The sequence below is a fragment of the Aquarana catesbeiana genome, linkage group LG03 (genome assembly GCF_042186555.1).
Source record: "Aquarana catesbeiana isolate 2022-GZ linkage group LG03, ASM4218655v1, whole genome shotgun sequence".
Classification (NCBI taxonomy): Eukaryota; Metazoa; Chordata; class Amphibia; order Anura; family Ranidae; genus Aquarana; species Aquarana catesbeiana.
The window spans coordinates 132,979,605-133,051,693 of record NC_133326.1 but is presented as its reverse complement, the minus strand read 5'-3'; the positions used below and the strand labels follow the sequence as shown (position 1 = coordinate 133,051,693).

At 41.6% G+C, this 72,089-nt stretch overlaps 1 protein-coding gene and 4 non-coding genes across 5 annotated transcripts; 4 read left to right on the top strand and 1 right to left on the bottom strand.

Moving 5' to 3' along the window:
- Positions 1-34,515: 34,515 nt before the first annotated feature.
- TRNAP-UGG (transfer RNA proline (anticodon UGG)) lies at positions 34,516-34,587 on the top strand. The gene has a single exon. It is a non-coding gene; the product is annotated as a tRNA-Pro (tRNA).
- A 506-nt stretch (positions 34,588-35,093) lies between these two features.
- Positions 35,094-35,165, bottom strand: TRNAP-UGG (transfer RNA proline (anticodon UGG)). The gene has a single exon. It is a non-coding gene; the product is annotated as a tRNA-Pro (tRNA).
- A 2,459-nt stretch (positions 35,166-37,624) lies between these two features.
- On the top strand, positions 37,625-64,100 carry OPN1SW (opsin 1, short wave sensitive). Its single transcript, XM_073619288.1, has 5 exons — positions 37,625-38,006; positions 42,433-42,601; positions 49,798-49,963; positions 55,857-56,096; positions 63,869-64,100. Exons 1-5 carry the CDS (start codon positions 37,661-37,663, stop codon positions 63,995-63,997), a joined length of 1,050 nt encoding a protein of 349 aa, XP_073475389.1. The 5' UTR covers positions 37,625-37,660; the 3' UTR covers positions 63,998-64,100.
- On the top strand, positions 42,826-42,899 carry TRNAT-AGU (transfer RNA threonine (anticodon AGU)). The gene has a single exon. It is a non-coding gene; the product is annotated as a tRNA-Thr (tRNA).
- On the top strand, positions 52,204-52,275 carry TRNAP-AGG (transfer RNA proline (anticodon AGG)). Its single transcript has one exon. It is a non-coding gene; the product is annotated as a tRNA-Pro (tRNA).
- Positions 64,101-72,089: the final 7,989 nt, after the last annotated feature.

Below are 72,089 nucleotides of genomic sequence, written 5' to 3'. Positions count from 1 at the left end.
TCAAAGCTGGTAAGACTCTGCTTTGAATATGGCCACAAGCCTTGCAATGTGTGCATCTGACCAGGCTAAGAATACTGTCTTAGAGTTGAACCTGAGGTGTAGCATTACAATTAAGGATGAGATCAGGCGTGTTCGCAAGTCCAGGAAGCTGACACTCCGCAGCACTAATCACAGGCAGTGAGACATTTCCTGATCTGTGCAGTCACGGATCGGGAAATGTCTCACTGCCTGTGATTAGTGCTGCGGAGTTTCAGCTTTCTGGTGGGCACGGGCATGTGGACTTGCCAACACGCCTGAGTTCATTCATTACAATATAGCTGTTAGCTACCCTGAATCCTGTATTGAGGAAATATGGAGACTGCCATTGCTGGCCTCTCCTGAGATTGCTAGTTCCCAGTAGGTTTAGTAAGTATATATAGTAAAAACAATGCAGCGCTAAGGATAACCAATAAGTGAAAGTGTAAACAAATACCAAAAACTTTTTAAAAAATTGCGAATGACATATTATCATAAACCTAATAGCATAAAAAACATACCATAAGATTAATATGATCACTAAAAAATTGTGCATAAAAATAATAATCGAGTGATGGTGTCATATAAGCAGAAAAAATAATCATACAAAGAGTCCCATCACATATAGTGCAATCTCAAAAAAAAGTTCATAAGCATAAAAAAAAGCTGATCCAGAATCCGTGATAAGAAAATCCAATCTCCCAAGAGGTGAATGCACCCAAATGAATATGAGGCTCCTTACTGACTCAGAAGACCACAACGGTCTGACCAGGCATATGGGAGATTAGAGGTATCCCAACAACCTATACCGGCATCTGGATCTGCGGTTAAAACTGTATGGCTCCGGGAATAAGAACAAGAAAGGCTCCCATACTCCCCAGACAACGTCCTATCGTGACGAAACGCGTAGGTAGTGGCGTACGACGCTGACGTCACTACGCTGTTCCCCTCTGCCGAACATGATGGGAAGTGTGTGTACAGCGGGAAGCCTGCGGAGACGGCGTAACATCGTGATTGCCTTTACACTTGCTTATTGGATCTGTTTGTAAGTGCATTTTTTATTCATTAAACTTTTATTGGTTGGAACGATTACACTATGGGAGCCTTTCTTGTTCTTATTCCCGGAGCCATACAGTTTTAACCGCAGATCCAGATGCCGGTATAGGTTGTTGGGATACCTCTAATCTCCCATATGCCTGGTCAGACTGTTGTGGTCTTCTGAGTCGGTAAGGAGCCTCATATTCATTTGGGTGCATTCACCTCTTGGGAGATTGGATTTTCTTATCACGGATTCTGGATCAGCTTTTTTTTATGCTTATGAACTTTTTTTTGTGATTGCACTATATGTGATGGGACTCTTTGTATGATTTTTTTTTTTTTTTCTGCTTATATGACACTATCACTCTATTGTTTTTATGCACAATTTTTTAGTGATCATATTAATCTTATGGTATGTTGTTTATGATAATATGTCATTCGCAATTTTTTAAAAAGTTTTTGGTATTTGTTTACACGTTCACTTATTGGTTATCCTTAGCGCTGCATTGTTTTTACTATTAATATCTGAAGTTTGTGTCTGACTTTTTGATGCTGCCTGCTTTGGTAATTTAGGGTTAAACTTCCGATTTTTGTTTATCTTTATATCAACTCGTTTCAGGCTGTAAGGTTTAATCCTTTATAGATACCAATTATTTACTAGGTTTGTAGCGCAGCGTTAACCCTTGGGTTTTTTTATACAGGTTTAAGTAAGTAGAATGGAACCACTGTCTTGGAGCAACTATGAAGATTAGCAGTTCTGATTTTCAGTGGTTTTTGAGACACTGTGCCTGACTTTTCAGCTTGTTCCAAATCGGACACAAAAAGCATTTTCAGAACATCAGCAATAGCGGCCTCCATATTTCACCAGATGTGGGTGACTTTTGGGCTCGTTCGGGCAGCTATCTGATTTTACTTGTAGTGAGCTGTGGATAGGGAGCAGTGTTTCATTGCATTGCAGTGTTTTTATTTATTTTTTGTAATGTTATTTGAGGTGTTTGAGTGACGCTTCATTCAGGTGATATGTGGTGCCTTCCTGTGCACTGCTGTAAAATGCTGCATTTTACCTCAGCTTCCGGCTGTGTTGCAGTGTGAACTGGGCACATAGAAAGCACTTAGCGGTGACTGGCATTTATGCAGTGCTGGAAAAAGCTAGTCACTGCATTCTGCAAACAAGACTTTGGGATGGCTGGTGGTGTGTACTTTGGCTGTTTTAACAACTAGATAAACAGAGCTTTGAAGGAACTGTGTTTTTACATGTTATTATCTGTGCAGCACGTTAAATGCAATTTATTTGACCATTCAGGAAAAGCAGAAAGCAATGGGACATGTGTTCCTGCACCAGGATTCTGCTGAGCATTCATTTGAAAAGTATATTACTGATCTTTTTGTTCTGTAGAATGTAGAAGCTGAGACTCTTCCTGGGATGTAGGTTCAGTAACATAACGTACATATAATTATAATTATCTCCCACATTCTGCCATTTGCTTCTTAGACTCCACACTAGGCTTAAAAAAAATGCCAATTCCCTTTGGCAGAAAAAAAATGCTCACATAGAGCTGTTTTTGTACAAAATTGAGTGTTTTTTTTTTTTTTTTTGCTGGAAAGCTCCAAATGCGAACCAGAAGGGTTTTTTGTTTTTTTTTTTTTGTTTTTTTTTTTTTGTTTTTTTTTTTTTCTGCCTCTCTAGGATGATTAAAGGCATATTTTGAGCTCAGGGTGTAATGTGCATGGACACATAGGAGATAACATTGAGCTATTCCTACAGGCAAAACTCCTCCTGTGGAAGCAGCAATTTTATCTATTTTTTTTTCTTCCAGCCAGTGTGCATGGAGCCTTAGTGTAAAAAAAAAAAAAAAAAAAAAAAAAAAAAGCTCCCTGCATTGATGATGGATCCTCTTCACAACTCTGAACAACGTGGTGAAGGTTAACTTTTTCTTGGCTGCAGGAAGTATTTCTACACTAAGGAGCAATGAGCAGGATGTAAGAATTTTTACAGAACCTACATCCCATAAAAATTCTAACTATAAATTTTATATGCTTTACACATAATATTTTGGCCCTGAAGGTACCGTTTTTTTTCAGTTACATTTGTAAGAACACTTGAAACCCATTTGTAAGGGTAGCCCCTTTAAATGAAATAAATGTTTTCTAGAATATTGCAAAATGGGATTTTGGATATTACAATTTTAAAATCATGTGAATTTGTTTGGAGCTATGTTTTTTAATATGAAGTTCTGATGTGAAAACCATGTGTTTAATATGCTGCATTGCACACCAGGTGGCACTGTGATCTGTATAATGATGGCTACGTCTTTGGTCAGCCATGACAATCAGCCTGTGGATCACCAGAAGTAAAATAAGGAAATGCTGCCCTTTTACTTGCTGGGATTACATGTTTTGCCATTCTAGCTGGAGTTCCACAGGTTGGCTTCTTCTATTTCCTCATATGTCTGCCATTTTTTTTTTTTTCTTTTTAACTGACATTTGTTTTGCATCTTTGGAACATACACAAAACTGAATATGTATTTTGCAAGTCTTTCAAATGCCATCTGTTTTATGTTTTGGATAAATTTACTGCAGGCAGTGTATTATGAAAATAAGAATAATCCAGAATTTCACTGTATTAGATTTTCACTCCTCTTACTAATTAGTATATCTGCTTGAGGTTGACCAATTTCTTTTTTTTTTTTTTTTTTTTTTTTTTTTGAACAGTTATACTCTGTCATGTCCATAACAAAAACTTGTAAAGAATGTGTAAGATTTGTGTACAGTAAAGTGTAAAATATGAGACTTTATTAATGTATTTTGTGGTTGTGTAGAAAAAAACATGCATAAACCACAGCTGTTCAATATATAATATGACATAGATTGGATGGTTTCTATTACACTCCATTTCTAATGTTCTTCTGTTAACCTCTCTGCTAGTAATGAAGTCTTAAGAGAGATATAGATCAATGACTGAAGCAAGTCATGCAATTATGCTCCATCTATGGAAAATGGTACATGTATTACCCCCAAGCTTTTATACATTTCAGAGTGCATTGTGTTCTTCCCAGCTCCTGTTTCAACTGGTCAGTCTGGGTCCTTAATCTGCTCTATGCTCCACCATCTTTTCATGTAAGTGCATTGGCCCTCCAATTTAATGGAAATACATAGCTAGCAATATATTCTCAGGTTGTCCAGCTAGTATGCAGACATTAGTTCTGCAGTAAAATACAGGGTACTCTCAATCTCTATATTTTATAAGCCTTGCCTTTTTGGCTCTATGCTTCCTACATTCCACAACTTCTCTTGTGTTAACCCATGTTGTGGTGTGTGCTTTATTTTTTATATAATATATATTTCCAAAACTGGTTTGGAGGCACTTGCAAGACCAAATTTTGAGACAAATGTACTGAGCTTCATCGAAACGTTGGCTATAAAAAAAAAAAACACTGCTCTTTGATGATCTGTGCAAGACCCATGCGTGCCTCCTAAATCCGTTTTGAATTCATGTTTTTCTTTGTGGATGAACATCCGGGCATTTACTTCCAACACAGTGTTGTGGCTGCCATTGAAACTAATTTAAATAAATATGTATATTATAAAATTATTATATATTTCAGTGTTCTTACTTAATCCGTTTCCTAGCTCATTAAGTTTAAACTTGCCAGGATAGTAATGTGGATGCTGCCGTTACGTATTTTAAGCTGTCCTTTAAATCCTTCCCCCACCCCAACACATGTTAAAGCGGATAACCAGTACAACCATTATTGTATATTGGTATTAGGAAACTTGTCTCCAGCCTATAAATCCTTAGCCATGACTCCTTGCAAAAGTTACAGTATACATTAAAACAGGATGTTGTCTAGAAACCTTTGCACTCTGGGACTTATTTATTAGTGCTTCATTACTTGCATGGTCTGATTCATTTTTAGCACCAGACGTTCCCAAAGGTCAATCAGAAATAATTATAAGGCAGTGTTAGACACTATCAGGGATCTTTTACCTTATCCTTTTTCCAATTTGACGTTTACTTTTGTGTATCATGTTTGCAAAGTATGTCAGCATCATATACATATATCTCTAAGCTTTAATTGTACACACTTGGGTCCAATTCTTTGTGCAAATGTGAATAAAAAAAGTAAAGACAATAAAGTGGATTTATTTTGTTGCCTTTCTATGCTTGCATTTTATTTTTTATATTTACTACAGAAGTGCAAATATACTTGAAGGGGCAGTTTCTTAATGATTAGGTTTTGTGGTCAGATTAGTAAACATACAGTGCCTTGAAAAAGTATTCAGACCCCTTGAACTTTTCCACATTTTGTCATGTTACAACCAAAAACGTAAAAGTATTTTATGTGATAGCAAATAAAGTATCGTGTTGCGCTAATATTAACCTTTCAGTCAATCTAAAACCAGTGCACAGTGTAAAAAACAATCAGCTGCTTGGGGCGCGGTGAGTCCTCACAACGAGCTGCTGACCAGCCTCAATGCTTGATGTCACTGACTCCTACACATTGCGTCACCCGATACGTGAAAGTCACGTGTTGGGTGACGCAATGGCTATCAACATACAGCACCAAGTGATAATCTAAACATAAGAGGGAATAGTAAGAATATTGGACAATATATATAGCAATTACATTTACTCATAAGTACAGGGGATAACCTGTGGTTGAGTCACTTTGTGGACCATATTATTATAATTTAGTGGCTATAGTTTTTCTGACCTGATCACGCTTATATGTATTTGTTTAAATTTTTTTATATTTTGTCACATAAAGGGATTGATTTATTTATTACACTGTGCACTGGTTTTAGATTTACTGGATGGTTAATATTCGCGCAACACGATACTTTATTTGTTACTTTTATATAGGTGTCTGAACACTTAAGTTTTGCAGCTTTTATTATTTGGGCTTCTCCCAGTCACAAATTGGATATTTTTTATAGTTTTGTAATTTCTCAGCAACGATTTAGTTTCACATTAATCCATATCAGCGCTTTAGTACATTTTGAATTCTATGTGATAGACCAACGCAAAGTGGCACATAATTGTGAAGTGGAAGGCAAACGATAAATGGTTTTCATTTTTTTTTTTTTTTTTTTTTTTTTTTTTTTTTTTTTACAAATAGCTGAAAAGTGGTGTGCATTTATATTCAACCCCCTTTACCCTAATACCCCTAACTAAAATCTAGTGGAACCCACTGCCTTCAGAACTCGCCTAATTAGTAAATAGTCCACCTGTGTTTAATTTAATCTCAGTATAAATACAGCTGTTCTGTGAAGCCCTCAGACGTTTGGTAGGGAACACACCAGCCACGTCAGGGATAAGGTTGTGGAGAAGTTTTAAAGCAGGGTTAGCTTATTAAAAATTAAAAAAAAAAAAAAAAAAAGAAATCCCAAGCTTTGAACATCTCACGGAGCACTGTTCAATCCATCATCTGAAAATAGAAAGCGTATGGCACACCTGCAAACCTACCAAGACATGGCCGTTCACTTAAACTGACAGCCTGGGCAATGAGAGCGTTGATCTGAGAACAAGCCCATGGTAATGCTGGAGGAGCTACATATAGCCACAGCTCAGGTGGGAGAATCTGTCCACAGGACAACTATTAGTCATGCACTCCACAAATCTGGCCTTTATGGAAGAGTGACAAGAAGAAAGCCATGTGGGGGACACCGCAAATGTGAAAGAAGGTGCTCTGGTCAGATGAGATCCAAATTGAAAGTTTTGGCCTAAAAGCAAAACCCTGTTTGGTGCGACGCTAACACTGCACATCACCCTGAACCCACCATGAAATGTGGTGGCAGCAGCATCATGTTGTGGGTATGTTTTTCTTCAGCAGGAACAGGCAAGCTGGTCAGAGTTGATGGGGAGATGGATGGAGCCAAATACAGGGCAATCTTAGAAGAAAATCTATTAGTCTGCAAAAGATTTGAGACTGGGGAGGAGGTTCATATTCCAGCAGGACAACGACCCTAACCTACAGCCAGAGCTACAATGGAATGGTTTAGATCAAAGCATAATCTTGTGTTTAGAATTGCCCAAAGTCCAGACCTAAAGCCAATTGATAATCTGTGGCAAGACTTAAATTGCTTTTAAGATGCTCTCCATCCAAACTGACAGAGCTTGAGCTATTTTGCAAAGAAGAATGAGCAAAAAAGTCACTCTCGAGATGTGCAAAGCTGGTAGAGACATCCCCAAAAAGACTTGCTGCTGTAATTGCAGCAAAAGGTGGTTCTACAAAGTATTAGCTTGGGGGGGCTGAATACAAATTCACGCCATACTTTTCATATCTATTTGTAAAAAAATTTGAAAACCATTTATCATTTTCCTTTCACTTCATAATTATGTGCTACTCTATGTTGGTCTATCACATAAAATACATTTACGTTTTTGGTTGTAAAATGTGGAGAATTTTAAGGGGTTATAATACTTTTTTCAAGACCCTATATACAAGTCCTGATGTGAACGTTTTAACTATGCAATGTAATAAGGATAAAAAAATGCTTTAGCATAGGAAAACTGGATTCAAATTGTAAAACAAAAAAAAAAAAACACTGAATAAACAGGTATAATTTACCTTGATATACTAAATAGTTTGCAATGATCTATACAGTTTTACTAACCCATGGAAAAGTTGCAAAGATTAAGGGGTTAAGTTTGCCTGTAAGGACTTAAAGCTTACATTTGAAAATTGATATTTGTTTTCATAAATGCCTTATTCTAATTGTACAGGACACAGACTTTGATATTCATAGACTGTGGGTTATAGATTGCTCAATTCAGGTCCTTGGGCCTTGGCAAGGCTTTTGGACATGGGCAGACTTCTATAACCTTATCCCCCCTCCCCCTCTATAAAACCTCAGTTGTTTGCTATTGTCCTGTAGACGATGGTCTCCACTGTGGAAGTTTCCTTGCTTAAAGAGGAAGTAAAGCCTTTGAAAAAAAAAAAAAAATACACCCTGCAAGACAAAGGCATAATGAGCTAGTCTGCATAGCAGACTAGCTCATTATGAATTACTTGCCTGAGATCGAAGCCCCTGCATCGGCCCTCGTACGCCACCATCTATCTCGGAGTGACTTCCGGATATCGCAGCTCCGGCGCTGTGAGTGGCCGGAGCCGCGATGATGTCACTCCCGCGCATGCGCGCTGGTGCCGCCACTAACTACATGATGTCTACGGCGCATCGTCCTGCTATTTCTGTAAAAAAAAAATCTCCTTAACCTTTTACGTTTGGGAGATATTTCTTGCACCTACAGGTAAGTCTTAAGCTAGGCTTACCTGTAGGTTAAAGTGGTTGTAATGAGTTTACAACCACTTTAACTAGTTCTTATTTACTTTAATATCTTGAATCAGTCCTTGTGTTGCTTCTGTTTATAGTAGAAGACAGTAATCTGAATCTGTGCAACCTCGGTATCTTAAGAACCATACCTGGACTGCCTGTAATGTAGCTTCGGGCACTGGATGCTCAACTTGGCACTCTGTACAATTTGTGTAGTTTGTTGCAGGATGCAGTACAGGTCCAGGGCTGTGGTCTTTTCATATGGAGACCCCTTTGCACACCTTGTGGGTTATTTACTAAAGGCAAATCCACTTTGCACTAACAGTGGACTTGGAAGTGCAGTCACTGTAGATCTAAGGGGGCCATGCAAGGAAAATATAAAACGCCATTTTAGCTTGCACATGATTGGATGAAAAAAAAAAAAAAAAATCAGCAGAGCTTCCCCTCAGATCTACAGCGAATGCACTTCCAAGTGCACTTTTAGTGCAGAGTGGAATTTGCCTTTAGTAAATCAACCCCTATGATGCACAAAGCCTTCACCCTATATAGGGACCAGTGTCGTAGATAGGTAAGGCAAGGGTCCTCCTGTACCTTTTGAATGTTACAAACATAGCCCAATTTTCCATTTTACAGTCATTAATGTACAATTATTTGCAGATTCAGCTTCTCTCATTGTGTCAGTATACAGAACTGCTAATAAACTGAGCTTGTACCCCTGAACGAGAAAAAAAAAATGCAAATTAGAGAAATTGAGGTGAACTGGATTTATTTCTCTATTTTAACTATGGACAATTTCAGAATAAAACAAAACAATTTCTGACCTCCTGAACACCATTGGAATCGGAAGAAAAGGAGGAAAAAAAAATAAATTAAAGTGGTCATCATACCATATGAAGGACTCAATCATGATTAATGTTATTAAGTATAGGTATTGTAACACTGAAAAAAAAATCTTATGATTTTGTGATATGAATGATTCAGAAGTGAGAGATAATTATGATGTGACACTTGCCCAGATGTCCTTTTTGAGGGTTAAAAAATTCATATCTTGATGAGTCAAGCATCAATTTGCAAATATCCTATGAATAAAATAAAGGAACATAAAGATAGACCATGTATTATACACTCTGGAGACCTCATCCACACTATTCTGAGGGTGCTATATCTAGAATAAACCATGGATGAAAATACAATATCCTAGATTGGGTTTATTTATTTAGAAAATTCTTAATTGTATGCAATAAAACCATACAACACAATACAAATAGAAGGCACCAAGGGTACCAGAAACAATAGAGGGGGGGGGGGGGGGAACCTGCAAGCAGGGAGTAAACAGAACCACTGGTCTCGCAGGACCAACCTGTCAATTTATTTTTTTTAATTTAGTAACTAATGATGCAAGTTTTCTGAATGGCTCCAATCTCCATTCACATGCACAAAATCTTGTGGCTCAAGGCCTGGTCAGCTAAAGCTGCCTGTAAAAGACGATTCATGTGTATGTCCTTTTTGAAGGAGGATGTCCATTTCAAGTTCAAAATTTAAAGTGGAAGTACACCCTCCTTACGTTTTTAGCCAAGGAAGCTGCCATCTTGGCCTCTCTTCAACTGCCATGATGCTGCACATGTGGTAAGTTATGACACCAGCTATTGGATGGTTTGACAGTTTGGTTGAGAGCACAGTTACATTCCCGGCATGTTTTTTTTGAAACTGTTAAATGTGTGGGTTTGCGTCCACTTTAAAGTGGTATTAAACTTAAAAACTTGTGTTGCAGTTTACCCAGCATTGAATGTAGTGGCTGCATTAGCACAGCAGCATTGTCCGTATGGGGGGAGGGGAGTGTGAGATGTACTATCAGATACACTAACAAATTGAAGCCACATTCCAGCTAATACAGCAGTTACACCAACCATTTTTTTTTCCCTTTTGGGATAAGTGTTTTACATGAATAAATAAAAGCTAATCAACACTGATACATTTTGCAGGGGAGCTTCTCCTGATGAAAAACAAACTTGCTGGGAAACTTTCATTTGATGAGCACTGCACCCAATTTGATAAAATTGATTGTGTGGATGGGGAAATTAAGAATGTTTTCCCTGGTTCTTGTCCAAGATCTGGAATAAACAGACGTGTCTATATTCCTTTTTGTTTTTTTAAGTTTAAAGCCTGACAAAAGGACAAAACTGTAAGGATTATTTTCATGCATCTTTCTTTTTTCTTTTAAATACTGTAAATAAATAACTACAGTATTTTGGTAGTAACCATGCTCTTCAGGTTGCAGTGGCATCTGCAATTTGCATCATTTTTTCACAACACATCAGCATCTACACACGTAGAACACCCTACATTAGAGGTGATTTATTTTTATTCCTCCAAAGCAAATACACCTTTGCATACTGGTACTGACTAGTGTTCCAGCATTTCTCTTCCCCCTGAGTTTCTCTTCATCCCCTAACATGACCCCAGTGCCGAGGAGAGGGGCAAAAAAGGACATCTTCGAGCTCCCGATGTCCTCCTTATCAACCTATGATGTCATCAGTGGTTAGCTGGCCCACGCAGAGCCCAAGGATTTTTAAAGTAGAGGGCCACCCTAAAAAAAAAAAAAAATTACACCAACATGTTCCTAAAAATCTGGAGAAAAAAAACATGAAAAAAAAATGTTTTAACTTACCAGAAATGGCTGTTTCTAGGCAGATCGTCCTAATCTGCCACTTTCTACACCGTAGTGATCTTCTGTCTTCTCCTCCTCGCATTGTCTTCTGGGGAATGGGGCGCGCTGTGTTCTGAGAACTGTGTGTGTCCCACAACACAGCGCGCCCCATTCACAAAGCGCGGCGCGACTCACGCATGCGCAGTAGGAAGCGGGCAGTGAAGCCGCAAGGCTCCACTGCCTGTTTCCCTTAGTTTGAATGGCAGCAGCGAGATCCGACGGACAGGTGGGCCTCAAGCGGCTGACATCGCGGGCCCCAAGGACAGGTAAGTGTGCTTATTAGAAAGTCAGCAGCTACAGTGTTTGCAGCTGCTGACTTTTAACAAAAACATTTTTTCAGCTGGCCCACCGCTTTAAGGCTGCACAATAAAAATCTTCCACTTTGTGTAACAAAAAGGCAGGCTTGATCCATCCTCTGGCTTATTGACAATTTATGAGCAATTTGGGGCAATTTTTAGGCGTTTTACCAAGGCACCCCTTAAGAATCCAGAAGGCACCCAGGGTTAAAAAGGCTAACCTAGAAAACATTTTGATATTGAGTCAACAGAAAGATATGTGGCTGGTTCAAGGGTAAGTTCACCTTTTCAGGCAGAATTTCATTTTAAATAATAAATAGAAGTCTTTTCTAAAGTCTTTTCTGCCCAAGTCATCCTAATGTCCTTACCTTCTACATACCTAGTCCATAGCAGCTTTCAATCTGCACCCCCTATGTTTAAAATATCACAAAATGCATTTTGAGCCCTCACTTCCTATAACATCATGTGACCATCCAGGAAACGTCATATTCCATCATACAGTGCCTTACTGCATCATAGATTAGGGTGTGTTTTACCTCTCTGGACCACTCCTCCCTCATTTATGGACCACCTATTTTTTTTTTTATATTCACCTACTTCCTTTAAGGTGATCATACACTGTACAATCTCCTTTAGATCTACCATAAACTAAGTAGTACAAGGGCCTGTTTAATTAGATTTTTGATTGGAAATTAAAATGGATTGTTCAGGTGGGTCCTCCTATTACATAGTTTTGATAAATCTCAAGGAAAGTTTTACAGAGATCGCATAGTGTATAGCTTTATACAAGCACATGGGAGGGAGTGGGCAGAGACACTTAATCTATTATTGTACCTGTAATCCAGCTTCAGCTCAGGGCAGAGGAAGGGTGTAAACACACCAATTTCACTTGCATATCTTATTCACACCTTGTGTAGTGGCAACGGTAACTTTTTTGGTGTATTTTTGCTGCGATAAGCAAAGGACAGCCTATTGATTTCAATGGGCTGCCCTATTTGCTACAAACATGGCAAAGTAGCTCATAGGGCATTTTGTCGCATTGCGGTTCGCACATTTTTTACAGTGTACTTTGCTGCATTTGTCACACATTTTTGCACGCAGAAAATGCACGCTTGCTTCTGTGTTGTATGGTAAAGAAATAAAAAATGTATCTGCTAAAAAAAATAATACTGAAAGGGAGGAAGGAACATCAGACAAATTAGGATTAACAAGGGTTTGAATATGAACATTTTTGTCACAAGAATATTCGTATGATAATTTTATGAATGAATGTTGATTACAAGCATTACATGCACCCATCTTTTACACAGGAGTCATTAAAATGGCTCTGAGACACAGCATAACAGGAGATCTGGGAATCAAAATGGACCTAGTTCGTTATAAAGACAGAATGGCTGAAGTGGGAAAGTTTGATCAGTGTACCTTGTAAATTCATGGTTATAACAAGCTGAGCCCTATGGCATGGTTCACACCTATGCACTTTGCCTTTGATCTGTTTCTGCAGTGCTTTTTATGGTGTGTTTTGCTTTTTTGCACATGCTTTTTTGAAGCATTTTGGTTGCATTTTGCGTATTTATGCTTTTTTTTTTTTTGCCAATTTGTTGTTGGGCAGATTAAAAAAAAACGCAAAATGCATCAAAAATGCACTACATGCTTTTCTGCAGTGTTTCTATTGAAGTTTATTGAAGCAAAAACACACCATTTTGTGTTTAAACAAGTCTTTGACCTTTTCCAAAAACGCAGCGGCTGAAAAAAAGCATAGATGTGAACATGTCCCATAGGAAACCATGTTACATAGACTGTAGTGTGTTTCTGCAAAAAGCACCAAAAAACTCATAGGTGTGAACCAGGCCTCAGAAAGCATGGGAAGCTTGGGCTTCCTGGAAGGCAAACAAAACCAACTGGCCTTTTTATGGTAGGGATAATTTCCTGTGAACTAAAGAAAGCACACCACACAAAGTGGCCTGTAGGTGCTGTCATAAAGAAACCTGGTTTATTGTAACTAAAAATGTAAAATTGTCATCAGATCTGATGCTAGCCTCATAGTGCCTTAGGAGAAGCGTAGGAGAGTGCCTTTTTTTCCCCATTTCTTCTTTCTTTTCTTCCTACTTATTAAACCCTTTGGGTAGTTTGGAGAGCTGCGTGGGGCCGCTATTGGTCACACTCCCAGTTTGAGGGCTGTGTATGTAAACACAAAGACCAGCTACCGTGATTGATTCATGGCTGAGATGACGCCTCGTCTTGGATGGGAGCGTTCTCCAGCCATGCTGCTCCTCTTTGGAGGATGTCTCCTCGGCTTTTATAAATTATGGTCACAGCCCAAATTAGCCTTATACCAGTTCTTTAGTGAACACTGGTGTATGTCACTGATGTTATTATGTATCGGTACTTTTCTTCATGCCTACTTGCTATTGAAAGGGCGCATAGAATCCCATCTAAACCCCCCGTCTGGATCACATCCACGACCGATTATCACAAGCAACACAGAGGCAAAAGGACAGTTTTGTCCATGTAAACAAAAGGCTCTGGGAATTACAATTGGCATACAGTATGCTTTACCCTGCAAAATTTAGAGTGATAGACAGGGGCAAAGTCTACTTTTTCAACACCCCCCTGATGCATCGCTCTGGCTGGATGCTAGGGGGCGCTCTAGCCCTGCTGCACACTGTTAAGTGTCCTAGGCCCCTTTTGATATGCATACGTGACACAAGGCCTGCACACACTCTCCTGTTAATTAGTGATGGGGCCATTAGGATTTTCCCTGACACTACGTTCCTCCTACGTGAAGTCCCGCGCATATCTACAAGTTGACTAAGAAATGTTCCTGCAACCCCAATAAAGGGAAAACAGTTTTTGTATCCAGACCTTTTTTGGTCCCTAGTTGGACGAACTGTACCTAATCTAATTTTTTGCTATGATTTCTGGTTTCTCTTTGTTTCCCCGTTTTTTGTTTATGTTTTTGAGCTGCACTTTTCATATACCCGCATACTCCTGCGTATATAAAAAGAAAAAGAGTATACTTAGCTCCTTCAAGGGACTCTGCATACTGATATGCAGCTACTATTCTACTTCTAAAGACCTTTGACCCCCCAAGGTCGTCTAAAATTACACTTATGGGATATAGGCGTACAACATGTTGGGGTTGTGTGCAGGGAGGGAAGGGAGGGGTTTTCATGCTTTCTTGGTTTGTGTTGTGTGCTGTTATTTTTTTCTGTTCTGATCTCTGCAGGATGGAGGAACCGACCAGTGATTATTCATGTACCATATTTACCCAGTTCTCCTTTATTCATTTTTTCCCTGTATAAATGACAGATAAGATAAGCCTGCTATCCTGAAATGTAAGAGGTATGAACTCAAAGGTAAAGAGATCACTTATATTTGACTATATTAAACGGTATAAGCCCCATATTATATTGCTGCAGGAAACACATTTACAAGGGTCCAAAGTGATAGCCTTTAAAAAAGCCAATATTATGAGGGTTATCCACGCTGAGTACTCCACATATTCAAGAGAGGTTGCCATTCTAGTTACAAAAAAGGCTGCAGCTCATATTTTACAGGTCAAGCTGGACCCCAATGGTAGATATGCAATAGTAGTGTGTCAGATGTTTAATATATGCATAACATTAGTATGTGTATATCCCCCCGATCTCTTTCCAGGTGTTATAAGGTATTATAACGGAGGCTGTGTTGATAGCATAAGGACCACTACTGTTATTGGAGACTTCAATGCAGTGTCGGATGTGACTCTTGACAGACATGGTTGTACCACTGACTCACACCACATTCTTTCCTCCTGGTTGGAGAGCTACGCTCTCACTGATGTATGGCGTCAAAAAAACCCTGGAGTCAGAGAATACTCCTGTCACTCGGAGAATTATAAGACACTGTCCAGAATAGACCTGCTGCTCTCCTCAATTGATGGTCTCCCGATCATAACCATGGTCAGATACCTCCCAGGAGCCCTTTCGGATCATTCACCAATGGAGGTCCTATTGGACTTGAATGCTCCTCAGGGGAGGAAACACTGGCGTATGAATGTACATTGGTTACAGGAGGAATTTATCACCCTGAAATACAAAACCGCTATTGTGCAGAATCTCCGGTGCACAACCAATGGGAGGCTCTTAAGGCAACTATGAGGGGGGTGTTCACTAAAGAAACTAGAGATTTCTCTAGAGCTTTAAACTCTGACATAAGAAACACAGAACTCAATGTTACCGATGCTGAACAGATTTATATCCATGACCCATCACCTACTACATACCAGACATGGCAAGACCAAACGAGGCAGTACAGGCTACTTCTGACTGAACAAACTACAAAAAACAATTACACCAGACCAGATCCATTTTTGAATTTGGTGATAAAAGCGGACGCTTGTTAGCCTTTTTAGCGAAACCCCTATATGCCCCGACGAATATGATACAACTTAAACACCCAAGAGGGGATGTGGTAGGGGACTCTCAGGGAATTCTGAGCACCTTTCTAGAGTTCTATGAGAACCTATACTAACCCGACATACAGATCAGGAAATATCTTCCTATTTGAAGGATCTGTCTTTACCTTAATTAAGCTCGGAGGATTGTGATACCCTGGAACATCTCATAACACAGGAAGAGATATGTGGAGCCATTTCCTCCTTTAAACCAGGTAAGTCGCCTGGACATGACGGCTTTCCGGCTGACTGGTATCAGTTGCATAGGGAGGAATTGGGCCCACATCTACAAAAGGTCTTTATAGCAACAAAAAAAGAGGGTATAGCACCAGAATCCATGCGTGAGGGCCTGATTGTGGTGATACCCAAACTTGGGAAGGATCCGCAAGAATGAGAGTCATATAGACCAATATCTCTGATCAACTCCGATGTCAAAATATTGGCCAAAATTTTGGCTGGTACGTTGCAATCGGTAATTCTCAAATTAATTAACTCTGATCAGACGGGAATCATACTGGGTCGCAGTGCCCAAATGAACCTTAGAAGACTATATGTTAATTTACAGATTCAGCATACTAATACTGTTAAAAGAGTGATAGCATCACTAGATACTAAAAAAGCGTTCGACTCGGTGGAATGGAATTACCTTTTCTCCCTTCTCGTCAGGTTGGGCTTTGGGCCCAAATTTGTCTCCTGGGTTAAACTACTGTACAAGGATCCCAGGGCGAGTATTATGCCCTGTACACACGGTCGGATTTTCCGACGGAAAATGTGTGATAGGACCTTGTTGTCGGAAATTCCGACCGTGTGTAGGCTCCATCACACATTTTCCATCAGATTTTCCGACACACAAAGTTTGAGAGCAGGCTATAAAATTTTCCGACAACAAAATCCGTTGTCGGAAATTCCGACGGACAAAGTGCCACGCATGCTCAGAATAAATAAAGAGATGAAAGCTATTGGCCACTGCCCTGTTTATAGTCCCGACGTACGTGTTTTACGTCACCGCATTTAGAACGATCGGATTTTCCGACAACTTTGTGTGACCGTGTGTATGCAAGACAAGTTTGAGCCAACATCCGTCGGAAAAAATCCTAGGATTCTGTTGTCGGAATGTCCGAACAAAGTCCGACCGTGTGTACAGGGCATTAGAGTGAATGGGCTTATATCTGACACTTTCCGGATACATAGAGGGTTGAGACAGGGATGCCCTCTCCTCTTCTGTTCGTGCTGGCTATTGTTCCACTAGCGGCTAAAATTAGAACTCGTGTCTCCATAGATGGGCTGATGGCCGGGGGTCTGGAGGAACGTGTATCATTATATGCAGATGATATTCTCCTGTATTTGGTAGACCCAGATACATCCCTATCTGCTACATTCTCGGTAATACAGGAATTTGGAGACCTTTCTGGCTTTAGAATCAACTGGTCCTAATCAACACTATTTCCTCTAGACCCTCAGCCAAATTTGATTCTTCCCACTCAGTGTCCCCTGGCTGTTACCTCCCAATTCAAGTACTTGGGGACTCGTTCGCAGATGCAAATCTAAATCCCCCCAAAAAATTAGATATATTAACTCCTTGCTGACCTCCTTTCTGTAGGGCACCAAGGCGGCTAGGGTCTCCATGGAGCCTTTACAGTTAATGATAGGAAGAGGGGGTTTGGCGTTACCCGACCTTCGCCTCTACTACCTGGCTTCGCAGCTGGTACATATACACTGGCAAATGTTTCCACAATTGAATAATGCTGCAACTGCGGTTGAAGCGACAGTGATAACCTCCTGCGAAGTGCCTACGGCGGGAGGCAAGACGATACTCAGAACTGCTAAGTGGATCCTGGGAATCTGTCTGAAACATATAGCAGATGGCCCCCTCTACTTATCACCCAATGCCCCGCTCTGATTCAATCCCTGTCTGAAGGAATTTTTCCATCTGGAAGATGGCTATAGATGGGCTAAATTTCGACTCGCCTACCTCCACCAATTATACGATAAACTTAAATAGTTCACACAACTGAAGAGTGAACTTTACATTCCGAACTTCTGGGCATTCCAGTTTACCAAACTGAAACATGCAACTCATAGTTAGTTTGGGACTAAACCAGTACTCCTTGAAAACTCTACTATAGAAAAACTCCTTGCCGCCCCGATCACACTAAATTGATATCCACCTATTAAAGTGTACTCATAGGCAAAGAACACCCAAAAGAAAAGAAAACTAGAGATAGATGGACCGTTGTTATACCAGAACTAACGGAGGAACAATGGGGGGAAGGACATCTTGTCCATCTTATACGCCCACAGTTATTTCTGCTAAGGAGAAGATGATATAACTTCGATATCTACACCAAATGTATTACACTCCACTCAGACTGTATAAAATGGGAAGGAGAGACAACCCCACTTGTCATAAATGTTTAGCAGCAGAAGGATCCTTTATCCATATGGTATAGGACTGTAATAGGATACGGCCCTTATGGTCGCAGGTGACTCAGTTATTGCTAATACATTTGATCTTCCGAATATTTCTAGCCCACTACTGGGACTTCTAGGTATTATTGAGGATGAAGTTATGATTAACAGTATGAGAACATTATTGCGATTACTATTCTATGTTAGAAAGCTGATAGTCCCTCTTAATCCAGTTAAGGACAATCTTACATTAGACGCCTGGAAAGGCCTGGTCAATGCCAATGTAACATTATATAAAATGACTTATGAAGCAAGGGGATCTGCAAAAAAAGTGAATAAAGTCTGGGGGAAATGGATAAAATCTAGTGAAACCATACAAAGTGACATCTAAGATGGTTCCTTTACAATAATTGTGATATGAGATCTGTACCCACTGTGAGATATGAATGTGGCAGTTTGGCTCTGGATGAATAACAGCACACAGCACGAGAGGTTATGGAGGAGTTTGCCTCCGATTTTATTTAATGTTTTGTTGTTTTTGATTTAGTGATGTTTTGGGCTATCCTGTTTTTTTTTCTCTTTATGAGAATAAGACATGATATATAGTGGGGACGGAAAGTATTCAGACCCCCTTACATTTTTCACTTTTTGTTATATTGCAGCCATTTGCTAAAATCATTTAAATTCATTTTCTTTTCCTCATTAATGTACACACAGCACCCCATATTGACAGAAAAACACAGAATTGTTGACATTTTTGCAGATGTATTTAAAAAGAAAAACTGAAATATCACATGGTCCTAAGTATTCAGACCCTTTGCTGTGACACTCATATATATAACTCAGGTGCTGTCCATTTCTTCTGATCATCCTTGAGATGGTTCTACACCTTCATTTGAGTACAGCTGTGTTTGATTATACTGATTGGACTTGATTAGGAAAGCCACACACCTGTCTTTATAAGACCTTACAGCTCATAGTGCATGTCAGAGCAAATGAGAATCATGAGGTCAAAGGAACTGCCTGAAGAGCTCAGATACAGAATTGTGGCAAGGCACAGATCTGGCCAAGGTTACAAAAACATTTCTGCTGCACTTAAGGTTCCTAAGAGCACAGCGGCCTCCATAATCCTTAAATGGAAGACGTTTGGGACGACCAGAACCCTTCCTAGAGCTGGCCTTCCAGCCAAACTGAGCTATCGGGGGAGAAGAGCCTTGGTGAGAGAGGTAAAGAAGAACCCAAAGATCACTGTGGCTGAGCTCGAGAGATGCAGTCGGGAGATGGGAGAAAGTTGTAGAAAGTCAACCATCACTGCAGCCCTCCACCAGTCGAGGCTTAATGGCAGAGTGGCCCGACGGAAGCCTCTCCTCAGTGCAAGACACATAAAAGCCCACATGGAGTTTGCTAAAAAAAAACACCTGAAGGACTCCAAGATGGTGAGAAATAAGATTCTTTGGTCTGATGAGGCCAAGATAGAACTTTTTGGCCTTAATTCTAAGCGGTATGTGTGGAGAAAACCAGGCACAGCTCATCACCTGTCCAATACAGTCCCAACAGTGAAGCATGGTGGTGGCAGCATCATGCTGTGGGGGTGTTTTTCAGCTGCAGGGACAGAACGACTGGTTGCAATTGAGGAAAAGATGAATGCGGCCATGTACAGGGATATCCTGGACGAAAAATCCCCAAATCCAGGTGTGAAAAACTTGTTGCATCTTTCCCAAAAAGACTCATGGCTGTATTAGATCAAAAGGGTGCTTCTACTAAATACTGAGCAAAGGGTCTGAATACTTAGGACCATGTGATATTTCAGTTTTTCTTTTTTAATAAATCTGCAAAAATGTCAACAATTCTGTGTTTTTCTGTCAATATGGGGTGCTGTGTGTACATTAATCTGGAGAAAAAAATGAACTTAAATGATTTTAGCAAATGGCTGCAATATAACAAAGAGTGAAAAATGTAAGGGGGTCTGAATACTTTCCGTCCCCACTGTATATATATCACAATTACCAATAGAAAATAGAAAAAGAGCTTTGTGTACTGAAAAATATAGTGTATGCAGTTATAGAGATCATCAAAACTTGATCAAGCAAATGATATGCTGTCTTACACACTTATGACTGTACCGTTTTCATTTTTTTTCCTTACGTGTATGTACACTTGGCAAATAAAAAACGTAAAAAAAAAAGAAAGGTAAGGGTCCCAACACTGAACCTTGGGATACACCACTGATAAAATTAGACCATTCAGAGTGAATCATTTACCACTACTCTCTGAGTTCTGTTTTTTAGACAGTTTTCTATCCATTTACAAATCGATATTTCCAAGCCTGTAGACTTTACTTTACACATTAGCCGTGTGTGGGGAACTGTGTCAAGCACTTTTGCAAAATTCAAGTATACCACGTCCACAGCCACCCCTCTGTCCAAGGTTTTATTTACCTCCTCATAAAAAGAAATCAGATTTGTTTGACAACTTCTGTCTTTCATGAATCCGTGCTGTCTGTTGCTTAAAATATTTTTTCCCAGCGAGAACTTGTCTATGTTTTCTTTTATTAAACTCTCCAGTATCTTCCCGACTATAAAAATGAAACTAACAGGTCTATAGTTACTTGGTAAAGACTTTGATCCTTTTTTAAATATGGGCATCACATTGGCCCTACGCCAATCCTGTGGTACCATTCCCGTCATTAACGTGTCCCTAAAAATTAGAAACAACGGCTTTGAAATGACAGAGCTCAATTCTGTGCCACGCCATTTGGTCCATGTGCTTTATCCACCTTTATTCTGTCTAAATATTTCTGGACCATATCACTTTTGAGCCATTGTGGATTATTTGGGGCTGTGTCAATACAACCCATTATGGACATGAGCTCCCCCGTGCTCCTTTGTATACACAGAGCTGAAGAATGTATTTGATAAATTTGCCTTCTCTTTGTCCCCAGTAGGGATGAGCCGAACACCCCCCTGTTCGGTTCGCACCAGAACATGCGAACAGGAAAAAAGTTCGTTCGAACACGCGAACACCGTTAAAGTCTATGGGACACGAACATGAATAATCAAAAGTGCTAATTTTAAAGGCTAATATGCAAGTTATTGTCATAAAAAGTGTTTGGGGACCTGGGTCCTGCCCCAGGGGACATGGATGCAATGCAAAAAAAAGTTTTAAAAACTGCCGTTTTTTCAGGAGCAGTGATTTTAATAATGCTTAAAGTCAAACAATAAAAGTGTAATATCCCTTTAAATTTCGTACCTGGGGGTTGTCTATAGTATGCCTGTAAAGGGGCGCATGTTTCCTGTGTTTAGAACAGTCTGACAGCAAAATGACATTTTGAAAGAAAAAACTCATTTAAAACTACCCGCGGCTATTGCATTGCCGACAATACACATAGAAGTTCATTGATAAATGGCATGGGAATTCCCCAAAGGGGAACCCCGAACCAATATTAAAAAAAAAAATGACGTGGGAGTCCCCCTAAATTCCATACCAAGCCCTTCAGGTCTGGTATGGATATTAAGGGGAACCCCGGCCAAAATTTAAAAAAAAAATGACGTGGGGCTCCCCCTAAATTCCATACCAGACCCTTCAGGTCTGGTATGGATTTTAAGGGGAACCCCGCGCCAAAAAAAAAAAAAAAAAACGGCGTGGGGTCCCCCCAAAAATCCATACCAGACCCTTATCCGAGCACGCAACCTGGCAGGCCGCAGGAAAAGAGGGGGGGACGAGAGTGCGGCCCCCCCCTCCTGAACCGTACCAGGCCACATGCCCTCAACATTGGGAGGGTGCTTTGGGGTAGCCCCCCAAAACACCTTGTCCCCATGTTGATGAGGACAAGGGCCTCATCCCCACAACCCTGGCCGGTGGTTGTGGGGGTCTGCGGGCGGGGGGCTTATCGGAATCTGGAAGCCCCCTTTAACAAGGGGACCCCCAGATCCCGGCCTCCCCCCTGTGTGAAATGGTAAGGGGGTACAAAAGCACCCCTACCATTTCACTAAAAAACTGTTAAAAATGACAAGACAGTTTTTGACAATTCCTTTATTTAAATACTTCTTCTTTCTTCTATCTTCCTTCATCTTCTGGTTCTTCTGGTTCTTCTGGCTCTTCTGGTTCTTCCTCCGGCGTTCTCGTCCAGCATCTCCTCCCCGGCGTCTTCTATCTTCTTCTCCTCGGGCCGCTCCGCACCCATGGCATGGGGGGAGGCTCCCGCTCTTCTCTTCATCTTCTTCATCTTCTTCATCGTCTTCTCTTCTTCTTTTCTTCTCTTCTTCATTTTCTTCTCCGGGCCGCTCCGCACCCATGCTGGCATGGAGGGAGGCTCCCGCTGTGTGACGGCGCTCCTCGTCTGACAGTTCTTAAATAACGGGGGGCGGGGCCACCCGGTGACCCCGCCCCCCTCTGACGCTCGGTGACTTGACGGGACTTCCCTGTGACGTCACGGGGAATGCCACAGGGAAGTCCCGTCATGTCCCGTGCGTCAGAGGGGGCGGGGTCACCGGGTAGCCCCGCCCCCCGTTATTTAAGAACTGTCAGACAAGGAGCGCCGTCACACAGCGGGAGCCTCCCTCCATGCCAGCATGGGTGCGGAGCGGCCCGGAGAAGAAAATGAAGAAGAGAAGAAGAGAAGAAAAGAAGAAGAGAAGAAGATGAAGAAGATGAAGAGAAGAACGGGAGCCTCCCCCCATGCCATGGGTGTGGAGCGGCCCGAGGAGAAGAAGATAGAAGACGCCGCGGAGGAGATGCTGGACGAGAACGCCGGAGGAAGAACCAGAAGAGCCAGAAGAACCAGAAGATGAAGGAAGATAGAAGAAAGAAGAAGTATTTAAATAAAGGAATTGTCAAAAAACTGTCTCTTGTCATTTTTAACATTATTGACAGTTTTTTAGTGAAATGGTAGGGTTACTTTTGTACCCCCTTACCATTTCACACAGGGTTCACACAGATTCCGATAAGCCCCCCGCCCGCAGACCCCCACAACCACCGGCCAGGGTTGTGGGGATGAGGCCCTTGTTCTCATCAACATGGGGACAAGGCGTTTTGGGGGGCTACCCCAAAGCACCCTCCCAATGTTGAGGGCATGTGGCCTGGTACGGTTCAGGAGGGGGGGGGCGTGCTCTCATCCCCCCCTCTTTTCCTGCGGCCTGCCAGGTTGCGTGCTCGGATAAGGGTCTGGTATGGATTTTTGGGGGGACCCCACGCCGTTTTTTTTTTTTTTTTTTTTGGCGCGGGGTTCCCCTTAAAATCCATACCAGACCTGAAGGGTCTGATATGGAATTTAGGGGGAACCCCACGTCATTTTTTTTTTTAAATTTTGGCCGGGGTTCCCCTTAATATCCATATCAGACCTGAAGGGCCTGGTATGGAATTTAGGGGGACTCCCACGTCATTTTTTTTTTTTAATTTTGGTTCGGGGTTCCCCTGTGGGGAATTCCCATGCCGTTTTTATCAATGAACTTCTATGTGTATTGTCGGCAATGCAATAGCCGCGGGTAGTTTTAAATGAGTTTTTTCTTTCAAAATGTCATTTTGCTGTCAGACTGTTCTAAACACAGGAAACATGCGCCCCTTTACAGGCATACTATAGACACCCCCCAGGTACGAAATTTAAAGGGATATTACACTTTTATTGTTTGACTTTAAGCATTATTAAAATCACTGCTCCTGAAAAAACGGCAGTTTTTAAAACTTTTTTTTGCATTGATCCATGTCCCCTGGGGCAGGACCTGGGTCCCCAAACACTTTTTATGACAATAACTTGCATATTAGCCTTTAAAATTAGCACTTTTGATTTCTCCCATAGACTTTTAAAGGGTGTTCCGCGGCATTCGAATTTGCCACGAACACCCCAAATTGTTCGCTGTTCAGCGAACTTGCGAACAGCCAATGTTCGAGTCGAACATGAGTTCGACTGGAACTCGAAGCTCATCCCTAGTCCCCAGTCACCCACTCTAGATTTTTACTCTAGGTCAGACCTGACCTTCTTACTATTAATATATTTGAAGATTTTTTGGGGGTTCGTCCTACTATCTTTTGCAATCTGCCATTCGTTTTGTGCTAAGGTTTTTTTCTCATGGTTATTTTTATTTAATCCACATTCATGTTTACAATAAATTAAAAATCCTTATGACCAATGTTACCAAGGATAAAAAAAATAAAATAAAATCAAGGTAACAAAAAGAAATTATTTTTATATTTTTTGTAAGCAATCTTTTATTACCTTGATTTGGACTTCTTCGGAGAGTGGAGTTGTGCAGGAAGTTGTGGCTGATCCTAAAGCTTTAAGGTGTATCCCTTATGGCTTAACCTTTAATCTTCTTTGTGCACAGAAATTCCCTATGTTTACCTGATGAAAATAGAACTTCAGGCATATTAAATGCTCTGTTGACCTGCTTTTCCCTCTTATATAGTTCACAAATGTTATGTAAGTATTGATCTCTTCCCACCCTGTATAGTAGGTGTATGGTGACCTATGTACAAGCAAACAAGTGCAGGTAAGTTGTTTGAAATCCATCTGATTTTCTAGTCTTGATTTTCTGCATGTGGCCATTAGCAACCTTGTCATTTGGGTCAAAAACAGATGGGTGATAAAACAGACATACATGGAAATAGGACAGCTTAGAGAATTTATGTCCTGCCAAGGTCACTGTCTGCCTGGAATTCATAAGTTCTCCACATATTTGTATGGTTTTGACCTGGCCTCCATTGTCATGTTAATTGGCTTCCTTCCAAACTGTTAGTAGTTAGTGGTGTTGACTACATTACTGTGAGGGCCAACAGGCATCAGGGGATGCCCCAATGGTTGAATATATTTTGTAAAGCTGGCCATGCACTATACAATCTGAGTGTACAATCGTTGTACAATTTCTTTGGCTTTACCTAAACAATGTGAGGATATAACTAAAAAATTAATTCAATTAGTATCAAATCAAATGTAAAGTAGAATGTACAATCAGATTGTGAAGTGCATGTTCAGCCTTAAGCCTAGTACACAATACTTTTTTAGTTGAACCCAGCAGGTTGAATGCAAAAAAACTGACAGCTCAGGTCAGAACTGCTGTACAAACGATGTGATGTTAGTACAACGATCTCCCCTGCTGTTCTACTGGGTTCTGATAGTGGGACAGCCCACCTGCCAGAACACTAATGTCAGCGCTCTCAGCCATTGGCCTTTTTCGGTCATGCCCCTTCAACAGTAGCCGACAGAAGGCTTCTGTCGGACCGGCTGCAGTACACATGGGCCAAATGTCGGCTGGCTTCAATTGAACTTGACGATGCCATCCGACATTCGGCCTGTGTGTATCAGGCTTTAAATGTTGCCTAAATGATACATCCTCCTCATTACTAACAGCACTGCAGATAATTGATGAGTTACCAAACCCAGTAATATGAAAATAGTTCATCCCCCCCCACAGTGCCCACAGCTTATAAATCTTCTTTTTACATTAAAATACTGCCACTATATACCTCTTTGGATGATTTGTATACCACGGTTACATGATAACCGATGCACAGTTTCTCCAGTGCTGAGAGTTCAGGTAGGAGGAGATTTCCAGTTCCACTACAGTCTGTATACACGCCCACATGTGTGATGTAAATATCATGTGACCTGGCTAGTTCTGAGAACAAGTAAATGTTCTCTCCAGCATAAAAGACACAACAGAGCATGTGCAGGTTGGCTACCCTGCCTGTGTTAGCTGGCCTTCCCCAGATAGACAGTGCAGGAGGGGAAGGATCTATGCATACAGGATATAACAGCCTTTTACACAATGCAGAGGATTAACCCATTAAGTTCCACAGTGAGTATAACAAGCATGGCATGCTGCATATACAGACTGATTTTACTTGTTGTGGTTTTAGTAACACTTTAAGGTTAAGTAGGATAAATCTTTGATTTTCCTGCTCAGCCCTTCACGTCCCAAACCGCCTACGGACACTCCGCTTTGCTGGGTAGATGGGTTTAAGTACCATGGGATACATGTGGGTAGCACCCTGGCAACTTTTATGGATCTTAAAGGATAAGTTTGCCTTTTGATAAAAAATAATAAATGCACTTTTTTTTTGCAAGTAAAAGGAGCCTGCAGAACATTGTATCCGCTATCAGTAGATTGCTATCTCAGGCTCCTGCAGACTCCCAGGACAGAGGTCTGCCCATACCTCGTATGGGCAGGCAGTTACCACTGAGCAGAAAGATCAATGGACCGTGAGAGTGCTCACCAGTGCTCTCATAGTTCATTGAGAACTACAAGCCATCAGCTGCAATGGATAGTGATACTTGTAGGCATATTTCACAGGAAACTGTGAATGAATGACATAGTTGGCCTTGCTATTTTCACATTTACTGACACTGCCATGTGGGCGGAGCCCCGCATGTCCACGCTATTTTCCAATTGTGATAGCGGAGAGAAGATCCCCCACCCACCATCACAGAAGTGGGGAGCGGGGAGGAGAGGTTACAGGAATGTCTCCCATCTGCAAAGAATCCTGGATGGACAGCTGTGGGCAGCTCATGGAGAGGTGGACCTAAAGCATATTATGTCAGACGGAAGACTGATGGGGTTCTCTGATCTCAAGACTACGTATAATCTTACTAATAGTATGTTTTTCAAATATTTGCAGCTAAGACATGCGGTGCAGGTGCAATTCCCTGCCCTGATCACTCTTGTGTCTGATCCTATTGAGTGATTGCTTAACTCGAGCATGTTGGGGTCTTAGACTCTCCCTGGCTTACGCCACTAACTCAAATGGAAGCTACCAGAAATGGAATGTTGCCTTGTCAGATTTGGATAAGGAAGATTGGGAGCCCTGCACCAGCCATTATGTTATGTATATGGTGTCCAATAGAGTCAGGTTTTTGAAGCTAAACTTCCTCCACAAAGCCTATTTCAACCCGCAATGGCTGCCCACTATCTCACATTCGTCTGATCCTTCCTGTACACATTGCCATTTCTCTATAGGCTCCTTCCTACACATCCCACTCCATTAAACATTTCTGGATGGCAGTGGTAGTTGAAATTAACAGGCTCTGTGACTCAACCCTCGGATTGCACCCTAAGGTGCTCATGCTAGGTATCTTAGATGGGGTAGACTTGGGTTGTTATGTTAATTTCATTATTTACTTTGCTGTATTATACGCCCACAGAGAAATTTTCTTAAAATGGAAGTCACCTCACCCTCCCTCCTACTTTTTCTTCATGGTGTGCTGCTATTAATAATGCTTTACCGATGGGGCAGTTCCTACTTGGGCTGGTCAACCTGTACAAGAAGTTTGATAAGATATGGTCCATCTGGATAGATGAATGGGGATCTAGTTAAACCATTTGAGTAAAGTAGTGGAACTCTACCACTTAAATGCTCTTTACTTAGTGGACATCAGGTCATTTCATTTCTGTGGCTCTCTTCCTTCCCTTCTTCCCCCATACTTCTCCTTCCCTTTACCCTACGCGTTCTATCCTCCACTTTTCTTCCCACTCCCCCCTTTCCAATCTTATGCAGTCTCGAGAATGTCCTGATGTTATCTTATAGTCTTCCACGTTTATCGCATTTTTTAGCTATTTGTTTATTATGAGTTATTCGATATGCTTTTCATTAGATTGTCCTTGATTGGAATACCTTTTAAGCCTTTTCGTGTGTAGCCTGTTTACCAGTGATTCTGCATATAATTAAGGTGGTCTATATTCATGTCTCCCCTGTTGATTACTCTGTAGACAATATTCTGCACTGTTTGTATTTGCCTATATTATTTTTTCAATAAACATTTTCTATGTATAAAAAAAAAAAAATGTTAGTAAAATGTTGCCTTTATATAAATATAAGAAATTATAGATTGGTAAAATCAAGCATTGCAACCAACTGTTCTGAGCACTGCAAGAATCAGGCTTTACTGGGACCGAGTGCTGAACATGTTAGCTCATCAGAAGCTACCTTTGTCACACATAGAGGATGTTGCTAAATCTCTTTGAAGGCTTCTTATTTTGCTTCTGATTAGTAAAAAGAGCAAAGATATTAAAGCATGCGCAGGCTCACATTGTCATAAAAAAAGCCTGCAGGGAGCTTGGTGGCACATCTTGTTTTAATTGTTTCAAGCTCTTCATTTATATTTTGCAATACTACTTACCTTTCTATTGATCTATTCAAGCATGCACATCGTACAGGTACTATAGTTGTAGAGCAGGGATCTTTAAACTTGTCCGTGGCACTAATATGGCCTGTTGCAAGATTTTATTTGGCCCTCTGATATAGGGGGGACTTCGATGCAAAGGGGCTCTAATGGGGACTCAAATGGGAACTCTGATGGACTCAAGTTTATTTGGAATGTCTTTGCTTTGTTTTACTGAAGTTTTTTCTCTGTTCTAAATATAAATCATATGATTACAGATGCCCAAAGTAAAATGTTTTCTTTCATTTAACCACTTCAGCTATGGAAGATTTTACCTCCTTCATGACCAGGCCATTTTTTGCTATTTGGCACTGCGCTACTTTAACTGGTATTTGCGCGGTCATGCAAAGGTAAACCCAAACAAAATGTATATTTTTTTTCACATTTTTTTCACACAAACAGGGCTTTTGGTGGTATTTGATTGCCATAATATTTGATATTGTTGTTACTGATTGTTTTGGAGTATCCTCTGACCCTAAACCCCTCTCTTGTTAAAGTTCTTCAGCAATAAATACTAAAAAGACATCTCTTAGACTGAGCCTGAATTGTCGGTGTGTGTGGGACTCTGCTTGTGTGACTGGCAGCCTCTGTACTACTTGGGAGAACCTGGACATTATCTCAGCAGCCTCTTTTGTAGAAAACATCAAAATGGTGGAGAGCTTCTTGTGGGATGCAGAGCTGACCAGAAGTGATGTCATCTGTAGAGAGCTCAAGAGCTTGAGACAGAGGCTTGGGTGACCTTTAAATGCATAGCTCTGTCCCCCCCCCAACACCCAGATGGCATCACTTCTGGTCTGCTCTGCATCCCACAAGAAACTCTCCGCCATTTTGTTGTTTTCCACTTCCTCAGCTAAGCTGTCATCCAGCATCATATATGGACTTTCCAGGCTGCAAGTTGTAGGAAGAGGCAACCCATCCCAGAAGCATGAGCCGACTCACGGGTTACATACAAAAAGTGCCATCTCTTCTTCCCATGTGAGTTACTAATTTCCAAGTATTTCTTAGTACTATTAATGCTGCTCTTAGTTTGGTACCCCCCAGTGTGTTCTCTTTGTCCTGCAGGTGTATCCATCCACCCAGTACTCCTATTGTTCTGAGGTTCCCTTTTGTTGTGAGACTGTCCATCGGTAGCCCTTACTATGTGATGTGCCTGATTTTAACTGTCATAATGTGAGTTGCCATTTGTCTTTTCACCACAATATATATGTTTAAATACTACACTCAGATTGTGAATTGCTGTTCTTCTTATATACATGTAGCCTGCCTAGGAAAACCCATTCCTTCAGACTGATATCCACCCTTTTAGGGCATCTTAAATACAGTATTGCTACACAAGAGTCAGCCCGCAGCTTGCATCAGGACGGAGGACTCTTGAGAAGAATATCAAGGCTGGGTGCTGTGATGTTTTTGGGAAGCTATGTACAGCAACTTGCCGGATGACAGGAACAGGCCACCCAGATAACTTGCCACAAAATTGTGGTAGTGTTGAATTGTAAGTCTGTTAACTTGTTGCACATTTTTACTGGCAGACCACTTGAAGCACAAGTTCTTGCTGACACTTTTCCAATTTGTAGCAAATTTGCGGGGCACATCTCTAGCAAGAGCAAAGTTGCAGTGGTGAGTCTACAGCAAGAACTCTACAAGTCTACAGCATGAAAATTGAGCCACAGTGACCCCTGTGGTGGGATGACTATTGCACAACATAACTGAACCAGAACTTGCAGCAGACTTGCAGAATGTTTGCAAAGAAAGTTGATCTGGAATCATGCAATGCGGACTTGCTGCAATTGTGCAACAAACTTGTGAAGCCTGGTAAATCTAACAATAGCTTAGCAAGTCATTTTCAAACTTGCAGCACAATTGCTTGATATCTGGGCAGAGCAAGTATATACATCTTTCTTCTACAGGTTAGTAAGCATAGTTGGGGGGGGGAGGGGGGATACAGTTTTAGGAGTAGTTAGGTTTTAGCAGGAATTCCACTTTAATGCATGACCAATGGCAACTTACAAGGCAGGAGTGAATTTGTTGATTTTGTGAATCAGCTTATCAGTTGTAATAACTGTTTCAGTATTCAGACCATCACAGGCGCTGCCTGACCACAATAGGCAGCAGTGGAAGTGTCTCAATCCATGCTTTTAAGACTGTAGGTATGTGCAGTCTACTATTTCCACTGAAGGTGGTGCTCAACCGTAGCAGCATTACAGAGGGAAAGGAGGTCAAGAGGAACATGGTTCCTCTATGGTTTCCTGGGTCACTGGGGAAGCTATCTGATTGGATGCTGCCATCCATGTGACTCTAGCAGCCATCTTGGGTCAGGCAGAGCCTATTTAAGGCCCTGTCTCCCAGGCTTGGCATGAATTTCACATGTGGATATTGTAGGGACAGGTCACCCATCTGACAGGGACAGCAATTAGCAGCAGGGAGAGGTTCCAGACAAGTAGGTAAAAGGACAGGGAAACGCCAGTTCAGCAGGAACCAGCCAAATTTTGATCCATGTATATGCAGGCTGGTTGTACTATAGGCGATCTACCGATCGCCTTCAGTACAACCAGTCTGACATATTTTTTTTGTTCGATCACTGCCTGCGGTAATATATGATCATTGAATTCTGATGGCTGAGAAACCTGCTACTGTAAGAATACAATAGTGCAACAGGAGGGATTCCCACATCAACACTGACTCAGTTGATGGGGAATCAGGCAATTTTCTTTCCTTCAACTCATGGTTTCAATGAAGGAAAGAAAACTGCATAAGGCAGGCCATACATTATACAATTTTCTTATTCTATTTCCTTTAGATTTATCTTCAACTATGTAGTGCAAGGGCCTACCTGATTGAATAGACATTGAAAGTGTTTAGGTTTGACCCCATATTATATGGTTTTGGTAAATCTAAAAGAAAATTGTACAAGAAAATTTTATAACGTATTGCTAGCCTTCATGTAGATGGGGGAATTAATTGATTTTCTCTCATTCAGCTTGTAACGAAACGTCCCACACTCCGCTTGAGTGCTTTCGTCATATACCTCTTCTTCCAGTCTGAATATAGATGTATGTATGTATATATATATATATATATATATATATATATATATATATATATATATATAATTCCAGTGTGGTTGTACAGTGAGTCCAGTTAGTACAGATCAGACTGGATTTCTCGGTCACCCTGTGCCCCTATTAGAGACACAGGGTAAGTTAGACATAGGAGGTGCATGGGGAGCTGAAACAAGGGTCTCCCAACCTCCCCAAGGCATTCTGGGTTTCATGGCCCCCCCGCCCAAAGTGACTCTCGTCACACAGCTTACATGTTGAACAAGATAAAATTGAGCTGTGTATGGCTACAGGATAAGTTCACCTCTCTGAACATGTTACACCCATATTTAGGGTGTAACATGTATTATGTTTAGCATCTGCCTGCACTTCCCCTGACCCCCCCACCCCCTCGTGACAGCAAGCCAGTGGATCTTCTCCCTGCACCCGCTGTCATGATTGAGAAAGGGGGAACCATGCAGGGCTCTGCCCATGCCCATCATTCTTACACAGAGTCCTGTGAATCAAAGAACTACAACTACTCTCAGCCTTTGAGGTTGACGGCTTGTAGTTCTCAATGAACTACCAGAACACTGATGAGTGCTCCAGGTGGTAGTTAATTGAGCTCTCTGTTATTCCGTAACTGCCTGCCCTGATTGGAGGTACGGGCAGACAGCTACACTGACAGCTGCAGGAGCCTGCATTACACCCACAATCTACTGATCTTGGGTGAAATACTTTACAGGTTCTTGAAAAAAAAAATTTTTTTTCAAAATGCACCTGAAAAAAAGTGTGCATTTATTATTTTTTAAAAAGTAAGCTCTTCTACTGTGCGTCTTTAAGTGTAAATTCCTGGATATAGATTGTCACACAGTTGTGATGAATGTGCAAGTTATGGCAATCTTGTTGTATTTTGTCTGTTTTTTGCCTTGTGGAATAGATGCTATTTGTAATGAGGGATAATGAGATAACAAGATATTGTAGGATTATCCACCTTTGCAGAGCAGGATCAATTAACACAAAGACTAACTAAGTATCTTAGCAGGCCTCAAATTTAAATGGGTTTTCTATAAACACAGCAAAACTAGTACACACACCAGAAAGCAGCACAACACAGTTTTATATCACACATACAGTACATTTGTACATACCCCAACCAGTACTCATCTTCTAATGTGCTTGAAAATCTAGGCAAAATGGAGAAAAAAAAAGAAACAACATAAATCAATTAAGGATTAAACATTAAACCATTAATGTAGTTGAGCCAATATATTAAATATACCACTCATCTGTACCTGCAACTCCTTAGGCCTTGTTCACATAAGGTGTACCTAACTGTATGCCCATGAAGGGCCAGGCTTACGCTGGGTACACACTGGCCAAATATTGGCTGAAATCAGCTGTTACAGTAGAAACCTGCCAACTTGTGTGTACAGCTGCGTGTCCAACAGAAGTCGATCTCACGACTGGCTTCTGTTAAACGGGCATGCTGGAAAATCAGCATCCAACTGGCATCCAATCAGCGCTGGCAGCCAATGGCTGCGAGCACTGACCAGTGTGTTCCTGGTGTGGGTGTGGTGTGGTGTGGTGTGGTGTGGTGTGGTGTGGGGCAGTCCGCCCCCCATGAGAACACAATAGAACAATAGGAGAGATTGCTATACTAACATCAGATGTGTTAGTATGGCAACCTGTCAGTTTTTATTCATTTAGTCTGCTGGGTCGAATGAGAAAAAAAAATTATAGCATGTACCAGGTGTTCCGTGCATCTCCATGTAGGCAGTCCCATTGCTGTCAATTAGGACAAAGCGGGTGCCCAGTCAAGAATGCATTCATGCCCATGTCCATGCAGCCGATGCTTCCCAATTGACAGCAATGGGACTGTCTGCATGGGTATGCATGGAACACCTGCACACACTCGTGCGGGTAAACACAGCCCTATATGGGCATACGGTTTTGTAGGCCCTATGTGATGCTATGTTCACACCCATGTGTTTTTGCGGGTCATGTTTGTGTGGGCATGGCAGCCCATTCAAATGAATCGGCTGCCATGCCTGCGTTTAAGCAAAAAAAAAAAAAGTGCATGCATCTTGTCAAAGATGCGGCCGCAGGGAAATCGCATGGTCTTTTAAACCATGCAATTTCCCTGTGGTTTCCTCACACACGCACTGTCATTTTACATGTGTGGAGTGCCATAGCATCCCCACACGTTTTTGCAGAGCAGTGCGTTTTTACTGCGGTTGGTTGGGGGTGCGGGAATCACTGCGATTCCCGCAGCCACACATAGAAGTGTGAACCAAGCCTGAATGAGGCCCCAATGCAGTGCAGGAAATCTGCGTTCTCGTGCATCTTCCCGCACCGCATTGCAATTGCACTGCCCTTGCGATCTGCTGAGGTGGTCAGTGCCAAGTTAACAACACCCCAAACACAGGTCACAACCGTGGTGTGTTTGCCCGCACCAGATCGTATAATACAAAAGTACCATGCGATTCAGTTGCTGTGCGTTTCAAAAAGTAGTACATGCACTACTTTTGGTGCGGTGAAGTGCGCTCTCAGCTTATTCAAAATTAATAAGACTGAAATCTCACTGAGCAAAACTGCATGTGAATTGCACAGCATTTCTGTGTGATTCACATGCAGTTCCTAGTGTGACCGGGCCCCAAGATGTGCACACAGCAAGGTGTCTGTCATTCGTTTGTACAGGCCCCCGACTGGCGGGTTTGTACACAAATGCTGGGTACAGAAATACGCTGCATTCGTTTGATGTTTGGCATAGCCCCAAATACATCCCAGCACAGCGGAACACCCTCATTGTAGCTATGGGGGGGATAGAAATATTGCCTTTGATTTGATTTTGATTTGCCTTTGAGGTGATTTCGTTTGGCTGCACATTCTCTGGGCCATCATGCCATGAGGAAAGATACCTGTTGGCTCTGTGTAGAAATTCTGCCCCTAGATTTCTGGGCATTCATGATACTTCTGCAAATAGTTGAATATGCCTTTAAACGTTCAACGTTACATAATGCCAAACCTTTTAAAATAGGGGGAAAAAAAACACTGAGGATTACTGTTTAATACACATCAGACATGATGAGGGATGTGAAAGGAACTAAAGTGCTGTCTCTTTGAGTTGCTTCTCTTGCTAAATGAATATTGGCTCGTTGGTCTAGGGGTATGATTCTCGCTTTGGGTGCGAGAGGTCCCGGGTTCAAATCCCGGACGAGCCCTCTAGTTTTTGTGTATTATTAAATGGTGGCAATAGGTTCTCATAAAATATTTATATACTCCGATTGCGTTTTTCAGGCTATTCAGTTCAACGTTTTTTTCTTTTATATACTCCGATTGCGTTTTTCAGGCTATTCAGTTCAACGTTTTTTTTCTTTTGGTTCATTCATGTTTACAAAGTAGAAACCCTCACAACCAGTATGACGAGGAAAATATTTTTGCTACATTGTTTCTCTTGTTTCCTTGTCATACTGGTTGTGACGGTTTCTCATGTAATAAATAGCCCCCTTCTTTTTATCTTTATCTGCATTTTTCACCATAGACGTTGTTTTCTGACTAAACTTGTCCTGAGATTACAGGGATTTATTTGTAGCGAACTGACAACGCAACAATTGTAATCAATGAGACTACTATGTGAAGAACTTGTTCTGAGATTACAGGGATTTATTTGTAGCGAACTGACAACTGAACAATTGTAATCAATGAGACTACTATGTGAAGAAAAACAGGGCTCGTCCGGGATTTGAACCCGGGACCTCTCGCACCCAAAGCGAGAATCATACCCCTAGACCAACGAGCCAGTTATGTTATTGCTCCGTACAGATAAGGATATAGTAAAAGGAGGTCTAACAAAATACTGTAGCTATTACATTGAAATTTCTTTCCAAAAAGATTTTATATTACTTTCTGTTGTGTCTCCTCAGCAGAAGTAACAGTAAAGATTTCGTCACCTGGATTCACCTTGCAATAAAAATCTAGTAAAAAAAAATCCCCCCCCCCCCCTAACCCAACATATTGGCTGGTATCTCAATAAGTGAACTTTGCCTGGTACCAGAAAGCAGGGTTGGCATAGAAAGGGTTCTTTCAGTCGTGGTGGAGTGCCCTCCACGTTTGTATCACTTTTCAGAGGACGTTTGACAGGTGGTGAGGAGGTGTTATATCGCCTGCTCACCACCTGATTTAACCCTATAATGCGGTATTAAACTCAATGGACAAATTTGCCAAGAGCTTGGCAAACTCTGCAACCCAAGGTAAAAATGGCGTGACCACGGCACGTGAACAGAAGCTGCGTTCAGCCACATATGGAAATAAACAGGATACAGCTGTATATGGGTATATGCTGGCATAAACACAAGTACAGAAGTACACCTCTTTCTGTCCAGGGGCACATGTCTGTATGGGTGCTAATGCAAGTACCGACATACGAGGTGTGTCTAAAAAGTTTAGTGAATGGTCCAATATCTCAGCGGCAACGTGGGCCAGGTGCGCACGCATGCACATGGCTATCCACAGACACGCAGATCAGCGCCACCTAGCGTGGAGTACATGTGACTGTCAGGGTAAACCCATTGCGGGCAGTCATAGTCAGTGTGAGAGGTAGGGTCACAGTGCAATGGAGTGAACATCATGTTCTGCTACAAATTGGGGAAAATGGCAATAAAGACGCATGAAATGTTGGTGCAAGTGTACGGGACAGAAGCCGTAAGTAGAAAATGTGTTTACAACTGGTTCAAATGCTTTCACGACAAGAAGGAAATGACTAAGGATGAGCCATGTTCGGGTCGGCCATCGATAAGCAGAACCCCAGACATGATCGAGAGAGTGCGACAAATGCTGGCAAGAGATCAGCGACTGACTCTACGATTGATAGTGAAGGAACTGGGCATTAGCAAGAACTTGGTGCGCACCATCGTCCGGGAAGATTTGGATATGCGGAAGATCTGTTTGCGGTTTGTGCCGCACAAGCTAACAGATGAACAGAAAGCAAAAGGTATGGAAACCTCTGGAGATTTCATTACCATGTGTGATCAGGATCCATCCTTTCTGTGAACCATAGTCACAGGAAATGAGACCTGGTGCTACCAGTTTGATCCCGAATCCAAGCGGTAATCGATGGAATGGCATTCACTGTCTTCCCCGCGACTCAAAAAGAGCTGCCTGCAAAAGTCCAAGAAGAGTGTCATGCAAGGCGCATGTTTTTCGGACGTGGCGGAAATCCAAGAATGTGTTCTACGATCATATCCTAAAGAGGTTTTTGCTGACAGTTTCCAGAAGCTTTATAAACGCTGCCAAAAGTGTGTTGTGAAAGATGGCGGTTATTTTGAAGGCCAATGAAGGTAATTTGTTTGTATCTTTTGTTTTCTGATACCTTTCATCAAACTTTTTAGTCACACCTTGTATACAACCCTTGATTTCCAAAGGAAGGCTGTACACAGTAGCTGTGGATCCGGGGCAGGGAGATACAAGCACATTTTACGTCATATGACCCTAGGCACCCGCATGCATGAAGTCTAAGGCCTCATGCACACAGGACTTTATTTTTTACTCTCCTAAAAGAAAGCAGCGTTTTTGCGGAAAAAATGCCTGACACTTTTAAAAGTGTCTGCTGCTTTACAAGCGTTCAGGCATGTTTACAGGTGTCAAAGCGCTTGGGCGTTAATTCATTTCATAATTCATACTTTATTCTGGCCATTGAAATGAATTAATGCTCAAACTCTAAACGTGCCTAGCATTAAGGCGTGTTTAGACAAGTTTACAAGTGTTTTTTCTGCCCAAACCCTGCTGCTCCTGGACACACGGGCAGAGGATTTTTTTTCCTTGCCTCAACTCTCCTGCCACAAAATGCTGCTAAAAGTCTATGTATATATAGCGGTGGGAAAAAAAAACGCTAGACGCCCCTAAGAGCAGCTGCAACATTTCCTGTGTGCATGAGGCCATAAAATGGTACTTCTTGCAAAGTGTCAAAGATGAGACTGTCAGTCCAACTCTATACCTACTGTACAATGGCAACTTTCTATTACATTCAGAATATAAATGTTACAATAAATTAATTTTTTATGACTTGAGTAGGAAAGGTTTACCCTACTCACACTTGTTTTTCCCTGTCCTAATCTCACCCTCCAGTGCTCATTATCTGTGATTCTACATCATGTTAAGAACATCCATAAATCTTTTGTGAGTAAGATTACTGGCTGATCCTGATGAGTACTTAAAAGGATTGCAATGAGAAAAGGCCCTATATAATGGAACATGAGGGTGGCTCAGGGACAGAGGTTTGTACACAGAAAGCGAGGGATGTTGGGTGACGAAGACTTCTACCTCTTTAAGAATGTGTCCGATATACGACCATGGGATGGTCCTCAGTATCATATTGCACCAAGATGGGCCTTCACCCTCCAGGCAATTTTTATGGGTGTGGTCTTTATTATTGGCACGCCACTAAATGCCGTTGTTTTGTTGGTGACGGTAAAATACAAGAAACTTCGACAACCACTCAACTACATCCTAGTAAACATCTCAGTGGGTGGCCTTCTCATATGCATCTTTTCCATTTTTGTAGTTTTTATAAACAGCTGGCAGGGCTACTTTTTTTTTGGGAAGGCATTCTGTGCTATTGAGGCTTTTGTGGGTACACTTGCAGGTAAGACAGAAATAACAGCCGTATTGTGACCTAAAATCTAAAACTAAAGTATAACTAAAGGCAAAACCTTATTGTAGATGTGAATTGAGTGGTGAGTGGTTAGTGGTTAGAACCACTGTTGGGTTGTAATTGCTGTCTGTGTCCGCATTAGGGAGATTTGCTCTCTCTAATTGTCCTGATCTTAACTGTTATCAGAAATGAAAGTTAGGAGGGTAAATCCAAAATCTGGAGTTGCCACCGTAACTAGAATTGAGGGAAAAGTTTCCAATAAGGACATTTGTTGAAGTGTCAACAGTCATATTAGAAAGATATACTTACACTTCCTGTTGAGTCTATAGGACAGGAAGTGAAGGGAAGACTTTCTAATGAGTCACAGATGGCAAAAAAAAAACAACCTGAAAGAGATGTCAACCCTCTCCTAATCTATCCAATATAGAAAATGGCTTTAGATGTATCTTAAAATATTGTTTGTTTTGTTTTAAAAAGTCTTGCTGGTTTTAAGTTTCAAATACTGAGATGTTGTAGTCTTTTACAGCCATGTTTGTTCAAGACGTTCCAGTCTCTTTCCGTTGCTCTTGCAACTTTTTAGTTTTTGTCAATCACTTTCAATCCATGTAACTTTGACTAACCACCCTGTTTAATTCATTTAGCAATGTTGTTATTTAATGAACGTGTAGTTCCCTGTTTAAATGACAGCCTGCGAAACGAGTGAGAATCAAAAATCAGCTTTTGTTATTGACCAAGATTGCTATGTGTCACATTCTGTAAGTTTGCTGACTAGGTTTTTATTGTTCCGTGCTTTTTAAGTCAGCCTACAGTTCAGACGTTCTCAACATTTTTACCCTAGAGGAACCCTTAAAGTGATTTTTAGGTCTCAGGGTCAGGAAACCCTTACTAAAACCAGGTGTCAGTGGAAAAATTGCCCCTTACATTGGTGGTCAGTGAGAAAAATGCCTCTTTACAGGTAGCTAAAAAGATAGTATCACGCTGTTGACTCTGCCAAGGGACATTGACTCTGGAACTATACTGGAACCATCAAATGGGAGTTCAATTAGCCCACAGCTCATGGAATCCCTAGCCACCTCTGAAGGAACTCTAAGGTCCCACAGAACCCTGGTTGTGAATGGCTGCTATAGATAACACACCCGATAAATACATGTGTAAAGAATTGTCCTATTGCACAAAATCCCTGTGTGTGATGATATCATGTGCATTTGATAATCGGAAGAGCTTGTTACTGCTCACTAAAGAAGCCCTACAAAGTCTGATGGGTACATTGGGCTGTCACCTTGACTTGGAGTTGGGCCATATGTGGCCATGGTTATGCCAGCCATATACATGACATATTTCAGGCAATTTTAGCAAATCTCAACTGGGTTTTGACTCCAAAATCATCCTAATAAGTCAAGGCAATGTAACACCTACAGTTTCTGGTAAAACTGTGAATTGATGAAAACTGTTGGTGGGAGCTGTTTCACTCACTGACTTTACCAAACCTGGATTTAAAGCAAGGAACCAGGCTTCACTTTGTTTTATGATTGTAAAATTGTAGCCTGCATGCCTACACTAGTATGATGGTTTAATGGAATTTACCTGAAAAAGTGAAAAATTTTGGACCATTTGTGGGTAATTGGTGTCACAACCATATGCAGTCTTCATTGCAGTAAAATGATCTATAGAGCTGTCCATACATCAGTAGAATTTTGTTTGACTGTTTGTATAGGAAGTCTGAAAAGTCATCAGAGCATTTGTTCAGTCAACTATTTTTGTTCTAAAATTTTGTACACACCGGCTACTTGACTGGAATCCCAGATGTACTAAGCGGGTTACTTTTGTCCTTAAAACAATAGCATTACAATATGTATAAATTTTTCCTGAATGAAAACCAGATTTACAATTCAAATTTTGTTTGAGAAAAAAATTCCATCAGTGATTCTTCCAATTTATTTGCCACTATGGTCAAAAACCAACATTGATTTGCCCCCACTAACCATAAGGAAATGGGCATTCCAAATACTTGTCGAACAATATTTCTGGTGTATGGCCAGCTTTAGGCAGACAGGTCTCTCATTTCAGTGAAAGTTGTATGACTGGTCATGTGTAGTACTAATCATATAAATCTAACAAACTTCTCCATCTTTGTACATCAGGACCAGTTCTCCCTAGGTCCAGTTTATCAAACATGTTACTGCAATTTCAAGTCTAAGTCAAAGGCACTGACTTGACAAATCCACTATTTTCAATAGCACCCATTCAAGGGCTGACACCTACCCAGTACAGAATGAAACATGCTTCAAAAATTACTAATAGGAATGAGATCCAAAGGCCGGTATTATTTCCTAGAAAAGGAGGCAATCCTAAGACCCCTTTCACATGGGGCAGATTGTGTTCCGATTAGCAGGGGATCATCTCACAAATTCTCTGTGATCAAAGCAGAGCAGGCAGAAGACACATCCATGTCCGCTTAGTTTCCCCAGAGCAGACATGGACAGAGCCCGCTCTGCTCTATCAGCTGCCAGGGGTAAATGGACTTCACTCTCTGTTTACACCCAAATAACCACCAAACCGAAAGAGGTCGGATTCCCTTCTGTTTACACTTGCCTGTACATAGGCAAAGGAGTGGTATGATGATTTGTTGCAAATGGATTGTACTGTTTATATATATATATTTTTTTCTTTATTGAAATACCACACATAGACATTTCATTTAACTCTATGCACTATAGCCAGGGACGTTCCTACCATGAGGCAATTTGAGCCAGCCACCTCAGGTGGCACTCACAGAGGAGAACTGGAACAGGTGCATCCGAGCTACTACCTCCTGTGCAATGCCTGGTGAGCCTCAAAAACACAGCACTAAGCCTATGAAGTCTCTGTAAACCTCCGTATAGTCCATGCAAAAAAGGAGAAAGGCTGATGCTATGAAAGTCAGCTAAAACATAGTTTTATTATTGCATGTGGACAGCAGTCAAAAAGAAAGCTAACGTGTTTCGGCCGTCAGGCCTTAACCAGCCATGGTTAAGGCCTGACGGCCGAAATGCATTGGATTCTTTTTGACTTCTGTTCACATGCAATAATAAAATGATGTCTTAGCTGACTTTCATAGCAACAGCCTTTCTCCTTTTTTGCATGCACTCACAGAGGGGTGGCACTGAGGCTGGAGTGTCCAAATGGACATTCTGGTCTCAGTGTTGTTCAGTAAGACTAAAATCAACATTACTGAGCTCCCTGTTCAGCCATTGTGCCTATTGGTGCCGATAAAATGTGTCTCTTTTTTTTTTTTTTTTTTATCAAAGTGTGCTTGGATTATCAGGCGCAGAGACTAATGCTGGCCATACACTAGCTGAAAAATTGTTTGAAAATCTGTCATTTGGACCATTCCTTTGTTTTTTCTCCAGTTAATGGGCACAAATAGAAAATCGGTTTTACCTTTTCAGACCTGAAAAATCGAAGGAACAGGTTGGAAAATTCTGCCGAACGAACGATAAATTGAAAGGTTGATGTGTTTCTTGCCTGAACTGTTTGCACTAGGCATATGTGACAAAACGTACAAAAAACTGATTCATTTATGTTTATTGAACAATTTCTCGATCAAAATTCGGTCATTACACAATAGCAAAAACGTTTTCTCTCACGACTGAGTGTTCGTTATTTGAAAAATGAGTTTGAACCATTTATCGTATAGTGTATGGCCAGCATAAGGCTCCTCAGTGCTGACGCAGAGTGTGTGCAAGTCTGCAAACACACACATTCACAATTAGTGTTGCCATCGCTTGAGGCGACCATTTTTGTCGAAAGGTGCCCCAGCGAGCTCCTGACTGCTGCAGCGTGTTTTGATGTGGTGATGTGCTCTGAAACAGGCTTTTCTGTGTAAGAAAATGCAGTGTGTCCTACTTCTTTTTAGTGCACACTAATGCAGCGCTTGCAAAAATAGGACATAAAGTAATGGCCATGTGTATATAGTATGACTGCACTGAGCCCAGGGCAGCCCAACACATATGGTGGAACAGGCCCTAAACCAGTCACACCAGTGTGTTGCACGGAGTTACAGTTGTTAAAAATCTCACATGCGCCATTTTACTTCAGCCAGTTGGCATTTCTCAATGAATGGGGTCCTAAAGACATGCAAAATGTGCATTGGTGGCTGTAAATAGGTGCATGTTCCTCTTCAGTGAACTGCATTGACAGAAGCATTAATAATTTTTTAATTATTATTATAAAAAGGAAATTCCTGGATAATTGTATTTTCCCACAGGATAGCAGACACTAATCTCCCAAGCTTTAATGATTGCCTTCACCACAGAATGAAGGGTATGGTGTATGTACCTCAGGGGGACGTGTGAGGTGACATTGGGGGATAATGTTGTGTCTGGCTGGTTGTAACTACTCTGCTGTTATTCCTGATTTGCATTTATTTTTTTTCTAGGTTTAGTCACAGGCTGGTCTCTGGCCTTCCTGGCCTTCGAGAGGTATATTGTTATCTGCAAACCGATGGGCACCTTCACCTTCACTTCTAAGCACGCCTTGGCGGTAGTGCTGACTACCTGGATGATTGGTGTCGGGGTGTCGGTACCCCCTTTCTTTGGTTGGAGTAGGTAAGTCAGTACTTGGTATTATACTATCATGTGCTTCCTCATATCAGCCATTTTTTGACCTTCACGTCTGTTAGTAAAGCTACATGAATGTATGTCTTGGCGGGTTATACGCTTCACAGAAAGCTTACAATTTTAACATAGTAAGTCACATTGAGAATTTAGCACGCCTCTCATTTCTATTCAAGAATGCTGGAAGGTCGTATAGAGCCCGACTGAGTACGTGGGGCGCTGTGGCTTAGTTGGTTAAAGCGCCTGTCTAGTAAACAGGAGATCCTGAGTTCGAATCTCAGCAGTGCCTACTCTTTTTTTTTTTTCCCCCCTCTTATTGTCATCTACAAAATCACAGCTCCAGATAGACCCGACTGATGATCAAATAACTGCACGCAAATTCGTTTTTACAAACACAGTTAAAAACAGACACAGTCTATTATGATGGCCCCATCCACTTCAAATGACGTGGGAGCATCGCGTTTTTCGTACAGATTTTCGGAGCGACACTATTCAAAGCAATGGACCGCCCTTTGCATCATCAAAACCGCACCAAAGTAACGCCTGTTCCATTTTTGCAATTTTTGCACAATTTGGAAATGCAGGCAGGATTGTGCAATTCTGCCCATGATTCCAAGTCATTCAGATGTGAACAGGGCATTAAAGTGGTTGTAAACCTAGTTACATCACTTGTACCTACAGGTAAGCCTATAATAAGGCTTACCTGTAGGTGCTGGAAATATCTCCGAAACCTGCACGGTTTCGGAGATACTTACCATATACGATTGCGCAGACGTCCTCGGCACATGCGCACTGAAGAAACGGCTCGCTCGTGCCGTTTCTTCAGCAGCAGCGCCATGACCGGAGGTGATCCGCGTTTCCCGCACGCATGTGCAGGAGATCATTGCAGCTCCAGCCAATCACCGCGCCGGGGCCCGCGAACCTGGAAATAACGCCAGGAGACATGTCACCAGTCACAGAGGTGTTTGGGGCCACTGCAACAGCTTCGATCTAAGGTAAGTATTTAATAATGAGCTAGTATGCAATGCATACTAGCTCATAATGCCTTTGTCTTACAGGGTTTTTTTTTTTTTTTTCGGGTATACAACCACTTTAAGGCTAGGCTTCACTGCCAGTTTCCCTTAGATGCAATGCCGGCGCCTGCACCCATGGATGAATCAGATTCGGATATTTTATGTCACACTGTATTTGCACAGCGCTCTTTCAACTTTTTTGGAAAAAATACACTTTAATAAATTAAAAAAAATAAAAAAACACAATAGTTATCCCAATTTTTTGCACAACCTGAAAGATTATGTTACGCCAAGTAATAATATACCTAACATGTCATGCTGTAAAATTGCGCATGCTTGTGGAATGGAGACATACTACGGTACTTAAAAATCTCCATAGGTGATGCTCTAAACATTTTTACAGGTTACCTGTTTAGAGTTACAAAGGGGATTCTAGTGTTAGAATTTTTGCTCTTTCTAACAATCACAGCAATACCTCACATGTGTGGTTTGAACACCATTTACACATGCAAGCACGACTTACGTATGCGTTCGCTTCTGCACACAAACACAGAGGGATGGGGCGCTTTACATTTTTTTTGTTTTCTTACTTATTTTACTTTTTATTTTTACACTGTCCCTTTATTTATTTATTTTTTTGGATCACTTTTATTCCTATTACAAGGAAAAGAAACATCCCCTGTAATAAAAATAAGCATGACAGGTCCCCTTTATTGAGAGATCTGGGGTCAAAAAGACCCCAGATCTCTCGTTTACTTTTAAAAGCAAAAGAGAGGAAAAAAAATTTATGACATTTTGACTTGAAAAAAAAAAATTGTTTATGCCTGAGAACTGGAAGTGATGTCAGAGTTTGCTCCAGTCCTTCAAGGGCATAGAGCCAAGTGGGGGCCACCTTGCCCTCACTTGACTTCCTGCCCAGCAAACAGCCTTTTCAGATCGCTTCTGGGTTTAAGACGGCTCTGGTAAGCTCAAGAAATGACCAGGAAGCTGTCACTTAAAAATGATCCTTTGACAAAACTGCCCGTGGGACCACTTTTATCTTATAGAGAACCGCCCACAGTAAATAACAATACTGGGTTTATGGCAGCTAGCTGCTGCTATAACACCGGTATTTAACATCAAAGTAATGATTTATATTTACTGTGGTCAGTTGGTAAGTGGTTACGAAAATTTTTGTACAACAGAATACAACTTTAGAAGTATTGTAATGTATTCTTTCATTTCTGAGCATGCAAGGTCTTGGTCACACAATTTTTTTCGTACAAATATTATACTAATTACACGCATATCATTCTTTCTGTTATGGTACGAGAACATTTTTTGCATGAACTGTCGTGATTGGCTCTCGAAAGATGTGTAGTAACTATCAGATTATTGGTCGATCACTCTGAAAACGGTATTTTGCATCCGATGTCTCATTGTGTGTACTAGGCTTAGGGCTCACATCTGTGGTTTTAGACAGCTAAAGTTCTATTGTTTCCAATGGCCTCATTCAGAAGGCCTCATTTATACCTAAAGCGGAGTTCCCCCCGTTTTTTAGTTTATTAAAAGTCAGCAGTTACAAAAAGCATAGCTGCTGACTTTTAATAAACAGACACTCACCTGTCCCACGGTCCAGTGATGCGGCCGCCCGGAGCCTCGCTCCTCTCCCCTTCCTCTCCTCCGCACCGTCATAGCAACTGTGGGCACCCGGCCATGACAGCTTACGGCTTCATGGCTGGGCATGCACTACGCATGCGTGAGTCATGCTGCGCTCTGCTATTGGCCAGCCAATCTTCTGGGACCTGTGTTGTGTCCCAGAAGATCGGTGGCAGGGAAGGGCCGCCTAGGGTGGGAGGAGGAGTCGCCTAGGCAACCAAAAAGAGGAAGGAGGAAGTGGGACAGGAAGTCCCACTAAAAATAAAGTACACACTGCCCCCCCCCCAAAAAAAAAGTGGCATTTCAGGGAGCGAGGAGTGCTTAAAGCGGAAGTTCCACTTTTGGGTGGAACTCTGCTTTAAAGAGGAAGAACAGTCATTTTTTTAAAATTGAAAGTCGGCAGCTAGAAATACTGCTGCTGCTGACCCCTTTCACACTGGGGTGCTTTTCAGGCGCTACAGAGCTAAAAATAGTGCCTGCAAAGCGCCCTGAAAGAGACGCTCCTGTGTCTCCAATGTGAAAGCCCGAGGGCTTTCACACTGGAACGGTGCGCTGGCAGGATGCTAAAAAAAGTCCTGCTAGCAGCATCTTTGGAGCGGTGAAGGAGCGGTGTGTATACTGCTCCTCCACCGCTCCTGCCCATTGAAATCAATGAGCAGCGTGGCTATACCGCTGGCAAAGCGCTGCTGCAGCAGCGCTTTGCCAGTGGTTTTAACCCTTTCTCGGACGATAGCGGGGGGTGGAAGCGCCCCGCTAGCGGCCGAATAGCGCCTCGAAATTGACGGTAAAGCGCCGCTAAAAATAGCGGCACTTTACCACCGACGCCCCCACCGCCCCAGTGTGAAAGGGGCCTTAGGAAACAAACACGTACCAGCCCATGAGCTGGTCTTCACCCGGGCTGGTGCTTTGCTGGCATTCAGATCCCCAGTGTTGCTATCTTAACTGTGGGAGCCGGCTGTGACTTCCTGCTGTTTCAAAGCCGCATCCCCACTTTGCATGCTCAAGATTTTGCTGTGCGATCAGACTGGTCCTGCAGCCTCCTGGGACACAATACATGCATCCTCAAAGCGAGAAATGCTGAAGTTGGGTAACTATCAGAGAAAACTATGGGTTCCCAGAAAAAAAAAAAATCAACAATGGTGGGGGAAGGGGCCTAGGAGGATGAGGGAAGTTTCACTTTTAAAGTGGTGTTCCGGTCGAAATTATACTTTTTAAATAAAAATACCCCTATAATACACAAGCTTAATGTATTCTAGTAAAGTTAGTCTGTAAACTAAGGTCTGTTTTGTTAGTTTATAGCAGTAGTTTGTTATTTTATAAACTTACAGCAGGCCGTGGCCATCTTAAGTGTGGGCATCTGAAGCCAGACTGTATTTCTTCCTGGATCTCATCCTTGCAGATCTCGCACATGCTCAGTGCAGCACAAGCAGTGTAATAGGTTTCAGGTCAGGTTTCCATAGCAACGGCAGTTTCAGAGGAAGTTGCCGCCCCTTCCCAGAAGGCATTGCAAACAGGAAATGATGCGATGGGCCGCGGCCAGGGAGGAGGAAGTGAAAAATGAATACAGCAGATATACAGTAGGTGCTGAGAAAAAAAATGTAAAAATATCCAATTTGTTTACAGTGCACAGTTTAGTGTGCTGAAGAGTTGTAAAAGTGGGTGGAACTCCACTTTAAGTGAAGTTTTGCTTTAAGTGTATGCCGCTGCTAGGGCTGTGTTTGCCAGCACGGGGAAGCACAGGTGTTCCATACATCCCTGTGCAGGCAGTTCCATTCTTGTCAATTGGGACACAGCAGCTACACGGACACAGCTGCTGTTCCCAATGTGACAGCCAGATGGGTGCACAGCCCCAAGCGCACGACAAAGCAGCCATTGCATGACCATACACTTAAAGGGAAAGTTCACCTGAAGGGGATGGGGGGGGGATACGTTTTTCCATACTATGATGCAAACCATTGTGGCAATGGCTTGTGTATACCCCTATATGGATGCCTTTGCGTCTTGGGGGGGGGGGGGGGGGAGCAAAACTACCTATTTTACTCCCCCCCCCCAACTGCAAGGGGCCAATTTCTGTCTGCTTCTGAATACCATATTTTCTGAATTGTTAAAGAACATTGAAGCAGCCAATAAAATTAGGGAGAATTCAGATTTCCTGATGGAAATACAAAGGGCTCTATGCAGGCATCATGCTGAGTAAGGTTCCCATCACACCAAAATACTGCTGGTATGTTTTTCTGTCCACTCTGGTAGCTACCCTAATGTATATTTGAACCCAAAACATTTTTTTTTTTTTAGGATAACGTAAGGAAAGATTAAAATTGTTTTTTTTTTCTTTTGCATCTGTGTCTCATTAGGGATATTTTACTTCCTTTCCTAAAGACTCAACAGGAAATGAGAAAATACCTTTCCGATGTGAGGGAAATCCCTTCTCCAGCCTGCCCGTAGATGAATCGAAATTCAGCCGGTTCAGTAGTAACCGGCTGAATTTGAGATCCATCTATGGGCAGGCTGGTTGTACTAAAGTTGATCCATCAATCAACTTCAGTATAACCAGCCTGTTAGCTTTTTTTTTCCAGCTCGTTCACTGTCGACGGCCACTGTCAACAGCTATATCTGCTAGCAGTGATCATTGTATTCTGCCCGTGGGGAAGGATCCCCACATTCCCCGCCAGCAAAGCACAATAGCACTGCGAGAGGGATGCCCCAATTATGATCCTGTTTATGTGTCGATAACTTTGTCATTATTTAAAATAAAGAAGTAATACATATATAATTTGTTTGTGGATAAACATATCTTTATTTTGGTTATATTGCCTTGCAAAAATATTTTATTTAAGGTTATTTGCAATCTACAAACAAAAAATGTAACACAACTAACAAACATGTTAGAATAAAAAGAATATTTTTCATCTGCAGTAACACTATAATTTGTCCCAGAAAATTATGATTTTTGTATAAACTCCTGTAATAAAGGCTTTTGTTCAATTCTGCACATTTTTTAATGAGACACAAAAACATTAACAAGCAAAATTATTTAAAAAAACAAAGTAAAATAATGAGAAAAGAAGAAAAAAAAAGACAAAAAGTAATAATTGAAGGGAGAAGGGCCTTGGTATGTCCAGATCCTGGCATTCCTATTTACATGACTTATGGTATAGGTCAAGTACCTATTGCTTTTTCCATTCTTGCCAGAACTATATTATCTTTCTGCAGCATTTTTTCGATTTATTTTAAGTGCCAGTTCACACCAGGAAACAAACAGGTACGCAGGGCGCTTTCCTGTGGATTTACTGCGATGCAATTTTTCAGCCTATTGATTTGAATGGGCTGAAATCGCACTGGATTGCACCGAAAGTAGTGCATGCATTACTTTGAAAAAGGCACTGCAACCAGATCGTATGGTACTGCGGTACCATGCAATCCGGTGCAGGCAAATGCACTGCATTTGTGATCTGCAATTGGGGTGTCGTTAGGAATCTGTTGACACCCACAACAGATCGCACACCCAGTGCTTTTGGAATGTGGTTCATGAAACACGCATAAAATGTGGGTTTCCTGCACTGTGTTCTGGTGTTAATGGGCACTTAAAGTGAAACTACAGTCAATATAAAATATTAAACCTTGAGATTTTTACAGTGAGGATATCCCACCTGTTTAGTAGTTCATTTTTTAAAATTAGACTTTGCTATTCTGACAAATTTTGTTTACAAGTATAAATCAGTATTTTTTTTGCTAGAAAATTACTTAGAACCCCCAAACATTATATATATATATATATATATATATATATATATATATATATATATATATATATTTTTTAGCAGAGGCCCTAGAGAATAAAATGGCTGTCGTTTAATTTTTTTATGTTACACAGTATTTGCGCAGTGGTTTTCAAAGGCCCTTTTTTCGAAAAAATACACTTTAATGAATTTGGAAAAAAAACAATATTTAACATTTTTTTTGTGTAAAATATGAAAGATGATGTTATGCCGAGTAAATAGATACCTAACGGTCATGCTTTAAAATTGCGCACACTCGTAGAATGGCCAAACTACAGTACTTAAATACCTCCATAGGCAATACCTTACATGTGTGGTGCGAACACCGTTTACATATGTAGATGTGACCTACATATGCGTTCACCATTGCACATGGGGATGGGGGCGCTTTAAAAAAAAAGTATTTATCATTATTTGTTTCATTAAAAAAAAAAAAAAATTACACTGTCCCTTAAAAGAAAATGTGATCATTTTTATTGCTATCACAAGAAATGTAAACATTTTAATACTGGGGTTTTGGCATCTAGCTGCAGCCATAACCCCAGTATTCTATTGTATAGTCATGTCGTATACTTCCAGTTAGGGGGTCAGCAAATGGATATTACACACAACTCATATAAAGGTAAACTGAGTGAGTGAATTTCTTTCTTGAGCATAGTTGCTGTTTTGTAGGATAGTATTGCATCTCACGGAATGCTTTAACTTGTTGCCTTGATATGCTGTTTACATTTTTTTTCTGCCTATTTTTCTTGTTCAGGTATATCCCAGAAGGTTTGCAATGCTCCTGTGGCCCTGATTGGTATACTGTTGGTACAAAATATCACAGTGAATATTACACGTGGTTCATATTTGTGTTCTGCTTTATTATTCCTCTGACTCTGATCTGTTACTCTTATGCAAGACTGCTGGGAGCACTGCGGGCGGTGAGTGCTGGAAAAATATGAAAGGCTTGCATGCATTGTTGCCCTTACAATCAATTAATCAGATTTATGTGTTTTTTTTTTTCTTTGGATGTTTTCTATTTTTCTAACCCCTACTAAAATATTTGTAACATAATAAGGTACTTTGCATATGTTTGTTTACACATTAAATGATTTTTATGGAAGTTTTACCCCTTTTTTACTATTGGACATAATATCAAATCATATTGCTTTAGCCTCTTTGAGGAACATTTTCACTCACTTCCTGTCCTGGTGATGTCATCAAGATGGAAAGTGAGAGATGGAGACAAAGACGGCAATAAAAAATTTTGGGGGCTCTACCCTTTTCCTACACTACCAAAAAAAGTTTTCCTTTTTGTCTGTGTCCCTCTTGCAGATCTACTCCTGTTGATGTGTTATGACAAGGACAGAAAATGAAGAGAAATCTTCCTAAAATTTTTATGAAAACTTGTCCCTAGTTTTCAAGTGAGCTATAGTTTAAAGCAGGGGTCTTCAAACTGCGGCCCTCCAGGTGTTCAGGAACTACAATTCCCATCATGCCTAGTCATGTCTGTGAATGTCAGAGTTTTACAATGCCTCATGGGATTTGTAGTTCTGCAACAGCTGGAGGGCCGTAGTTTGAGGATCCCTGGTTTAAAGTAAAGTTGTCCTTTAATTCTTCCCTAACTCCCCTGAGTGCAGCCCACCAGAATAATACTAACTGTCCTCCTCAATTTAGCAAACTTTGCTCCAACATGGGTCAAAATGATGTATGCAAATAATTGGCTTACGTTACAGAGGGATAAAGCATTAGTTGTGGTGGAGGCTGCTTTTCTGGGATTATATGAAGTGCTACCATCCCTTCTATATCGGGGTGGCCACTCCCTATATCAACTCACCCTGTTACTATGAGAGCCACCGTTAGGGCATGGCATAAGACTTGGCTGTTCCCTTTAGCCAACATGAACTGCTGGTCATCCCATATTCCTCTGTGGAACAATCCAAATCTCCACCACTTCTTTCAATTCCTAGACCCTGCATTCTGGGTGTCGAGGGGAATTAAGGTCTTGAAGGCTTTGTTTTTTAATGGTTAATTCTCTTCATTTGATGTATTGAAATTTAAGTAAACCTTTCTCAACTGGTTTCCTTTCTGATTTATCCAATTACGACATGCTTGTTCTTTCCAGTTTGACTTAGCCTCATTCCATTTAATTTCCACTAACATGGTAGTACTTTGGCAAGAGGAGGCTTTATCTAAAGATCATTCAAAGGTGGTTAAGGCTTTGCAACAACCAATTTCACGAGGCTTAGTTAAATGTGGGGAAGCATGGACCCCAGACATGCCCACTTTAGATAATGATAATTGGGATGACTTATAGGAATATTTGTTTCATCTCTGCTAGAGATAGGCTTATACAATTTGAAATTATTCAGAGATACTACCTTAACACCAGCTAGGCTTGGTAAATTATCTGCTTACCATACCAGTGCATGTTGGAGATGCTCCTGTATACGTAAATGCAGATTTCATCCATATTTTTTGGACGTGCCCCGTAATAGAGACATTCTGGTCCCAGATTCTCTAATTTGTGTTTGAGGAAATGACTATCCGAGTACCTCAAGATATATCAATTTGCCTATTGGGTCTTGTGGAATCCTTGGCCCCAAGAAGGGTAACCAGAACATTGCTTGGTATATTACCGTTCTATGGCAGTAAAATAATTATTTTACATTGGAAATCTTCTGGATTATCAACTTTGGCCAATTGGAAGTCTTTGGTGAACTCTGTCCTTCCTTTATATATGGCCATTTACAATAGCAGAGAGTGTCCATCTAAATATGGTTAGGTCTGGTCCACATAGTTAGAGAGTCCTGACACAGCAGCTTAACCTGTTACCTATACAGTTTGATGTTTCATAGCTCAGGAATAGTCCTATTTGAGGGGTGAAGTCCCCTGATCCAGATTTACTGCCAGCATGTGAAAAACATCCTTTGCTGTTGTAAGGCCCTTTATTTATTGATTTTCCAGGCATTATTTGTGAAATAGAGTTTACACATATCAATGCTGATTGCTGATTTGGATATTGATCATTGTCCTCTTGCCTTTGTTTGTAATTGATGGTCTGTTGGAGCACAACAGTTTTTTTCAAGTCATTTTAACAGTGGTGCCACGCTGTTTTTATAAAATTTTTATAAAATGTAGTAAATTATAGTTCATAAAAATAGGCACTACATTATCAACTGGCTCGTTGGTCTAGGGGTATGATTCTCGCTTAGGGTGCGAGAGGTCCCGGGTTCAAATCCCGGACGAGCCCTGTTTTCTATGTAAGGTATGTGAATAAATGTTATGCAGGGAACTTTCTCAATTTAAACGTTTTCAAACCTTGAAGATACAGTGCATTCATAAAGTATTCAGACCCCCTTCACTTTTTTAAATATTGTTATGTTGCAGAATAATATTACAGTTGTTTAAATAATTTTTTTTCTTGTTAATCTACACTTAGTACCCCATAATGACAAAGGGAAAAGAGAATTTTAAAAATGTTTGCAAATGCATGAAAAAGGAACAATGACAATATCACATTAACATAAAGTGCCTAGCAAAAGTATTCACCCCCTTGGATTTTTACCTATTTTGTTACATTACAGCCGTTAGTTCAATGTTTTTTTAATCTGAATTATATGTGATGAATCAGAACACAATAGTCTAAGTGGGTGAAGTAAAATTAGAAAAATATATACATAAAACTATTTTTCAGAAATAAAAACTGATAATTGGCATGTGCGTATGTATTCACCCCCTTTGTTATGAAGCCCATAAAAAGCTCTGGTGCAACCAATTACCTTCAGAAGTCACATAATTAGTGAAATGATGTCCACCTGTGTGCAATCTAAGTGTCACATGATCTGTCATTACATATACACACCTTTTTGAAAGGCCCCAGAGGCTGCAACACCTAAGCAAGAGGCACCACTAACCAAACACTGCCATGAAGACCAAGGAACTCTCCAAACAAGTAAGGGACAATGTTGTTGAGAAGTACAAGTCAGGGTTAGGTTATAAAAAAATATCCAAATCTTTGATGATCCCTAGGAACACCATCAAATCTATCATGACCAAATGGAAAGAACATGGCACAACAGCAAACCTGCCAAGAGATGGCCTGCACACCAAAACTCATGGACCGGGCAAGGAGGGCATTATTTAAAGAGGCAGCACAGAGACCTAAGGTAACCCTGGAGGAGCTGCAGAGTTCCACAGCAGAGACTGGAGTATCTGTACATAGGACGACAATAAGCCGTACGCGCCATAAAGTTGGGCTTTATGGAAGAGTGGCCAAAAGAAAGCCATTACTTTCAGAAAAAAACAAATGGCGTGTTTTTAGTTTGCGAAAAGGCACATGGGAGACTCCCAAAATGTATGGAGGAAGGTGCTCTGGTCTGATAAAACTAAAATTGAACTTTTTGGCCATCAAAGGAAATGCTATGTCTGGCTCAAACCCAATACATCACATCACCCAAAGAACACAGTGAAACATGGTGGTGGCAGCACCATGCTGTGGTGATGTTTTTCAGCAGTCAGGACTGGGAAACTAGTCAGAGTTGAAGGAAAGATGGATGGTGCTAAATACAGGGATATTCTTGAGCAGACTTGTATTCTGTGGTCAGACTTAAAGATTACTGTTCACAAGCGCAAACCATCCAACTTGAAGGAGCTGGAGCAGTTTTGCAAGGAGGAATGGGCAAAAATCCCAGTGGTATGATGTGGCAAGCTTATCCAAAGCGACTTGTGATAGCCGCAAAAGGTAGCTCTACAAAGTATTGACTTTAAGGGGGTGAATAGTTATGCACATTGACTTTTTCTGTTATTTTGTCCTATTTGTTGTTTGCTTCACAATAATAAAAAAAATGTTCTGAAAATTAAATGATGCAAATCCTCAAACAATCCATGTTAATTCCAGGTTGTGAGGCAACAAAACACAAAAAATGCCAAGGGGGGTGAATACTTTTGCAAGGCACTGTAAGTATCCAGACTTCAAATTTAGCTCAGGTGCTTCCCATTTCTCCTGATTGTTGCTGTGATGTTTCTACACCTTGATTGAAATCCACCTGTGGTAAATCACGTAAATTGATTGGACATGATTTGGAAGGGCACATGCCTCTCTATGAAAGGTCTCACAGCTGACAATGCATACTGTATCAGAGCAAAAGCCATGAGGTCAAAGGAACTGCTTGCGGAGCTCAGAGACAGGATTATTGCAAGGCACAGATCTGCTGAACTAAAAGTTCCCAAAAGCACAGCGGCCTACATAGTTCTCAAATTGAAGAAGATTGGCACAACCAGGGCTCTTCCAAGAACTGGTCGCCTGGCCAAGCTGAGCAATTGGGGGAGAAGGGCCTTGGTAAGAGAGTGGACCAAAAACTGATTCTGGGCAGAGATGTGATAATGTTCCAGAAGGATAGCCATCACTGCAGCCCTCCACCGAACTGGCCTTTTTGGCAGGGTGGCTAGAAGGAAGACTCTGCAAAACACATGAAAACCTGCTTGGAGTTCGCAAAATAGCAACTGAAGGACTCTCAGACTGTGGGGAATAAAATTATCTGAGAGACCGTTTGACAGCTATGATGCTCAATAAACAGTCCAGTCCAGTATTCTTAATGACTCTCAAGCCAAGTTCTTAAAGGGTAACTCCACTTTCGTGGGAAAAAAAATAGCAAATAAAGAAAAAATAATATAGCGTATATAATTGCGGCACAAATCATATTGTAATTAAATGTTATTAAAAATGACCTATCCTTTTCAATCTGCAGCTATGTAATTTCCTGTAAAATGCAATACAATATGGCTACCTGGAGGTGTTCTGTGTACAGAACGCCCCACAGAAACATAGTTTCCTGCTTGTGTGATTGGCCCACTGAATTTCCCAGAAGTCTGCCTAAGATACATGTCAGTCAGATTTTAGGCATCCCCTGCAACAAAAATGTCATTTTTGGTGAGATACTCCCAATAGGAAATCATGTCTAAAGGGATGCAGGCCTCCTTAGAGCCCTGCAGGTGCACAGCTGATTGATAATTATGAAAAAGCTCATAGACTCCCTTTCCCACATGGATACAGACAAACACACAGGGATTACTTCAGAATAACAAAAGGTAGGAATCTGCAACAAAGTTTGTTAAAATCCTTGTAATGTACATAGATCACCCAGAGGGGAATGTTTTTCTTTTTCAACAAAAGTGGAGTTACGCTTTAAGAATTTGGGAACCCTGACTGGCATATGCCTTTCCTGCTCTCCCCCCGACTAGTGTGGGCTGGCTTTGACTGGTGCCACTGATGATCCCAAGTCCCTGCCTTCCCCTCCCTCTCTTACCTCACTTCCTCTCCTTTTCCTTGTCTCTTTTATTTTGTTCTTCCTTTCTTGCCGGTACCCTGTGTTCTCTTTCGCATTTCATACATGTCCAGGACAAATTGCACTATTGTATGGAACTTCACAAGGCCCAGTACAATGCCAGCTAAAGCGGATCTTCCCTGAATCTTCTTGTTTGGTATTTATGTTTATCAGCAATTGACTATGTAGGATGTTCCTCCCTTTTTTATTCATACTGTGTAAGCCTGTCTATATCCAAGTTGCAAGTCCTAGCCCCTGTGTGGACGGACTGGGTGCTTTCTCCTGTCAATATGTTTTAAATGAATAAAAATGATTGCACCAGAAAAACATAGAAGGTATATCTCATTGGTACAGGTTCTGCTGCTCTGGGACTGTGAAGGAAGGGGAAAGGCCAAGGCAGTAATTCTGACCATGATACCTAGCAGAGCTTTCTGATATATAGCTAATTGAAATATAGCAACATTTCCATTATGTTCCTACCCTGAAACCTTTTTTTCTACATTTACAGGTTGCAGCACAGCAACAGGAATCAGCTAGTACACAGAAGGCTGAGAAGGAAGTTTCCCGTATGGTTGTAGTTATGGTTGGATCCTTCTGTCTGTGTTATGTTCCCTATGCAGCTATGGCAATGTATATGATTACTAATCGAAACCATGGACTGGACTTACGATTTGTAACCATCCCTGCTTTTTTTTCCAAGAGCGCCTGTGTCTACAATCCCATCATATATACCTTCATGAACAAACAGGTAACGCTGTGACATTATTTTGGTGTGAGTGCGGAAGGTTTATAACCCTATAACCCTTTACCAGGTTTTTATTGTTGTCTGTGCCTCTATTAGGGAGATTTAACTTCACATTTTAATCCCTTTGAAAACACAAAATACATTTCCTGGTGCCTCCATGGCAGCATACATGTGATAGAGCTCCGCCTCTACTCCTCCTTCAGGACTAGTGAATAGCATAAATTAAAGGGCATAGCCCCTCCCCCAACATTCTCCTTTTTTTCCTCATACCTCTGGATCTGGTGAAGACTAGCAGTACGTCCATACCTCTGCAGGCGGCAGCTTCCGCCGGGTTCAGCCTCTCCCATGCACAATCCCTATTCTTGGGCCGCTATTAGCGCTAATAAGACTGGGAACCCCTTCTGTGGATCTTTTGGGGTCTTGCAGAGTTTCCTCATAGGAACGCAGTCTGCTGGCGATTTAAGAACAAACGAATGTCGGTGAATGCAGCAGGAGGATCAGCTTCTGTTCGGGCCCCTTGGTGAGATTAGATTCTCTCCCTCATTCTTTAAATAAAAAAAGTACAGGTGAGCTTGGTAATAAAAGTTTTTTTAAGTGAGATAAGAGCAAAGAGAGAAATAGGTGTTGTTTTTATGCAAAGAGTAATTTTTGTCCCCTTTAAGACGTTTTTATTCCCGGTTCGAACATGCGCAGCCCGGGTATTGTGTATTATGCCTTTTCTTTTGGTTTCTGGGATCCGAGTGGTGTTTGGGGTGCCTACCGTGTCCTCTGGCTGGGTGTTCCTCCTCTCCGCTGGCTGTGTGAGTGGGGGGGCGAGAGGGAGTATGGTGACACATCTCCTGCTTCATTGTGCTGTCTGCTCACCCCCATCTAGAGGGTTAAACAAGAAGTGTTGGGCATGTGGCGCTGTACCACTCCCTGATAAATTGGTCTGTAAGGACTGTCTCAGGGACTACGCAGCCAACCGAGAGCTAGAGAGCCGTCAGGTGGTTGATCTGCTCAAACAGACCATGAAGGACTCTTTCTTCTGGCGGCCATAATACCCACCCATGCGGCTTCTCAGGCTGTTCAGGCTCAAAGCCTAAACCACGACACTGCGGGTCCTTCATTGGGCAGTAACCCGCTACCTACTTCGGGAAGCACAGCCAGACACTCCTCCCCTGAGGATCTTTCTGGAGAGTCGTCGGAGGAAACTGCACCATCGGCTTTCAGTTTTTCCTTGGGCCAACCATTTGTTGGTTGGGAGGATCTGGAAGAGCCACCTCAAAAGTCATGATGTTCCTTAAGAAAAAGCAAGTGTTCTTCATTCTTCCCGTTAATGGGAGAGATCAAAGAAGTCATAGAGGATGAATGGAAAAAGACAGACAAAAAGTTTTCCTTAGCCAGTCTGTCCAAGTTGTATCCTTTAGCTGATAAGGATGCAAAATCTTTAAGTTCAATGCCTGTGGTTGACGCGAGCAGTTGTACGGGTAGCAAAGAACGTGACTTTGCCAATGGAGGATTCAACTTCCTACTTCATTCAAGGATCCCCTGGACAGGCGAATTGACTTGGATCTCAAGAGAAGCTATTTAGCTGCAGGGGCAGCTTGCAGACCTGCCATTGCGCAAACGTCTGTTTCTAACGCCCTCAGGTCATGGACAGAAAACATAGAAGCAGCCCTCCGCCAGGATGTCCCCAAGGAAGATATAATCAAGGCTCTGGATGAGCTTAAGTTGGCCGGGGATTTTGTGGGTGAAGCAGCCATTGACATGGTTCGCTGTTCGGCCAACACAATGCTACACTCAGTCATGGCAAAAAGGGCCGTATGGCTGAAACCATGGACTGCTAATCTTGCACCAAAACAAAATTGGTGCAAGATTCCGTTTGATGGCAAATCCCTCTTTGGAGAAAGGCTGGACAAAGCAATTTCCCGAGTAACAGGAGGTGCTAATATCTGTCCTGGCCTCTCTAAGGGAGAGAGGGTTAAGAATTTACCACTATCTGGATGACATCCTATTGTTATCAAACAATCCGGATCAACTTATAACCCACAGAGAGATACTTCTACAGTCTTTGTCAGATCTAGGTTGGTTGGTGAATCACCGGAAGAGCCAGCTGATCCCAACACAACAAATGATCTACCTAGGAGCAATGTTCTATACAGAGGTGGCCACAGTTTCTTTACCTCAACAGAAGATGGAGGGCATCATTCAAAAGATGCAGGGAATATGGTGAAATTACTGCGCTAAACCACAATAGTGTCAAAGAAAAACAAAAAGCAGCTAACACTCAAACCAAGTCCAAACGAAGTAAAAAATATACAGTGTAGCACTACAAGGAAAAACAATGAACTGTGATGTCGAATGAAATAATAATAAAGAATAAGTAAACTAATATAGAGTCCAATGTTCACTGAAGTAGGACTGAGAAATTAATAAAAATTCAAAAAGTATGTCCATCACGTGCTTGATAGCAAATCTTCAGTTGAACACGGACAACACAAACAATGTTCAAGTGCCACAGGGTTAGGATAGGCAGAAGGACGGTCACTCTGTAAGGGATGGTTCCACTCCTCATCCGTGATGGTCCAGCTGGAGATCTTGGATCCTTGTGACTCTCCAAAGTAGTATAAAACTTCCACCTTGTGGGGGAGCCATCTGGAAGTTGTTGATGTATATCCAATGGACTCATTCGGACCAGGATAAAAATAAAAGAAAATGGAGGGACTCCATATGGTGTAGGTAAAAAAAAAACCGGAAGGTATTTATTTAAAAATGACAGTACATCAAAATGGATGAGTACAAGTACTGGTGATCACAAGTATATTAGTATAAAAGTATAAAAAGCAATGTGGGGAGCAAGCGTAGCAAGCCCAACGCCTCATCCTCAAAGACTTCAACTGGGGCAGACAAGAGGCTGACAAGAAGTCCCACTTGTCAGCCTCACAATGTCTGAACCTCATAGGCACGATGTCTTCCTGTATAACTATGGTCCCATGGTCTCACTGGCATCTAAGACACTTCCAGACAGGTTTTCTAGCACGATGGAAAAAGCAGCATCTATCCCAGACAATTCTGTTGTCTGGGAGCTTGCACTGGTGGACCAGGCCAGGAAAATCTTTCCCGTTCTCATCATCTGGGTTCCCACACTTGGACCACAATTACTTCAGATGTGAGTGGTCAGGGGTGGGGTGCCCATTGCAGAGAAGTCATGATCCAGGGGAGATGGTCCTTTCCCATCAGGGGGATAGTATCCAATGTATTGGAAATCAGAGCAGCTTTTCTAGCTTTAACTTAATTTGCACCACAAATTAAGGGACCTGGGGCACTTCTGCGCCTGGACAACAAAGCTGCAGTTTCCTATCATCAGAAATAGCGGGGCACCCACAGCAGGACGCTTCTGAGGGAAGTGGAACCTATAATGATCTGGGCCAAGAGGAACCTAGTGGACCTCAGAGCGATATATCTCCCAGGCAAGGTGAACACAGAGGCAGACATCTTGTTGAGGAAATTTGGGGACAACGAGTGGTCACTCCATCCCCATGTGTTTGATCAGATTTCCCATCTATGGCATCCCTCACAGGTGGACCTCTTCGCTTCCCTTGAGAATTCCAAGCTCAGGAGATTCTTTTCTCTCCTGCCACACCCACAAGCGGAGGGAGTAGATGCATTATCATGCCCTTGGAACTTCAAGACGGCTTACGCCTTTCCTCCTCGTCCACTCATATTGAAGTTTCTCCTCAGACTCCTAAGGGAACCAGTTCAAATTCTGGCAGTATTACCTTATTGGCCGAAGAGGCCTTGGTTTCCCCTAGCCTTGCACCTTAGTGTGAATCCTCCTATCAAGATTCCCCCCTTCCCGCAGTTGTTAACCCAGGGCAGGCTAATCCATCCAGACCCACAAAAGCTGGATCTTCGAGTATGGAGGTTGAAAGGAGGAGGTTTGAGCTGTTAGGATGTTCCCAGGAAGTCATATACACCTTGCTGAAAGCCCGGAAACCAGCAACCAATGCAATATATGCTAAGATCTGTGATATGCTAAGTTCCTATCTTACAGCACAGGAAAGGGTTTTGATCCAGTCTCTCCTACTACTGTTAATATTTTAAGTTTTCTTCAAATGGGTTTTGATTTGGGTCTCAGCCAGAGTTCCCTTAAAGTTCAAGTGTCGGCAATCTCTGTACTGAAGATGCGCCCTCCAACCAGGCAATCACATTTGAACACATGAACACTTTTCTTTTCTTCCAGAGTAGAACTTCACCCCCTAGGTCAACTCAATGGCAAATCTATCGGAACCATGGGCATTACCAGTCTTCTCTAACCCAGAATCAAGTTCCTGTCATGAGTTAGAGCTCTTCAAAGTTCTCAGGGCCTACTTGGAAGCCACAGCGAGCTTTAGGAACTCTATTCTTGCCCCATGAGATGATGATAAGTCTGTCAGAGGAAGGGAGGGTTTCCCCAGAACCTTGGCCTTTTGGGTCGTCAAATTAATACAGAAAGCATACAGGGTGAAGAACTTGGATCCTCCGGCTCAGGTGAATGCTCATTCAACAAGAGCGAATCAGCATCTTGGGCAGTGAGGGCAAATGTTTCACATGGTCTTCCCGACACACGTTCCTCAAACATTATCATATTGATCCCGGGGGTCTCACAACAGTAGAGTTCAGGTAGAAAAGCGCTTCATGCCGCTATATCTGTGTCTAATTAAAGTTTATTTTTTGTTTAAGCATTAAAACCCACCCGTGTGAGCTAGTTATTTATCACAGGTATGCTGCCATGGAGGCACCAGGAAAATGGAAAATTGTATCATACCGTAATTTTCCTTTCCTGGTGCCTATCCATGGCAGCATAAACTCCCACCCTCGGTATTCTATATTACAAAGAATGTTGGGGGAGGGGCTATGCCCTTTAATTTATGCTATTCACTAGTCCTGAAGGAGGAGTAGAGGCGGAGCTCTATCACAGGTATGCTGCCATGGATAGGCACCAGGAAAGGAAAATTATAGTAAGTATGATACAATTTTCTCTTTTTCAGGTTTAAGCTTTATGGATTTTATCCCTATTAGAGTAAATTTCAAGCACTTCCTGTCCTTTTGAGCCACTGGCACCAGTACAGAAGTGGAGGGAAATCTGCCCAACTGGAAACAGAGAGTAATACAACCCTTTTTAAATCTTTCTAATTCCAAACTGAAGAAAAAGAATGTAGCTGGAGTTGCAGATACAGTAGGAACACTAGTCAGATGTAATAATATCTCTTTCTATGGTTTTAATTTTCTTCCTTGGCACCAAAACAAAAGTTAATTGATTTGATTTCCTACAGCTGTTCACCCATCATAGCCCCTTAGCACCCACAATTGGTTTCTTAACCACTCCGAAAGATTTACCCCCCTTCCTTACCAGTCCATTTTTTGGGCTAGGGCACTGCGTTACGATGCTGTACCCAAATAAAATGAGTCAATTTTTTTCCCCGCAAATAGGGCTTTCTTTTGGTGGTAGTTGATTGCCTCAGTGTTTTTTTTTTTTTTTTTTTGTGCTAAACAAAAAACGACCAATAAGTTTGAAAAAAAACCTATATTTTTTACTTTCTGCTATAAAACATATCCAGTTAAAAAAATATCGAAATTTGTTCATCAATTTAGGCCAATATGTATTTTGCTACATTTTTTTTGGTAAAAAAAAAATCCCAATAAGCGTATGTCGATTGGTTTACTCAAAAGTTATAGCACCTACAAACTATGGGATAAATTTATGGAATTTTTATTTATTTATTTTATTAGTAATGGTGGTAATCATTTATAGGGTGAATAGCTTTCTGAATATTTTATAAATACACCACATAGTGATCACATGTAGGCTTCACTGAAAAAAAAAATGAAACCTTCAGCCTGCAATGTTCATCTGCAGAGCCATCTATTTAGAGATTAGATGGCTCTGTAGATCACCTTTTGAACATGTTACACCTGTATTTAGGGTGTAATGTGTAACATGTTCAAGCAAAGACCCCTTTTGCTTAGCCACTCCTTCCCTGTGACCGCGGGCAGGGGTTCCCTGCAACTGATTTCACATTTGAAATCAGCGCGGCTCTGTGGGGCTCCACCTGCACAACAGCTTCATTCATTCACAGAGATCTGTGAATGAATAAACTACAAGTCTTATCTTCCACCGCAGCAGACAGACTTGTAGTTTCAGTGGACTGCAAGTGTCCTAATTAGCATGCTTGTAGTTCATTCACACTTCCTACAGCTCTGAAACTGACAGCCCAAAGAGAGGTATGGGCACAAAACTGTAGGAAGAGTGTGCAGGAGCCTGACTTTGCACCCACAATCCACTGATCCCAGCTGCAATGCTTTGTAGGCTCCTGTGAAAAAAAAATGAATACACTTTTTTTTTTACCTACAAAAAGATGTGCATTTATTATATATATATATTTTTTAAAATTCTGCTAGATGCATTTTTGATGCAATTTCATCACAATGCACATTATAAAGTGTTCACTGGTAACGCATCTGCAGCACATGAAAAATACACCTCAAGCACATTGGACAGATGTGAACCCAGCCTAAGTTTTAGTGGGTGGATGTTCAGGGTGATGCAAGCTTTGGTTGTAGAGTCCTTCAGGCAAAGCTAGTATTTACCTGCATAGGTGTGTACAGCCTATTGGATTAGGGTGTGGATCTCAAAGCTCACACATTTACAGTATCTCACAAAAGTGAGTACACCCCTCACATTTTTGTAAATATTTTATTATATCTTTTCATGTGACAACACTGAATAAATTATACTTTGCTACACTGAAAAGTAGTGAGTGTACAGCTTGTATAACAGTGTAAATTCGCTGTCCCCTCAAAATAACTCAACACACAACCATTAATGTCTAAACCGCTGGCAACAAAAGTGAGTACACCTCTAAGTGAAAATGTTCAAATTGGGCCCAATTAGCCATTTTCCCTCCCCGGTGTTATGTGACTTGTTAGTGTTATAAGGTCTCAGCTGTGAATGGGGAGCAGGTGTGTTAAATCTGGTGTTATCCCTATCACTCTCTCATACTGGTATAATAAAAGGTATAATAAAGGTATAATAAAATATTTACAAAAATGTGAGGGGTGTACTCACTTTTGTGAGATACTGTATGTGTGTCGCAATGTGTATATATACTGACGGTGTCAGTAGGGCAGAGATTGGTTTCAGCAGTTTTTGTTTGAAATATTTTATTTAATCTTTTACAATTTTATTTTTTTACATTTTTTTTTTTTTACACACTTTTTAGGAGCCCGTTTAGGGGGCTTTGGTGAAGGTTTAAACAGGGGGAATCTGTGCCACACAGGGTGATTAGGGTGTGCCCAGGCACACCCTATGCGCACGCCTATGTTTACCTGGTTGTTTGTGGGTGTTTTTTCGTTTGCTTGCTGTGTTGCTTTTGGATATCCCGTACTTTTCAGAATTCCTTTTTGGCTCTGTTTACAATTAAGAAAACAAGATTTTTGACTTACCATAAAATAAAATAATTTTCTTGGTGTTTGTTAAGGGACATAGGTCCTGCCCCTTGTTTTATGATCACTCATACTATTGCTTTTGTATGTGTCCCATATGAACTCCAAGGAAAGGCTTTTACAGTAAGTAAAAAATTCAGTTATTGCTATAACAAAGTCACTGTACAAAAAAGGTTAATTTTTATATCACCTCAATTACAACTCCTTTGTTTTAAGTCATATTAGTTGAAAACAATATATCCTGATATGAACATAAATGTAAAAAAGGATACATTTTCAGGTTAACATATTCTCTCTTTTACACCCAGTTCCGTGGATGTATCATGGAGACAGTATGTGGTAGACCTATGACCGATGATTCCACATTGTCTAGCACCAGCCAAAAAACTGAAGTTTCTACAGTATCCCACAGCCAGGTCAGCCCATCTGCCAGCTAGCAACATTTTTTTTAACAAACTCCTAAGACATATAGTTGCTTTTATGTTTCACTGTAATTTGTTTTTAAGTGGTTTCACAGTAAAAGCATTCTCAGTTGCTTCTAAAATGTGTCTAATGATAATTATATAAAACAAGAAATTTCTGTGGTATTTTATGTAGAAACCTATGCTTTACAAAAACTCAGGAGGTGAAAAAGGAACGGCAGAAATGTATTCAAATAGCGGGCATTTCCAATTTCAACAGAATTTTTACCAATACATTCTGACACACTAGGCTCAAATAATAGGAGTTTAAATTCTTGGCGTCCATTGAGGGATACAAGAATTTAGATACTGTTGTTTATGCTACTGCCTACATGATTTGACGCTGGCAAACAAAGATTGTGGGCAAGCCCAAAATAACTCCTCCTACTCTCAGCATGCCTCAGTTTTGTGGCAACGCAGTTCTAATAGGTGTCAAAGCAGTACCATTAATAGAGGGGTATAATCTGTGTACTTCAATTAACTCCTAGAAAATAATTTTATGGTAAGTATAAAAATTCTATTTTCTTTCTCATCCTCGGGAATTTGAATACTGTTGGGACAACCAAAAGAAGTCCAACTGAAGGGTGGGCAAAATGGCAACACCTAACAGGCCCAGTGAGGGAACTGGGTACAGGATGTAGCCTAGGAGCCACCTGAAGACCCAAGGCATGAATATGAACTGGATCAAGCTACAAATTATGAGAACCTCCCAAGATGACCAAAGGGAAGGCACCAAAAAATCAACTGGATGCTCAACACCTAGATAGAAAGGTCACCACCAGAGGGAAATGCTTTCATAAGGAAGTGAACAACAAACCTAAACCAGTGAGAGAGTGAATAACCAAATCTCACTGAATCCCTGTGAAGGGAAGACCCGACAGTCAAAAAACAGATACTAGGAAGGACAGATCTCAAGCAGGAACCTCAGTCCAGGTAAGAAAGACAAGCTAGGCTACATGGGAAGACCCAAGCCTTTACACCTCTAAACCCCTAGGATCAAAGAGGCATAAACTGTATTTAATGAGGTTGCTTTAATGACTTAAAGGTAAACTATCTTTGGACCTGCCAGGGTTCACAATCAGCCCCCATTCGTAGATGTGGGGACACACCTTCACGGAGAAGGCTTTTCAGAGGGTTTAGCTGGTCTTTAAATGCAAACCTTATTGGGTGTCCGAGTCAGGCTGAGGGCCTGGGGGCAACTACTGCAAAAGTATATGAAGGAACAGGCTGTGACTAAGCTGACCTCTCCCTGGATCTCCTACGTTGGGGCAGATATATGCACTGAATTCCCATGGAATCTTTAATAATGATGGTATTAAATAAAAGGACCGGAGAGACAACCTTCCTTGAAGGTCAAGCGAGTCAGATGCTCTTTGGATATGGCATCAGTGTCCCAATCAAATGCTCTGCTTATCTGTACAGACATCAGTCTCACATTGGATAGAAGTTTAAATGCTTTTAATAAGCAGTCACAACTGAAACGTAAAACTCTAGACATCTGTTCTACATGCTCAATCAAAAAGTGGCCTGGACTGGAAGTGGAGGGATCCAACCCATTTGGCCAAACTGGGATTTAGAGTGATTCCAACTACCTGTCAGAATCTTTAAAGCAGAACTAAACCCATTTCTGTAATGGTTTCCCAAGGCATGACATGAATGAGAACTGTTACAGTTGCCTAAATGGCTGGTGTCATAACTGATCACATTTAGTTAAAGGAGTTGTAAAGGCAGAAGGTTTTTTTTATCTTAATGCATTCTATGCATTAAGTAGACAGCCTTCTGTGTGTAGCAGCCTTCCCAGCAACCCCCTAATACTAACCTGAGCCCCATCTCTGTCCACGAGTTCCTCATCCATCCAGGACAGACACAGCAGCGGCGCTATTGGCTCCCGCGGCTGTCAAAGTCTGTTAGCCAATCAGGAGAGAGAGGGGGCGAGGCCAAATGGCAGCTCCATGTCTGAATGGACACACGGAGCTGCAGCTCGGCTCAAGTGCCCCCACAGCAAGCAGCGGTACTCAATGGGAGGGAGGGGCCAGGAGCAGCGAAGAGGGACCCGAGAAGAGGAGGATCCAGGCTGACCTGTGCAAATCCACTGCACAAAGGAGGTAAGTAAAAAAACACAGTAAAAAGCACTGAATGGAAACTCCTATGAAAGAATGGCAGATGACCACTATGCTGAAAAATTGTCTATGATGGTGCCGATGTTGTAAAACCATAAAAAAGTTTGTTCAAGACGATTATTGTTTCAATAATGTGAATCAGTAAAGGCAGAGCTCCCCTCTGGCAGATGGAAACTCCAAATAGTGTTGGAAACGCTGTGCGAGTACCTTATGCATGCAGTGGGCTGTAGACCTGCCGGACGGTGCTGCGGTGATCAAATGTTGCTCCTCCTGTCAATGAACAGAGCCTGAAATGGATATCCGGCCAGATGGATGCAGCCAATTGTGTGGCTAGGGGACACTGAGTCCATGCAGCTGCACAACTGCAAAGGGAGAGACAAGCCCGGCCTGCAATAGTGGTCTACCTCTGCATCCCACACCTCGCCCTGGATCAGCGCTCCTCCGAGCGGATGGCAGGCTCGGGTGCTTCTGCTGATCCACGCTATTGCAGGCCGGGCTTGTCTCTCCCTCTGCGGTCGTGCAGCTGCATGGACTCAGTGTCCCCTATCCACATAATTGGCTGCATCCATCCGGCCAGATATCCATTCCCCCCAACGGGCTCTGCTCATTGACAGGAGGATCGACATCTGATCACCGCAGCACCATGCCACAGGGCTGGTCTACAGCCCAATGCATGCACAAGGTACTCACACAGCGTTGATTTTCCATCTGCCAGAGGAGAGCTCTGCATTTATTGATTGACATTGTTCAAGATGATTATTGTTTAAATTTTTTTTATGGTTTTACATAATTGGCACCATCCTAGACTATTTTTCAGCATAGCGATCATCTGCCTTTCTTTCATAGGGGTTTCCATTTAGCACTTTTTACTGTGGTTTTCTCTGTTGGTTGTTTTTTTTTGTCTTTCAATTCTAGCACTGCTTCTGGTGCAGAAGCTCCACACTGCTGCTTATGGCTCCCCATATGGTACCATTGATTGTCAAGGGACTCACTGTCTTGGTCCCATAGCGCCAGATTTGTTTGTGGTTATATTGGCAAGTATGACGTTTTTTTAAAAAAACAAACGAGACTTTACAATCACTTTAAGTTGGGTCACTGTCAGGACCACAATCAATATTAAACCTCATTTTCAATTCCCTGTCAAAGGATACAGTTCTAACAAACTGTCAGGCGGGGCACAGAACCCTTCAGGGTGCTTACAGACTGCAGATACATAGTAGATGTAGTGAAAAGGTTTTTGTAGCTGTAGGAGGTTTGAAAGACCCAAACCTGGTTGATCCTCCAAATGAAAGGTAGTATGCACTGCATTAATAAGGTCTGCCCCTTGTAATTCTGAGGTAAAGGCAAAAGCCTGCAGTGTCTCAGTCTCTGACTGAGTCAGAGATGGTCACAGTGACTGGTGGCCCAGCCTGTTCACAGGTAAAGTGGAGGGGGTGCCTCTGGGGTCAGTATCCATGAACAATAGGGTGAATATATGCACAAAGTCTTGAGTGGCTGCAGTAGAGGCATCTGATGACTGGGTTATGGGACTTAGCCTCATCCAATGGAGCTGAAGGAGACTCCAAGGACATAGACCTTATAACTACACACTAGCTGAATTCCATATTGCAAAACATCAGTACTCTTAGAGGATACCAAGCAAAATCCCCTTGAGAGTATGGGCTCTGTACTTGGAAAGTGTTCCATAACCAACTTTCACAGGTGCGTGATATTTGGAAAGCAGTGCCTTATGCATCGCACATTATGAAATACTTATTTACTTACCTTAGAACGAAGCCCTTCCAGCTGCGCCCGGTCACCGCCGAGAGGGCTGACATCTTCCCCAGGCCTTTCTTCCGGGTTTGTGAGCTCCGGTGCTGTAAGTGGCTGGAGCCGCAATGACGTTACCCCTGCGCATGTGCGCAGGAGACCCACAGTTCCAGCAAGAAGCTCTAAAGGCCTGGCACAGTATGCCGGACCTCCAGAAAACATGCACCGGTGATGTCAGCAGCTGCATGCAGGGTGAATATCTCCTAAACAGTGCATGTTTAGGAGATATTCATTTTACCTACAGGTAAGCCTTATTATAGGCTTACCTGTAGGTAAAAATAACAAAGCGGCCTTTACTACTGCTTTAAGGTCATATTCCAGGCTAGTCCCCCAATGTCCAGTCGGGTCCAGGTACAGTATTGCAAAGTCAAGCTGAGGAAAGATTGATCCAGATAGCTTGGTATGTAGAGATTGGGTCAATCAGTGATGCAGTGTGATTAAAGTCAGGAGTAAAAAGATTCTAAAAAAAAAAAATGGTTAGACTTTTCTCAGTAGTTCTAAAGATAAGATGTCCTTCCTCCTAGGAGACTAGCATAAAAAGAAGACATACTCAGAGCAGAAGGGGTTATATTGGGCTGGCCAGTATTCAATCCTCCTATAGGTGGTGACTAACCCTATACTATCTGAATCATGTGTCCCTCAGTGTGAGAAAGAAAAGTTCTTTGGTACCCTCAAATGGCAGGCGATAGTTAAAGGTTTGTGTAATGCACTAAAATCACATACTGGAACTTGTCATCGCTTAAGCTTGGGTACAAGTCATCTTAGCAACTGATGAACAGCTATTCTTTAAATTGAATCCTAAACAGAACCTGTTATCACTGGTGAGTTGTTTTCAAAGTTACAAATTATACTTGCTTCCCTACCCAGTGAGTTAGGAACTTGGAACAAGCGAGCACTGGCTTTTTAAAAGGCATTTGAACTTCAGACAACTACCAATAGATTAGTATTTTCAGCTTTCCTAAAACTGTATACTCAAAACATAATACAAAATATAAGCGCATTTGAGCCCACCCGAATTAACAGAATGGCGTCTACACACCAGAGAAAAAAAAAAATATAATATATATATACATATATATAAATTTTCCACGTTACAACCAAAAACGTAAATGTATTTTATTGGGATTTTATGTGATAGACCAACACAAAGTGGCAAAATAAATATTTTCAATTTTTTTTTTAAATATCTGAAAAGTGGGTCATCCATTTGTATTCAGCCCCCTTTAACTCGGATACCCCTAACTAAAATCTAGTGGAACCAATTGCCTTCAGAAGTCACATAAATAATGTGTAATTTCATCTCAGTATAAATACAGCTGTTCTATAAAACCGTTAAAAACCTTTTTATTAATTTAAAAAAAAGGTTCTCTATTAATGACAACACAAGGCACTACATGGTATATTTGCATAGGTATACAATCCTTAACAACAGAATTCTCAATATTCACAACAATATAGAAGTGGTGGTGAATGTATAACCATCTTATTTATCATGCGCATTGTGTAATACCCCGAATTCCCTGCGCTCATAACAAAGGGAAGTGCAACATTCAAACCAAATAATCAAAAAAGGAGGTACAAATAAAATTTAACTATAAGGAGAACTCTAGTCCAACGGATAGTGTGCATATAAAGGTAATTATGTTCTAAAGAACTAGCAAATCACTCTTGGTGGGTCACCTATTCTTCCATATAAGACTCTGAAATTAGCTCATGAAACCAACTATCCCATCAGTAATCTGTCTAAAGCCATCTGTGCGGGTGCCACTTCTGGGGAATTCAATCAGCTCTGCCATATGCTTATACATTTTTTTGGCGATTTTGTGTGATGGTATGTATTTTTTTTCTCGGATAAGGATAGTGTTGACCTGTTGTATCCATTGTGTCATTTTCGGGGTGCGTGTCAAAAGCCAGAGTAGGGCAATCGGCTTCCTAGCTAGGTATAGGAGCCTTGTGAGGGCAATGTATACTGGAGGGGGGTACAATTCTTCATTAAGATTCCCTAACAGACATGTTAGCGGATCTACCGCTAGTTGAACCTGGTATATACGATTGATTTTGGCAATGATGGTGCTACAGTAACTCATCAGTTTGGTGCATCTCCAGAGCATATGAATAAGATCGCCAGGTTGGGCTTGACATTTCAAAAAATAGGGGGTATTTCGCCTGCCCCATTTGTGCAACTGCACAGGTGTACGGTACACTCGGTGCAATATAAACAGATGGGACAGTCTTTGTGCCGCGGACACCAACACCAAAGGTCCTACTCCCAAAATCTGTTCCCACTGTTCGCCATCTATGGGGCCAACATCTCCCTCCCATCCCTCCCTACAAGGTAAAAGGTCAGGGGCTTGTATGTTCGACAATTGGCGAGTATAAATTCTAGAAATGATTCCTTTTTTCTCGGGGTCACTGTATATGGAGTCTAGGAATGCAGAGTCCTCTAGTTTCAAACGAGAGTGTCTACTCTGGCACCTCAAGGCATAGTGTAGCTGAACATATTGGTAATGATGGCCTTTAAGCATAGGGAATTCACTCAGTAATTGGGAGTACAGCTTTAGAATGAACCCATCAAGAATTTGGAAGAGGAAATGAATCCCCGCCCTTTTCCAAATCGGGTACTTAGGGACCCTGTTTAAGGCTCCATTCACACTAACGCGTTTTTTGATGCATTTTGCAGAAATGCATGGGCATTTTTTAACATGGGTTCCTATGGAACATGTTCACATCAATGCATTTTTGTACCTCTGAGTTTTTGGAAAGGGTCAGGGACTTTTTTTCATGCAAAATGCAGCGTTTTGCATCTAATAGAATTCAATGGACCAGCATCAAAAGGGCAAGTACAGCGTTTTTACAGCGTCTTTGTGGTGTTTTTGCGGCGTTTTGCGTTTTTTTTTTTTTTTTTTTTTTTTTTTTTTTTAGACTGTATAGTCTAAAAAAAAAAAACTAAAAAAAAAAAAACTAAAAAAAAAAAACTAAAAAAAAAAAAACTAAAAAAAAAAAAACTAAAAACGCAAAAGGTGGCAAGCACCACAAAAAACACTGCAGAAACACTCAAAAGCAACATGCATAGATGTGAATCGAGCCTAAGTCTGTCTAAAAGCGGTTTTGCCAAATGGGGGTTTGACGTAGATAACCTGTCTATCCAAGTGTGTTCTTAACCCCCTTCCAGACTTTCATCAGTAGCTGAGCCGTGGGGCAATTAAATGTGATTTTAGGGAGTCCCATTACCATATGGGACAGGGTGGTATAAGCTGTGTCCGGGCCGATAAGGAGATTCCTGGAGGGGTCTGTAGTCGTCTCAAGATCCCACCCCATGAAGTGTTGTAGCTGGGCTGCAAAGTAGTACATTTGTGGGTGCAGAACAGCCATTCCACCCTGATTTTTGGGGAGTTGCAGAGTGGCAAGTTTAATACGTGCTACTCCACCTCTCCAGACAAGGGGACTGAACTGTGAGTCAATATGTCGGAACCAGTACTGTGGTATCCAGACTGGGGCGTTATGTCAAATGTACAAAAGTTGCAGTGCCCAGATCATTGTTATAAGATTTACCTATCCAGTTACTGACATTGGTAGTTTACTCCAACTGGCCTGTTTATGTTGAAACTTTGGTTTCAAGTTCAGTGTGATATAGTCCCCTGGGTCTCCTGTCACTACTATATCCAAATATTTGAATGAGGTAACTTGTATACGAGAAACATCGTCTGGTAGAGGTATTGGTAGAGGGTCCAGTGGTAAGAGAGCCGATTTGTGCCAGTTAATGTCAAAGCCCGACAGCCATCCAAACTAGTCAACTAGGCGCATCACTCCCTTCAGGGAGTCCCCAGTATCTGCTAAGTACAGCAGGGTATCGTCTGCATCCAATGAGATTTTTTCCTCTCTCTGAGCCTGCCAAAAACCTGCGATGTTGGGGGGGGGGCCGCACCATCGCTGCCAGAGGTTCCAATGCAATGGCAAACAGCAGCAGTGACAATTGGCACCCCTGCCGTGTCCCGTGAAACAGTGGAAATGGCTCCGATAGGGTGTCATTAGTCCTTACCTTCACTGTGGGAGCAGCATACAATAGCTACACCCATGATATGAATCTGTCGCCCTGACCAAAACGACGCAGCACCTCCCACAAATAGTTCCACTCCACG

Coding starts and splice junctions, on each gene's coding strand:
- OPN1SW (XM_073619288.1), top strand. CDS start 37,661: ATGTTGGGTGACGAAGACTTCTACCTCTTTAAGAATGTGTCCGATATA. Junction 38,007..42,432: donor TTTTGTGGGTACACTTGCAG/GTAAGACAGAAA, acceptor TTTTTTTTCTAG/GTTTAGTCACAGGCTGGTCT. Junction 49,964..55,856: donor TGCTGGGAGCACTGCGGGCG/GTGAGTGCTGGA, acceptor CTACATTTACAG/GTTGCAGCACAGCAACAGGA.